Below are 62,933 nucleotides of genomic sequence, written 5' to 3'. Positions count from 1 at the left end.
TCCTGAATCAAGCTCCACTCCCCTGGCCAGTCAGCAAATCTTGAGTCTAAATTACTCAGTGGAGTGACAGGGGTGTTTCCTGGGGCTCAGGTCAGTAGGGTAGGGTGTCTGAAGGAGAAAACACTCTGATGCTGTTGGCTCCTGGGTCTAGTGTGATTCTGGGTCTCCAGAACAATGGATTTCCTTCAAGAATCCCACTTCTGAGAGGTTGCTGAGTGTCAGGTTCTTTAATTCTTTGACCTGACAGAACAGGAACCTCTCCTGGCTTCTATCAGGAAGGGAGGCTCAAGTTTCCAAGAGTAAATATCACTTTTCAAGAGAACAATGCAGACCACACTCATATTAAGAAACAATTCTCTTTGCTAGTCCAGTGCTTCTCCTTTCTCCAGTTCTTCAGGAGAATTACACACCATTATTGGACAGAAGAGGGTTTGATTTCTTTCTGTTCTATCACCTACAATCCTGAGGCAGACCCTAATAGGTGACTTCAGCCAAGTGTCACTCATGTACTGATAGATGGGTAAATATTTGGGTTCAGAAGTAAAGTCTTTAATCAAAGCATGGAGGGGTGAGAGTTCAAGCTCTAGAAGACATGTTCTCCCCACAACCAGTGAGGCTGCTGTATGTGGTTCCTGTCAACTGGGAGTGGGCAGAGTTCTTGGGGAGTGAACTCAGCTATGCAGCTGCAATTGCAGATCAGTGTCAGGTGCCATGTCTCTGGACATGGCCCTCCGAGCTGAGGTGTCAGTGAAGACATTTCACACCAGGGTCTCTGGTCTGAAGGTCTGGGTTTGAGACCTCTGCACAAGATGCCCTGTGAGCAGGTGAAACATCTCAGCACAAAGGAAAAGAAAAAAGTTTGGACTTTTACTTCATGACCCAGATTCTGTGCTTTCTCCCTGGAAACTGTTGGTCTTTGTGGTGACACACCGCCCCTTTGTGCCTGTCCTATTCCTCATCCTGAGGGGCCTGAGGGTGCAGGTCCAGCTCCTGCAGCTGCTTCCTGCTGAGTGTGGGGTCATTAGACCCTGGGGAGAAGCAGGACTTCTCCCATCACCTGTGGATGTGTCTGGTGCTCCTGGGCCTCGGCCCTAACTGCTCTGTCTCTGCGAGACCATCATCTGGAGTTTTCTAGATTCTGAGGGTCATGGAGGGGCCCAGGAAAGGACAATCCTGGTGGTGCTCGGTTGGCCCCATCACCCTGCCCCCAGATTTTTCCCCAGACCAGGTGGTCTGGTGTCTGCAGCCGAGTGACTCTACCAGTGGTCCATCTGTGCCTCCTTCAATGAGGCTATGTGTATCCTCATGAAAACAGGTCCACATGCTGCCGGGTACACAGACCCCTCCCCAGGCAGCAAACAGGTAATCCAGAGCAACTCAGTCCTCCAGGACCATCCCGGCCAGGGAGGCAGCAGACCTGTGTCACAGCTAGAAATCCTGGCTGGTCTTCTTGGCCACTTTCACCTGAGTAGCTGTTTTTTTGTTTTTTTGTTTTTTTTTTTTATGGTGACAGTGTTCTATGTGTCACTAGGCCAAGGTCACTAGCTCCCCTCTGAGTGCAACAATTCCTGCAGTTAATCATTTACTCTTTGGGGACACAATTTTGTTGGTTTTTGTAAGAGAAGCTTCAGGTCAGAGAGAGGTTCACAGGAGTAGTCAAAGAGGTCCATTGCCCCAGTTGTTTCTCTGGAGGTTGGGGCTCAGGGGCCCCTTCACTCAAGTGTGATGTTCCCATGGAGTGAACCCCTGAAGCTTCTGGGAAGATGGTAGTTGGCATCACCAAGGGGGGGTCCATTCCTCTTAGAAGTCTAACTGATATTTCGGGCTGTAGGTTTTCCAAATTTTTAGATGAACCTGGTCCTCTGGCTGGAAGGGATGGAGGGAAGGTTGGTGAGTGCAGGCATGTGTGTTGTTGCTTCAGTCATGTCCAACTCGCTGCAGCACCATGGACTGTAGCCCATCAGACTCTTCTGTCCATGTGATTCTCCAGGCAAGAATACTAGAGTAGCCCTTGCCTACTCCAGGGGATCTTTCCAACGCAGGGATCAAACCCAAGTCTCTTGTCTCCTGCATTGGCAGACAGGTTCTTTACCACTAGAAAAGTAGGGGTTTCCCATTGTAGACCTGAGAAAGTTTAGGTAATATATGAAGCATCTAGAGCTCTGGTCCCCTGGCTCCACATCCACACTTCTCTGTACAATTCGACAATGGATCTCAACATTTCTTCTAAATGTCCTATTAGTTAATGTTCAGAAAAGAATAGTAGGAAGTTTCAAAAGAACTTGGTTAAAAGCAAAAAAGATAGAAGCTGAAGGGACTGAGTGTATTTGGCAGTTTGGAGAAAGTATGTAACTGAAAAATTACAAATTTCAACTCTAATTGTCTTATTGTTTGCAACAAAAAAATTTTAAACATGCATGAGATATCAAGAAAGTAGTATATCTCCATCATGTCCATCAGTAGAAATTATCAGCATTCTGTTATTCTTATAGTTGGCCTTATTTAAAATGTTTGAATACATTAGGCTTTCCTTAAAATAATTTCCCATCCAGCTTTATTGAGGTATTATTGACAATCAAAAATGTATATATTTAAGATGTACAACCTAATGACTTAAGACACATATATACATTGTGAAATACCACAGCCAAGTCAATCAACATAGCCATCACTTCACACTTTAACTATTTTCCTTTTTTCCTTTTTATGTTGAGAAACTTCAAGATCTAGTCTCTTAAAAAATTAAACATACACAGAATATTGCCAACTGTAGCCACACTGCTGTATACTAATTTTGCAGAACTTACTTATCTTGCATAACTGAAGCCAAAAGCCATTATTACCAACACTCTGTTGTTAATAGCCAAGATACATGGGAAATTATCAAAGAATAACAAAATGATCTTGTTATAAGCACCACAAACTTTAATCTTTGTTTACGGTAGGAGGAGAAACTGCTGAGCTGGTAAGATGATCACACAAATGACTAAAGACAAGAATGGGAGTCCAGGATTTTGTTTGTTCAGTTCTACAGTGATTCCAAAAGTGTATTCTAGACACTTTTCATGCATACTGTCCATCTACCAGTACTGGACTTGGACTTGAGTTCAAATCAGGATTTGTCATTTACTAATTTGAAGAACTTAGACAAGTAACTGTCCTTAAGCCACATCTTTCTCATCTGTAAAAATAGGAATTATAGTACCTTCTTGAATAGGGCATTGTTACAAAAGTAGTGAGGTAAGTTTTCCAGAAACGTCCATAACCTGTGTTCTGTAACATATGTCACTGTCATTCCACTAGGCCCTGGAGCACATGATAAAAAAATCATAAGGCAGTCTCTCTCCCCTCTCCCTCATCCATGTTCCCCTTTCCCAATCTAAGAGAGCAGCAAAAAGCCCACAGAGGTCCCTACATAGTACAAAATGTGAGATGCCAACCGCCTGTCTCCAGGAGCAGCATTCATTCATCTTCCAAAATCATTCAGGTTCCTCTATTCCTCTTTTACTTTTCTTTAGCTCTTGCAGCTCTACACACATAATCTGTGCTAAACCCTGCAGTTGTGTGAGGTCAAATGCTTGCCTACAACCTGTGGTTGTGTTCTACCTACGTTTCTGTGTCCAAGGTACAGTCAGGCCAAACAAATGGAAATGTTGGCATTTGGAGCAGAGAAAGGTTTATTGCAGGGGTCATGCTAGGAGTACAGGCAGCTCATCCTTATAAAATCCAAACTTCCTGATGGATTTCAGGGGAGAGGTTTTAAAAGCAAGGTGAGGGAGAAAGTCCAGGGAATGTAATCAACTCCTACACCATTCTGGTTGGTTGAGGGTGAGATAACAGAGTAGGATCACAGGGTTTAACATCATCAGTCTTTTGGTTCCAGCTGGTCTGGGTGCTTCCTGCTTAAGGCCATGATGCAGTGACCTTCTTCCATCTGGTGGGGGTTTTAATATCTGCAGAGCAATTCAGAAATGTCCATCAGACACTGTCATCTATGTGCTTCAGAGAGAAGCTAAAGATTTTGTGACTGCTATATGGCCTATTGGAGAAGGCGACAGCACCCCACTCCAGTACTCTTGCCTGGAAAATCCCATGGACGGAGGAGCCTGGTAGGCTGCAGTCCATGGGGTCACTAAGAGTCGGCCATGACTGAGCGACTTCACTTTCCCTTTACACTTTCATGCATTGGAGAAGGAAATGGCAACCCACTCCAGTGTTCTTGCCTGGAGAATCCCAGGGATGGGGGAGCCTGGTGGGCTGCCGTCTATGGGATTGCACAGAGTCAGACACGACTGAAGCAACTTAGCATATGGCCTATTTATTGTTTAATTTTTGGTTACTACATGTTCACGTCTTCCAATCACTAATTCCTGAGCCAGCCTTTTGTGGCTTAGAGGAGGCCGAGGAGACTAAAACTTTTCTATAAACAAGGGACAGGGAGAGGGCATGGGGTGGGGGTAGTGTCTATCACAGGAGGGCCCCACAGGGTCCTGCTCCATTCCAGTTGTAGAACCTCCCACAGAGCCCTCCTTTGGTCCTGATGAGGGCAGCCTGCCCAGATGGTGGGGTGCTATCTCCTACCAACTTTCGTCAGGTCTTCACCACAGCTGAGGGGGGTTTCGAAGCAGACGGGGCTGATAGAGCCGATCCCTCCCTTCTCCATTCTCTGGTTGGGTGGGTGCGCTCAGAGCACGCCCTTTGGTAGAGTTTGCAGGCAGGGCTAGGTTGTGGACGCCTGGGGGTCCTGTACGTTGTGTGGGCAGTTCCCCTACCCGCCTCCATCAGCTGTGCCTGCGGCCTCGCCTCACACCTGCGTGTGGCCCCTGGCAGCCTCCTCCTGGCCGCCCCTTCGTCCTGCTGCCCCCACCGCTCCGACTCCAGACGGCTGAGGGTCAGAGCGTGAGGCCACGGCATCCCAAAAGCGCCCCACTCCCAGAGCCGGTGGTTCTGTCTCCCAAAGAGAGGACCCCGCTGTGTCTGAGCCTCCAGCCTCCCCGCCAGCGCCTCCAGTAGAAGCTCCGTCTCCAGAACTGCGCGACCCCGGCCCGCGCCCGCCCCCCGCGGCAAGATGCGGAAGCCCAACTAGCTGCAGGACGCGAACTTCTGCTCGCGCCTATTCTGGTGAGAACCCGCCTGGGCTGCTACATCCCGCCGCCTGTGGGCTACTCCCTGACGCTGCTGACCCCTTTCAGGGACTTGGTAGAGCCTCAGGGAGCAGGAGCCCTTTCCGATGGCTGCTTGTGGCCGGTGGTGCCGCCCCACTCGGTCCAAGGGTTTCCTGTCTGCCGTCAGGCTGCGGAACGGGGACCCGGGAGAGTTATCTGGTCGGGCGCAGGGTCTACCTGTGTAGGGGAAGCGGAAATATTCACAATAAAGAAAGGGGCTCTCTGCCCCGCCAGCCTTGTATGGCCTGGGAGTAGCGGGGAGCAGAAGGCAGGGACTACTAACTATGTGGGCCTGACCTTTGGGCTTGAATCACACTTTGGTGAGCTGCTTCTACTTGTTCTTAAATGCAGGGAGAAGGTGATTCCAAACACGTTTTTGGTCTTGTAGGCAGGAGTTTGTCAAGGGAAGTTCTTAACATTCTTGCTGTTGGGTATGATGCATGAGTAAAACATCTCTGTAATCAAGCATTAGGGTGGCTGTTCTCAGTATGGCTCTCAGACCTGCAGTATCCTCATCAACTGGGAGCTTGTTAGAAATGCAAATCCCCCTACACGCCTTCTAGATAAATTCTGTGAAGTTAGAAACTCTGGGGGTGGGGTTTAAACAAACTCCAGGTGATTCTGATGGAAGGTGGAGGCTGGCTTCTGTTTTAAGTCATTCCTCCCATTGACATTGTTAATTCAGTGTTAACTTTTAAAAAGGGGTCCAGACTTTGTGAAGTTGATTGTTGACCATGATGGCCATCATGTATGTAAGGTCTAAGGTACCCTCATGACTTCCTTTTGCTCCTCCCACCTCCCCCCCCACTGCCACCCCCCCTCCCCCGCTACCCCGGGAAAATTGAAATGAGTCTGTCCAGGAAGTGCTGCGCAGCTACAAGGCCCACCTTCTAAAGAAAAATTGAGTTGTCATCTCATTGGGTGTTTGCTTTTCTTCTCACATTTCATCTGCTTTCTCAACTTATAAATGATGCCATTTACTGCCTTTATATAAATGACTTTATACAAATGACTTCACTGAGGTTTCAGTGTTTTCACAGTACAGGTTGGACGTAGGGTCTAAGAGAAATTATACATTATGGTTATTGGTATTGTTGTGAATTTTAGGAAATAATATTTATTTTTCTATTTCTGTAAAAAATTTAAAGCTATAGAAGAAGAAACGAATACGAATTTCTTTCTATTATATACTTGGTGATATTTTGGTTGTTTTTTCTTTCCCTTAGAAATCTTTCTGCACACCTGAGCGTGCATGCTTTTATATAAAACTAAACAAATTTGAATTTTGAGTCCTTAATTTTCTATGCTTAATGTTTATTTATGGAATTAGATAATGTTCAAAACATGGTATTTAATGCAATTTATGCTGTCTTTCACTTGTAACACAGTTTGTTGCTAATTATGATATGATGGCCATATCCATAGGGATATATATTTACCTCACCCTAGGTAAATATATATTTACCTCACCCTAATATTTAGGTCCATCTTTCCTTTTTCTATATCCCCAGAAGTAGGATAAACTGGTGAAAAGCCAAACTGTTTTTGATCAGGTTTGGACCAGTTTGCCCTCTTAAAGCTCTTATGTGCTTATTTCGTTGCCATCTTTGAGTACCGAAATTACATTTTTATTAGGTCTAAATTTAAAAATAATTCAAGCAGTTTTAACTTGAATTTATTTGCTTTGTGGAGATGGAGCTTTTTTATGTCCATTGACCATTTGTCTTTCTTTGAATTGTTTATTAATACATGTTTTTCCTATAAGGCAGTTATTTTTAAAATAACTTTCAATACTGCATATAATACTTTTTCAACTTTTCATTTGTCCTTTAGTTTAGTGGATTTTACCTTGTGGCTCAATTGGTAAAGAATGCGCCTGCAATGTGGGAGACCTGGTTTTGATCCCTGGGTTAGGAAGATCCCCTGGAGAAGGGAAAGGCTACCCATTCCAGTATTCTGGCCTGGAGAATTCCATGGACTGTATAGTCCATGGGGTCACCAAGAGTCGGACGCAACTAAGCAACTTTCATTTTCACTTTCACTTTGTGGTTTTAAGTTATATGTCATTAATTATATTGAGCTTTTTCTTTTTGGTTTCTTCTGTTGCTTCTATAATATCTTTTAAAAATCCTAGCATCATCTAAATCTCTGTGTTTGGTTTCAGCTCTTTTCTTGTTTCTTTTCTAAGAAAAGAAAAGAAAGGCTTCCCTGGTGGCTCAGAGGTTAAAGTGTCTGCCTGCAATTCAGGAGACCTAAGTTCGATCCCTGGGTCGGGAAGATCCCCTGGAGAAGGAAATGGCAACCCACTCCAGTATTCTTGCCTGGAGAATCCCATGGATGGAGGAGCCTGGTGGGCTACAGTCCATGGGGTCGCAAAGAGTCGGACACGACTGAGAGACTTCACTCACTCACTCACTTTCTAACAGTAAAGGCAGCTAGAACTTCTTTTAGTATTTGATATAAGATAGGCTCCATTTTCCCAAAGCAACCCATTTTCTCATCATAGTTTATTGAATTGTTCTCCCTCATACCCATTTTTGGAAATCAGTGGCCTAGTTTATGAACCATGTCTAGCTGGGGACTAGACTGTCCAGTCAGCTGAGACTGTCCCTGGTGATGTTCCTGCAGTCCTGCACTGCAGCCTCTGGGGTGAGCTCTGCATTTCTATCCCACTCTCCTCCAGAAGCCAGCAGGCTGGGGGTGAATGCAAGACCCAGAGATGAGGTGGAGCAGGACCTCATCTTGGACCAGATGCACTTGACCCATCAGGGAGTCATTACATCCTCAATCCCCTGACTCTGGCCACATCTCAGTTAGTGAACTGTCCCCTTGCAAAGGGAGTGCAGATGTGGAAACTGCTACTGGTGTCAAGTCAAACTCTCCGGAGACCCTTGTCAGAAAAGCTGATGACATGATGGGGAAGTGAACTCGCTGAGTACTAAGATGGTTTAGGGAAGTTGGTCCTGTTAAGCCCTCAGTAACTAGTGATCATAAGTGCATCAGTAAGTTCAGTTCAGTCGCTCAGTCATGTCTGACTCTTCGAGACCCCATGAATCGCAGCACGCCAGGCCTCCCTGTCCCTCTCCAACTCCCGGAGTTCACTCAGACTCACGTCCATCGAGTCAGTGATGCCATCCAGCCCTCTCATCCTCTGTCGTCCCCTTCTCCTCCTGCCCCCAATACCTCCCAGCATCAGAGTATTTCCAATGACTCAACTCTTCAAATGAGGTGGCCAAAGTACTCGAGTTTCAGCTTCAGCATCATTCCCTCCAAAGAAATCCCAGGGCTGATCTGCTTTAGAATGGACTGGCTGGATCTCCTTGCAGTCCAAGGGACTCTCAAGAGTCTTCTCCAACACCACAGTTCCAAAGCATCAATTCTTTGGTGCTCAGCCTTCTTCACAGTCCAACTCTCACATCCATACATGACCACAGGAAAAACCATAGCCTTGACTAGATGAACCTTTGTTGGCAAAGTAATGTTTATGCTTTTGAATATGCTATCTAGGTTGGTCATAATTTTCCTTCCAAGGAGTAAGTGTCTTTTAATTTCATGGCTGCAATCACCATCTGCAGTGATTTTGGAGCCCCCCAAAATAAAGTCTGACACTGTTTCCACTGTTTCCCCATCTATTTCCCATGAAGTGATGGGACCAGATGCCATGATCTTTGTTTTCTGAATGTTGAGCTTTAAGCCAACTTTTTCACTCTCCACTTTTACTTTCATCAAGAGGCTTTATAGTTCCTCTTCATTTTTGGCCATAAGGGTGGTGTTGTCTGCATATCTGAGGTTATTGATATGTGTCCCGGAAATCTTGATTCCAGCTTGTGTTTCTTCCAGTCCAGCATTTCTCATGATGTACTCTGCATATAAGTTAAATAAACAGGGTGACAATATACAGCCTTGACGAACTCCTTTTCCTATTTGGAACCAGTCTGTTGTTCCATGTCCAGTTTTAACTGTTGCTTCCTGGCCTGCATACAGACTTCTTAAGAGGCAGGTCAGGTGGTCTGGTATTCCCATCTCTTTCTGAATTTTCCACAGTTTACTGTGATCCACAAAGTCAAAAGCTTTGGAATAGTCAATAAAGCAGAAATAGATGTTTTTCTGGAACTCTCTTGCTTTCTCCATGATCCAGCAGATGTTGGCAATTTGATCTCTGGTTCCTCTGCCTTTTCTAAAACCAGCTTGAACATCAGGAAGTTCACAGTTCGCGTATTGCTGAAGCCTGGCCTGGAGAATTTTGAGCATTACTTTACTAGCGTGTGAGATGAGTACAATTGTGTGGTAGTTTGAGCATTCTTTGGCATTGCCTTTCTTTGGGATTGAAATGAAAACTGACCTTTTCCAGTCCTGTGGCCACTGCTGACTTTTCCAAATTTGCTGGCATATTGAGTGCAGCATTTTCACAGCATCAACTTTCAGGATTTGAAATAGCTCCGCTGGAATTCTATCACCTCCACTAGCTTTGTTCGTAGAGATGCTTTCTAAGGCCCACTTGACTTCACATTCCAGGATTTCTGGCTCTAGGTGAGTGGTCACACCATCATGATTATCTGGGTCATGAAGCTCTTTTTTGTACAGTTCTTCTGTGTATTCTTGCTACCTCTTCTTAATATCTTCTGCTTCTCTTAGGTCCATACCATTTCTGTCCTTTATCGAGCCCATCTTTGCATGAAATGTTCCTTTGGTATCTCTAATTTTCTTGAAGAGTTCTCTGTTCTTTCCCATTCTGTTGTTCTCTATTTCTTTGCATTGATCACTGAGGAAGGCTTTCGTATCTCTTCTTGCTGTTCTTTGGAACTCTGCATTCATATGCTTATGTCTTTCCTTTTCTGCTTTGCTTTTCGCTTCTCTTCTTTTCACAGCTATTTGTAAGGCCTCCCCAGACAGCCATTTTGCTTTTTTGCATTTCTTTTCCATGGGGATGGTCTTGATCCCTGTCTCCCATACAGCGTCACAAACCTCATTCCATAGTTCATAAGGTACTCTATCATATCTCGGCCCTTAAATCTATTTCTCACTTCCACTGTATAATCATAAGGGATTTGATTTAGGTCATACCTGAATGGTCTAGTGATTTTTCCCTACTTTCTTCAATTTAAGTCTGAATTTGGTAATAAGGAGTTCATGATCTGAGCTATAGTCAGCTCCTGGTCTTGTTTTTGTTGACTGTATAGAGCTTCTCCATCTTTGGCTGCAAAGAATATAATATAATCAATCTGATTTCGGTGTTGACCATCTGGTGATGTCCATGTGTAGAGTCTTCTCTTGTGTTGTTGGAAGAGGGTGTTTGCTATGACCAGTGCATTCTCTTGGCAAAACTCTGTTAGCGTTTGCCCTGCTTCATTCCGTATTCCAAGGCCAAATTTGCCTGTTACTCCAGGTGTTTCTTGACTTCCTACTTTTGCATTCCAGTCCCCTATAATGAAAAGGACATCTTTTTGGGGTGTTAGTTCTTAACGGTCTTGTAGGTCTTCATAGAACCGTTCAACTTCAGCTTCTTCAGCATTCCTGGTTGGGGCATAGACTTGGATTACTGTGATATTGAATGGTTTGCCTTGGAAACGAACAGAGATCATTCTGTCGTTTTTGAGATTGCATCCAAGTACTGCATTTCGGACTCTTTTGTTGACCATGATGGCTACTCCATTTCTTCTGAGGGATCCTGCCCGCAGTAGTAGATATAATGGTCATCTGAGTTAAATTCACCCATTCCAGTCCATTTTAGTTCACTGATTCCTAGAATGTCTACATTCACTCTTGCCATCTCCTGTTTGACCACTTTCAATTTGCCTTGATTCATGGACCTGACATTCCAGGTTGCTCTTTACAGCATCGGACCTTGCTTCTATCAGTAGTCACATCCACAACTGGGTATTGTTTTTGCTCTGGCTCCATCCCTTCATTCTTTCTGGAGTTATTTCTCCACTGATCTCCAGTAGCATATTGGGCCCCTACTAACCTGGGGAGTTCCTCTTTCAGTATCCTATCATTTTGCCTTTTCATACTGTTCATGGGGTTCTCAAGGCAAGAATACTGAAGTGGTTTGCCATTCCCTTCTCCAGCAGACCACTTTCTTTCAGACCTCTCCACAATGACCCATCTGTCTTGTGTGGCCCCACAGGGCATGGCATAGTTTCACTTAGTTAGACAAGGCTGTGGTCCTAGTGTGATTAGATTGACTAGTTTTCTGTGAGTATGGTTTCAGTGTGACTGCCCTCTGATGCCCTCTTGCAACACCTACCATCTTACTTGGGTTTCTTTTACCTTGGTCATGGGGTATCTCTTCATGGCCGCTCCAGCAAAGCATAGCCGTTGCTCCTTACCTTGGACAAGGGGTACCTCCTCACTGCCGCCCTTCCTGACCTACAGCATGCGATAGCTCCTCCAGGCCCTCCTGTGCTCGCGCAGCCACCGCTCCTTGGACGTTGGGTTCATTCTCCCGGCCGCTGCCCCGACCTTGTTTGCGGGGTATATCCTCTCAGCTGCCGCCCCTGACCTCGGACGCAGGGTATCTCCTCTCAGCTGCCACCCCTGACCTCGGACGTGGGGTAACTCCTCTTGGCCATGCTTAGTGCGCAGGTCGCAGCCGCTACCGCACTTAGAAATGTTTAATATCAAACTAGGATTCTTTGTACTGCTTTCAGAATGCTATTTGCATTAATCTTGTTTTTCATTAACAGTCAGAATCCGCATACTGTAGACGGATGCTGGATGAGCTTTCCAGGGCTTTTTCTCAGACCTCAGCCTGTTGCCCTTAAGTGTTTAGCTTGATGAGTTTTAGTGATTTTATACAATATTTCTCGCCTTAAGAAAGATGAAGAACACCCCAGAGGTGTATAAAATTTACTACTAAATCCTTACAGTGAAATAGTGTAACAAATTTAAGTTAATTTGTTGTAATTTATACTTGATTTTTTTGGTGTTTATAGTCCTGCATCTCATGAGCCTGAGGGATATCAACTAGCGTCCATTCAGATGTGTCAAGTGGTTAGTTTGCCTTTCTAAGTCTTCCTATGGTCCCCAATTGTGTTGACTTCCTCCCTTTGTTGACCTGAAACAAATAGACTGTCAGATATTTCTCCAGCAAAGATCCATTTATTCAGGATCAGCAGAGAAGTGCAGTTCTGTATCTGCACCCATAGCAAGCTAAGCGAGGGATTGTTGTTGTTTAGTCACTAATTAATGACTGACTCTTTGTGACCCCATGGTCTGTAGCCCACCAGGCTCCTCTGTCCATGGTAATTATACTGGATTCTCCAGGTAAGTATACTGGAGTGGGTTGCCATTTCCTTCTCCAGGGGATCTTCCCAACCCAGGGATCGAACCTGAGTCTCCTACATTCATAGGCGGATTCTTTACCACTGAGATGTCAAGGGAATGAGAATTCTTTTATAGAGGAGAAAAGGAAGTTGCGTGGGCTGCTTTAGTAAACAAAGCTTTATAATGACTTTTCACTGAGTCCATCCAGGAAAGAAGAAGAGTGTTTTTTCCTTCCCGCTGGAACAACTAGTGTAACTTTATCCCTCAGAGGCTTCCTACTGGGGCCCACATGAGATTACTCAAGGGCGTTGTCTTGGTGATGGCTGCTCTTTGGGGGAAATTTGTTATGTTTAGAGCAACACTGATGCTCTCAGCCCAGGAAGGTGTTATCTCCACATGTTCCCCCTATTTGTCAGAGGCCAATACTGAGAGGCTATGTGGCTAGTTCAAGGTCATACACCCAGAGAGTCTAGACAAAGTCTAGACTCTAATATGGGAAGATTTCCATCTGAGACATTAATTGGATTTCTTTCCTCATTAACTATTTTTTTTTTTTTCAATTGTGGTAAAGGAATGGCACCCCACTCCAGTACTCTTGCCTGGAAAATCCCATGGACGGAGGAGCCTGGCAGGCTGCAGTCCATGGGATCGCTAAGAGTCGGACATGACTGAGTGACTTCACTTTGACTTCACTTTCATGCATTGGAGAAGGAAATGGCAACCCACTCCAGTGTTCTTGCCTGGAGAATCCCAGGGATGGGGGAGACTGGTGGGCTGGTGTCTCTGGGGTCGCACAGAGTTGGACACGACTGAAGTGACTTAGCAGCAGTAGCAGCAGCAGCAGCACAGCACAGAGCATCAACTTTACCATCTTAACCATTTTTAAGCATACAAATCAGTGTTGTTGACTACATTCATGTGTTGTGCAACCATTTTCCAGAACCCTTTTCATCCTGCACTAATGTGTCATCAAACACTAACTCCCCAGTCCCCTCTCCATCCCTGGCAACCCCAGGGCCACTTTCTCTCTGAATTTGACTGCTCTCAGCACCTTTATGAAAGTGAGATCATACAGTGTTTGTCCTTTGTGACTGCACCATTTTACATTCCCACCACCAATGTGCAAGGGTTCCATTTTTTCTATGTCCTTCGCATCTTGTTTTCTTCTTCTGCCTCCTCCCTCTTCTTCTTTTTCTTCTTCTTCTTCTTCTTTACCCCTCCTAATATGTGTGTGGGGTGGGGAGGGGGTGTGTCTCATCATGACTTTGATTTGCATTTCCCTGTTGATTAGTGATGTTGAGCACCTTTTCCTGTGATAGCAGATTTTTAAAGAGAGCCTTTCAGGGCAGGATGCAATAATCTGGGTAAGTTGAAGTGCTAATTTCCTGATGTTCCCTGTGGGGAATAAACATTGGGAAAATGGTCTAACATGTTTCAAATCTGCTTATTGGTAAAGCTCAGAGATTTATACTTTTGTTTGGGAAGTAAGCTGAGATTATCAGATGGTGAGGGTTATGGAGATGCTGAACTGGTATGGAAAAGGAGATGGGAGGAGGACAGGTGAGACCCTGGGTCCTCAGTACCACTGTTGAGGCTAGAAACTAGTCTCCTGGCCCATGGACCAGGTATCATTAGATGGGCCAGGCTACCAGGGTTTGCCAGATCTGAAGTTCAGTCTCTTATTGCTTCTTTAATAACTCAGAGACATTAATTTATTTACTAAATAAATCTTGAGCATCCCCTACTAAAAAATTCTTGAGCATATTTTATTAGGAATAATGCAATAGATGAGAGAAACATGTTTTCATGAGTTATTATTGTCTAGCTTTGAAAATATTCCTTCTGTGGCAAAAATCAGTAAAAATGGTGTCAATCTTTGAGCTATCTCTGCATATTAACTATTGTCATTTAAATAATGTGTAGTGGATTTGAGGGACTTCACAGGTGGCGCTAGTGGTAAAGAACCCACATGCAAATGCAGGAGGCATAAGAGACACAGGTTTCATCCCTGGGTCAGAAAGATCCCCTGGAGGAGGTCATGGCAACCCACTCTAGTATTCTTGCCTGGAGAATCCCATGGACATAGGAGCCTGTGGGGCTGCAGTCCATAGGGTTGCACAGAGTCAGACAAAATTGAAGTGACTTAGCAGTCAGGCAGTGGATTTGAATAGGGTTTTGGTGGGAGCAGATCCTCTATATAGTTACTGTTTTTCTTTTGATAATTAATAAGTAATTTAATGGCACCCCACTCCAGTACTCTTGCCTGGAAAATCACGTGGATGGAGGAGCCTGGTGGGCTGCAGTCCATGGGGTCGCCAGGAGTCGGACACGACTGAGCGACTTCACTTTCACTTCACTACAGAGACATAATTTGAGATTATATAAATATCATGCTCCACATCAAACTTTGATCCACTAGTTTTAACTTCCCTTGATGATGTTCTGACTCTGTTGCTCCTCTTATGTTTGTTTGCATTTGTTTACTAGAACTTCCCTTTCTCTCCTGTTTATGTAACAGTAGAGATTCATGGATTCTTTCATTATTTACTGTGTTAGGGTTCATTGCAATTTATTTGTTTTAATGGTCAGAGTATCCCATATTTGTTTAGAAAAGAGCCATTCAAAGTGGCTTTTCTGTCCCTTCTACTCATCCTTGCGATTCCTTGAGTGCTTCCTTATTTTATGGCACAACTTGTCACAGGCCCTTCTTTGGACTTACTCTATCTTTAGGTCTCAGCTTCTCAACATTGCTGCTGTGGCTGAGAATGCCTGGGGCTCTGTTCATCTTGGCCTACTAGTTACAGCAGCCCCCACAGGCATCCCCTTTTGGAGCCAGTGTTGTGGCTTGACTGGCTCTTATGGTTCTTAGGATTGTGAGACATGTCTCAGCAACAACCATCAGAAAACTTTGCAATGGCATGGTGTATCACTCTCATGTCCTGGAGGGTACCGGACATACCTATGGCAACACAATGAGGTCCTGGGGAGAAAGGGCAAGAGAGAAGGGGAAAGCTAGTAAGTGAGTGAGTTTGGACCTGGGGTTCTGCCTTTTTGGGGTTGAGGGTGGGATGTCTAGGATTTTGGTAAATTTAAAACATAAGAGCAAGAATTAAATTGTGAGAAAGGAGAAGCAAGTAGTCAGAGAGATGGTCTATTTTATCAGGTCAACCAGAGCTTTCTAAAAGCGGGAACTTTACGGGTGGGGTGGCCTGTCTCTCTATCTAGTTATGTAGCTGGCACGTGTTCACTGGAGATAGATGTCTTTTAAGTGGACATTTCCAAAGTTTAATATCAGGTATTTATGTTACAATTTAAAAAGCTAATTATCAGGTGCTGACACAGACTGCCCCAAACTTAGAAAGAGCCATTTCTTCATGGAGCCTTGGCTCCTTTTAGGGAAAAAGGATATTAAAAATGTCAAGTTTGGGGTGAAGGGGGCCAAAAGACAAACTTCCAGTTATAGAATAAGATGTGTAATGTTGATATGTGTCACTTTCCTCTTTTCTTAATTTTTAACAGGTGGCTAAACCCCTTGTTTAAAATTGGTTACAAACAGAAATTAGAAGAAGATGACATGTATTCGCTGCTTCCAGAAGATCCCTCCCAGCACGTTGGAGAAAAGCTGCAAGAGTGAGCACAGGCAGCAGGGAGAAGGGGAGAAAGAGTGAGAATTTCCACATGGGGCTAAAGATGTTGGAGGGGCTTTTTCTTCCTCTGGGTTCTTCTGAACCCCCTGTCATGACTGCACACTCACTACCCTCAGGATAACCCTGGGCTTAGCCCACTTTGGAGACTGAGGGAGCCCGTGTTCCCTGTGCATCTGTGGACATGGAGGGAGCCCACAGCCTTAGCCCTGGAGGCCAAGCTCTGTCCCCAGAGGTGGGGTCCCTGGAGGAGGCTGTCTGCCCTCCTGAGCTGCTCATGTGCTGTAAGTCCAGCAAAGCTTGGCCGGAACTTCTTTCCTGAGACTAAGACTTGCCCTCAAGTTCCGTTTTTCTGGTGTTTCAGGGTCTGCACTGCTCACCTTTCAGGAGCCCTGTGAGCAGTAAGCCACCATCTATAGGGCAGCCGCAGAGCAGCCTGTACTGAAGGCCCATCTCCCACTCCGCCCCTCCCCTGTTTTCCCTTTGGTCGACACGCTGTTCTTTATTGTGCTTTGTTTCTCATCGCAGGTACTGGGATCAGGAAGTGAAGAAAGCTGAGAAAAATGCACAGGAGCCATCTTTAATGAAAGCAATCATAAAGTGTTACTGGAAATCCTATGTAGTTTGGGGAATTTTTATATTTCTTGAGGTAAAATCTTTTACATACAGTACATTACTTTTCCGTGTATTTGAATCAGTACTGAGATGGACAAGACAGGAGGGGAGAGAGTCCAATGGTTTGAGGATGAAACATGTCTAGGAAACATGATATAGCTCAGCAATTCTATTTAGAATGAGAAATGCCCTGGACTTTCTACAGATGACTATCTTTTAACTGCTTAAAACACAGTGTTGTAGGAAGATGGCTGTGAAATAAAAGCCATTTTATATCATCTTAGGACATTCTTGGTGCTCAGTAAGTGATATAAATGCTGAGTGATCCATGACCAACAGAAGATCCAACAACCTCAAGGAATATGTTCCCTGTGGTTTTAAGAAGACAATTTGGGCCAGAGCCCCAGTAACATAAGACATTTTACAGATGCTGGCAAATAATTGTTAACTTGACCAGGTCACATCTGACAAATGCTTCTTTAAGAAGGTATCTACCAGTTGCACCTTATGCAGCCCCCAGGGCTGGCCTTCCTGGATCCCTAGCAGGAAGCATTACTGGTGCTGGGCAACTTTGAAATCAACACTCCACCCTGCCCTTCACAAGGCACTGCAGTATCTCAGTAGACACTGGTAGAGCCTCTCCCCTTCCAGGGAAAGAAAAGCTAGGGCCCTGCATCTGGAATGGAGCTGTCCAAAGCTCCCAAGAACAAACCCTTCCCTGAGCTGTCCCCTTCTCAGTGAGCTGGCTATTGGAAGCCAACCCCCACCATGTGGAGGAGCTCCAGCTTCACCATGAATTTTGTGTACCTGCCATGCTGGTTTCTGTCTTCTCTGAGGGGATGGTTTGCTGGGAGCCTGGCATTGGCAGAGGGTGGAGGAGGGAATGTGCAGGGAAAACCAAAGGCAGAAAACCATGAGGTCAGTGACCTCTGTGAACCTGAAGGACCTGGGTCAAGATCCCCCAGAGGAGAGTCCACCTGGGGACATAGTGCCGTCAGTCCCCTGTTCTGGCTGAGCCTGCTGGGGGTCTGCTGAAGAACCCCCTGGGTGGCTCGTGCTCTCCATGGTCCCTTAGTGCTGCCTTAGGGACACGGGTGGCCTGTGAGTGTGTGACAGCAGGAGGGATGGAAGATGCTGTTGCTGAGAGACGGGTGTTTTAGGTGGAGAAGGTGGTGAGTTGTCATCAGTCCATTGTGTTGGGGGTGAGGTGGGTGGGTCAGGAGGTTTACAGGAGGGCAGTGTTTAGTGGGCAGTGTTACAGGTAGGCTCTTGTTTAAAGGCTGTGTTGTACTGAAGGGCACTGTGGGCAGTGGGCAGCTGGGTAGCTGAAGTTTGCCTCACACATCTGGAGAAACCAGAGAATCTGTCAGCTCACAGCTGACTGGATGGTCCTGGAAGATGGAGTCCTTGATGACAAAGGTGGGTTGGTCATTGTGCCAGAGGGTGGGGATAGGGATGTGGGCAGAGTGCCACCTTTGAGAGGGCACTGACCACTGAGATACTGCAGTGCCTTGAGAAGGACAAGGTAGAGTGTTGATTTCAAAATTGTCCAGCCCCAGTAATGCTTCCTGCTGGGGATCCAGGAAGGCCAGGCCTGGGGGCTGCATAAGGTACAACTGGGTGGTCATGGCAGAAAAGTAGGGGGTAGAGGACCTGGCAGATGTGGGGCTCATTCTCTGTAGCACTAGAAGTACTAGCAGCAGTAACAGGGGCTCATACTCAGTAGTAGTGGTGGTGGCCACAGCAGTACTGCTGGGTGGGCGGTAATGACAGCAGTGGGCTTCCCAGGTGGCTCAGCGGTAGAGAATCCATCTGCCACTGCAGGAGACCTGGCTTCAATCCCTGGGTTGGGAAGATCCCCTGGAGAAGGAAATGGCAACCCACTCCAGTATTCTTGCCTGGAGAATCCCATGGACAGAGGAGCCTGGCAGGCTACAGTCCATGTAGGTCTCAAAAGAGTCAGACACGACTTAGCAACTAAATAACAACATTAAGTACTCAAAAATATTATATGTCAGGAACTGCTATGAGCACTTTATGTGTAATATCACTAAATCCTTTGGCTAATTCAGCTAAGTCATAGATATACTACCCTTAGTTTAGAAAAGATTGATTTTTTTTCCTGATTTTTTTTTTTTTTTCTGATAGTCAAAAGAATCCTGAAATCCAACACAAATACTCCTTGTCTTAGGTTTGCCCTTTGACACTCTGTTTGGAGAAATTAATAAATGATTTCTCATGATGGAACTAGTAAGGATCTGTTACATTTTAAAGATACTTTTCAGGTGCTGTTTTGAGATTTTAATGAATAAAACTAGTTGCTCAGATGGAATGAACATTAGTTAAATAATTGATTTTATGAAGCAACTTTTCTTTTTGTGATCTTCTGTCTATGCTGCCTTCTGGTCTTTCTATATTAGATAGTGGAAGATCTAAACTGAGCCCAGGATTCTCTAAAATACAAACACGTTTCCTCTGTGACCTCCAGCCTTATTTTAATTCCTCTGATGCACAGAATACCTCATGGATCATCCATGATCCCAAGCCATGAGCTGTGACCATGCACAGCACAGGCAGAGCCTCCCCAGCACTCCTGGCAGCACCAGCAGGAAGAGGCAGGTGACTTCAGTCCAGTGTGAAGCTTTTAGGGTTAGGACTCTATGAAAATCTCTGTCCTATGTGAATTATGAATGACTAACACTCAGGAACAAGTACAGACTGATGTTGAAGAAGGAGTGCTTGCGGTCATTCCTAATTAGAACACAACAGCCAGCGAGTCCCCAGCACACTGGCCCCTGTGTGCACCTCCATGGAGACTGTGGGTTAAGAGATATGTCTCAGAGCCTTCAGGGTACAGAGGAGGGACCAGAAGCCTGTGCCTGAGCCAGAGTCACAGAGACCACTTCCCCAGGTCATCAGGGCCTTCTCTCTGAGAAGTGAAGTCTCTGCTTGCTGATATGTGAGTGGGGTGACCTCAGAGAACCAGAGTGGGTTCACCCAGTCCCTTCCTCTGAGAGGGGAGGAGTGACCGGGGCTTATGTCCTTTCTCTGGGACCCTTAGAAATGGCCTGGCTTTGTCCTGTCACTTGGCCTTTGTCCAACTCCACTTTTTCTGGTTGTCTCTGGTCAAGGTGGAGGTTGTAGGAAGCACATGTTAACCTGAACCTTCACTTTGGAGATCAACTGATGGGCAGGAAGTATACAGAATCTTCTGTGTCCTGAGTGGGCTTTGTGCCTTAACTGAGGACTCATTCCCTGAGAGTTGTTCTGAGTTTTTGCATTTATTTTCCAACCTTCACCTCCACTCAACCCAGAAGAGTGAGGAGTGGCCAATGGTGGCAAAGATACTGTAGGCCAAGAGCAACAACTGAGGACTACACAGCAAGGGAGTGGAAGAGGGAGCACTGAGCAGAGCAGAAGGGGACCTGCAGAGCACACTTGTTGCATGCACTGTGCTGGTTCTCGTGTACATAGCATTAGCCCTTAGTAATATCTAGAGTGATGACCTTGAGTCATAAATGAGGGTGATGCTTTCTCAACTCATTTTCTTTAAAGCATATGTATCTACATTTTTATTGTAGCATTTAAATTGATTTTTAATTGAAGTATAATTGACTTACAATATTGCATTAATTTCAGGTGTGCAATATAGTGGTTCAATGTTTTTAAACATTATAAAATGTTCATCACTATAAGTCTAGTTACCCTCTGTCACCATACAAAGCTTTTCAAATATTATTGACTGTATTTCCTATGCTGTATTTTACATCCCCATGACTTATTTTATAAGTGGAAGTTTGTTCTCTTAATTTCTCTCACATGTTTCACTCATTACTCTCACTACCCTCAATCCACTTTCTTGAAGAAATCAGGAAAGTAGGTGACTCATTTTTAAAAGAATCCATACATAATGGTTAAAATTTCTAGCAAGCTGCTTAGAAGTGAAACTTTTAATTACTGTCTAGAAAATTTGGCTTTTACACATCACTTTTCTCAAGAGTTATTGTTCTGCCATGATGGTCTCTGAGCAGCAATGAGTTTTCCAAGCCCTTTGTGAAACCAGCCTCTGCCATTATGATAAGGTAGGTCTCTTCATAGGACTTTTATGTAATAAAATTAAGCATAACTTACACTTACTTTTTAAATCATGGTTTCAGAGCACTTTGAGGTGTTGTAACTTATTTAGTTTACCAGTATCCCTCCAAGGTAGATCAGGCAAGTATTTTATTAGGCAAAAACCTGGAGGCACAGGAGGGCTTAGGGTTGGTTATGTAACTTGGAGGAGACTGACCTGATTTCTGAAGCACAGTATTCTGATTCCTGGACCAGTGTTCTCTGTGTTCTGTCCTGAGGCTTTCTCCCTGCTAGAGCCTCCACTGAAGGCTCAGAGCCAAGAGTAGGCATTTTTCTGTCAACAGCTCTGTACTCCTCTGTCAATTCCTTTCTGTGGTGGATTTTTTTTTTTTAGTTTGTAGGTTTTAGAGAACATTTTAAAACTACAAAAATAGAATAAGATTGAAGGGTAGCAGAATGTATAACCAGAATATGCCTCTTTAGCATAAAGATTATTTTGAGCTGATTATTATTATTTTTTTAATGAGAAATAAACACAGGAAAAGTTTTGAAGACAGAGTAGAAGTTAACCCTTCTCTGAGGGACATTTACATTGATAAAGGAAATCTTTTGTAAAGCTATCTTCCTGTCAGTACCAGAAAGAGAAAGATAACTTTAAATCACAGGAGAATCTTGTCAGTGGAGAAGTCTTTAAGAAGACTTATATCTCCTTAACAAACCCAACCCTACCCTAATTTAAGCTGCTTTTTCTGTTAACCTCTTATAAGTGCCCCCTCCCCACCCCCACCCCATACCACCTGACCTTTCTTTTGTCTTTAGCTGGAGATAGTATTTAAGGTAGTTACTTGGGTCATCTCAGGGAGTTAGTTTTCCTGGGCATCTCCCAATGTATACAGGCGGTATTGTTGTTGTTCAGTCGCTCAGTTGTGTCCTACTCTTTGTGTCCCCATAGACTGCAGCATGCCAGGCCTCTCTGTCCTTCCCTATCTCCCAGAGTTTGCTCAAACTCTTGTTCATCCATTGAATCAGTGATACCATCCAACCATCTCATCCTCTGTTGGCCCCTTCTCCATCTGGCCTCAATCTTTCCTAGCATCAGGGTCTTTTCCTATCAGTCAGTTCTTCGTATCAGGTGGTCAAAGTATTGGAGCTTCAGTTTTGGGTCAGTCCTTCAGTGAATCAGGGTTGATTTCCTTTAGGATTGACTGGTTTGATCTCCTCGCTGTCCAAGGGACTCTCAAGAGTCTTCTCCAGTGCTACAGTTTGAAAACATCAAATAGATTCAAGGAATTAGATCTGGTAGACAGAGTGCCTGAAGAATTATGGACAGATGTTTATAATATTGTACAGGAGGCAGTGACCAGAACCATACCAAAGGAAAAGAAATGCAAGAAGGCAAAAATGTTGTCTAAGGAGGCTTTACAAATAACTGAGAAAAGAGAAAGCGAAAGGAGAAAGGGAAAGATATACCAACTGATTGCATAGTTCCAGAGAAGAGCAAAAAGAGATAATAAAACTTTGTTAAGTGAACAGAGGAAGACAACATTTTTTAGCTTGGCTTTTGCCTTGTTTTATTTTTGACTCCAAGGAACATTCCAGTTTCTAGTGGGTATATACATATGAACACAGTGTCCCCTGGGGCTGAGAGTCTACAAACCTTTCAAGGCTGGTTGTTTTGTGATACTCCAGCAGAAGCCGGGCTCCGTTCTCTTCATCTACTGACAAGTAGAGTTCAGGGTGGGGAAGGTTGAATCCATATTTGTGCTGGTCTCAGTTCATAAAGGCTTAAAGCATTTATGAAGGAGATAGCATAAAGGAGAAGGTAGGAGTTTGCCTCCCCTACATGAGTCATCTTGACTTTCTGATGGGCTGAGATGTTGAGAAAATATCAGACAGGGCAGGTTGCCAGCAGGGCTTGTTCACATGGAACCAAATATCTTACCTTCTCCTGCCACCTTTTTCCTTATTCATCTTAGTCAGAGTCACTTAGTAGTTTGCCAAATGCATTCTAAGTGCTTAGTATTTATTGAACATCCACTGTGTTCTAAGCACAATGTACTAAAGCTTTATTGTCTTCGAACATAAGGTTAAAATTATCATCTGGTTGTCTTATAGGTGATAGTAGATTACCTATAAGTGATAGTGTGTTTTTCTTTTAGATTAGCCATGAATGTAGCATTTTGTCAAAATGCCTTTTTAACATGCTAATAATAAAAGTAAAGCTTGCGTTAAGAAAAATTGACATGCCTTATATTTCTAATTAAGGCCTTTTTTTTTTTTTTTCCTTTTAGGAAGGCACCAGAGTAATTCAGCCCATATTCTTCAGGAAAATGATTAGTTATGTTCAAAACAAGGATCCCACCAATTCTGCCGCTTTGCACGAAGCCTATGCCTACGCGGCGGGGCTGAGCGCCTGCGTGCTGGTGTGGGCCGTTCTGCACCACTTGTGCTTCTACCACATGCAGCGTGTGGGGATGAGGCTGAGAGTAGCCGTGTGCCGTATGATCTACCGCAAGGTGAGTGTCACTCGGTACTGAAGTGTGTACCTCTCCTGAAGCATCAGAAATATCTGGAGAAAGTTCTCTGTAAATTGGGCTTCCCTGTTGGCTCAGCTGGTGAAGAATCTGTCTGCAATGCGGGAGATCGGGGTTCAATCCCTGGCTTGGGAAGATCCCCTGGACAAGGGAACAGCTACCCACTCCAGTATTCTGGCCTGGAGAATTCCATGGACTGTATAGTCGATGTGGTGGAAAAGAGTTGGACATGACTGAACTGTGTTCACTTTCACTTTCTCTGTAAATTAAATATCTTGTAACTAAGATCATTTACACCTTACAAGAGAAGGTTGCTATTTGAATCGAGCCAAGTTTGTTGTCATTTAAGCAAACTTTACCAATAGATAATGAAAAACTTTCTATTGAGATCAGGTCAGGGCTGCTTTTGGTGACTTTCAACCATAGGATGTTGCATAATATCTACTAAATTTGTAACAAAGTCTAGTTAAAAATCCTTATATAACTATATTGTTTACTTGAAATTTTCTGAGGGAGTAGATCTTTTTTTTTTTTTTAAGTTTATTTTTTTTTATTTTTTTAATTTTATTTTATTTTTTAACTTTACATAATTGTATTAGTTTTGCCAAATAGATCTTTTTATTATTTTTAAAACTATTATTGAAGTACAGTTGATTTATTAATACAATATTGCTTTTAATTTCTGTACAGCAAGGTGACTCAGTTATACATGTATCTATTCTTTTTCATATTCTTTCGATTATGGTTTATCACAGGATATTGAATATAATTCCCTGTGCTATACAGTAAAATCTTGTTGTTTATCCATCCTATATATACTAGTTTACACCTGCTAATCCTAGACTCCCAGTACTTCCCTCCTCTACCTCTTTCCCCATTGGCACCCACAAGTCTGTTGTATTAATATTTTAGATTCCACAAGTAAGGGATATGATATTTCTTTCTGACTTACTTCACTTACTATGATGATCTCTAGGGCTGTCCATGTTGCTGCACAGGGCACTATTTCATTTTTTTTTTTAATGTATGAATAATAGTTTATTGTATACATGTACTACATCTTCTTTATCCATTCTTCTGTCAATAGACATTTACACTGCTTCCACATTTTGGCTATTGTGAACAATGCTGCTATGAACATAGGGATGCATATACCTTTTGAACTATAGTTTTTCTGGATATATGCCCAGGAATGGGATTATGGGATCATATGGCAATTCTATTTTTAATTTCTTGAGGAACTTCCAAACTATTTTCCATAGTGGCTACACCAATTTACATTCCTACTAACAGTATAGGAGGAATCCCTTTTCTGAAGGACTAGATCTTGAGTGTTCTCACCATACACAGAAAATAGAATAACTGTGTGAGGGATATATTAATTAGTTTTACTACAATAATCATTTCCCAATGTATATTTATATCAAAACATCATGTTGTGCACCTTAAATATATATAATTTTCATAAGAAATATGAAGTCCTCATCAAAAGCTAAAACCAAACAATTTAAATTGAAACTTTTTTTGTTTTTTTCATTTATTTTATTTTATTATTTTTTTTTTGAAGATTTTAAATTTTATTTTATTTTTAAACTTTACATAATCCGCCACAGGTATACATGTGTTCCCCATCCTGAACCCTCCTCCCTCCTCCCTTCCCATTCCATCCCTCTGGGTCGTCCCAGTGCACCAGCCCCAAGCATCCAGTATCGTGCATCGAACCTGGACTGGCAACTCATTTCATACATGATATTTTACATGTTTCAATGCCATTCTCCCAAATCTTCCCACCCTCTCCCTCTCCCACAGAGTCCATAAGACTGTTCTATACATCAGTGTCTTCTTCTACCCAGTTACCACTTACCTAGAGCTTCTTTTCCTTGGGATATTTTTCTTGGCAAGATGCTAAATGTCTTCACCTCACCTTTCCTTTAGAAAAGTCTTGTCAGTCTTGGGGCTGTGTGAACCTGGGAGTCCTTCATGTCACTGTCTATGCTTGACTAAAGCACGTGAGCCAGTTTCCTCCTGGGTGACAAGGAAATGGAAGTGGCACCCATACTGTCTAGTCTGGGGTCTTCATTCTTGTTCATCCTTATCTTTTTATTTTGTTGCATCTTCTGCCATTTAGGAGACAAATACTGAGATTTCCCCACACATGAACTAGATGTTTGTATTCTTAGATCATGCTTATCTCCCATAAATAAGTAGGAAATTTCACCAGAACTGTACTGTGAAAATCTTAAGTGAGGTGTGAGATGATGCTTCAGTCAGCACTTGCTCTTTGCTGCACAGGTGAGCTTCTGTTTTTCTTCCTCTTCTCACTAACACTTTGGAACATCATCTTCAGAAAATCTGATCTGAACTGGCACATTTGCTTATTTGAATGTAAATATCTCCCAAAGATATTCATTTGCTGGCTTGATTATGCCTAAAAGAGTTGTCCCTGTGTGAAGTTAGAAATTGTAGAGGTTAAACCAAAGATATAATCTGAAATTCAAGAAATGTGGGAAAGACAAATTTCCTCAGGCCCAGCCATGCATCTAGAATCCTTCTGAGATGCAGATATAAAACACTCCTTCTGTGCAGGTTACAGGTGGACTGATTCCTTAGGGCAAAGCTGGTGCTGTAGAGCAGCTCTGAAAGGCCCCTCTGAATGTCTGTAGTTCATTCTCAGGCCTACATCCTGATCTCTGGTTCTGAGGAGAAATCAGGCTGGGTGTTAGAAATGGGATGGCTGCTAAGTTCATAGTCGTAATTGGTCTACACTGTGGGTTTCAGACTGGGGCATGTCTCCAGTGGTACCTATACCACTTCCTAAAATTTGCCACACCCTCCCCTGAGCCAGCACCATTCTACTTCTTCTCTTTATGAATTCGACTACTCTAGGTGCTTCATATAAATGGAGTCACACAGTATTTGTCATTTTGTGTCTGGCTTTTGTCATATAAGACATGTCTTCAAGGTTCATCCATGTTGTAGGTGTCAGAATTTAATTCCATTTTAAGGCTGAATAATATTCCATTATAGGTCCATACAACATTCTCTGTATTCATTCTTCTATCAATGGACAATCGGGTTGTTTCTACCTTTTGGCTATTATGAACATTGCTGCTGTGAAATGGGTGTACAAAATATCTACTTAAGCTTGTGCTTTCAATTCTCTTGGATACAATCCCTAAAACGGAATTGCTGTACTATATGCTAATTTTATGATAAACTTTTTGACCCCCATACACTTTCAGCATGGCTACATTATTTTGCATTCCCACTTGATCACTGACTTTTCTGTTTAACTTGAGAACTAAATGAGGTGTTTTTCAGAACTATGACTTTTTTTTTGTTGTTTTTTTTGGATCAAAGCCTCCAGTTGGTGATTTACTGAAATACTCAAGATGGTCTCTTCAGGTTCCTCAGATCTCTAGGATATTTTAAAGAACTTTTTACCAAATAAAGGGCTTGTACAACACAGACTGTGTTTTTTGTCAGTAGACTGGCATTAGGAACACAGGATCCTTATGGAATTAATGTTTTGAACACTTAATTTCTTTCAGAATTAAACTAAGACCAAACTGTTTAATGTTGTCACACACAGAATTAATGATTTACTCCAGATTTATAGTTCAAGTCCCCTAATTTCTTTCCTTAAGGCAGCCTCTCCACTGTCATTTAATTAGCTTCAAATTTACCTTAGTTGGCTCCTAACTCTAAACCTATATCCCTTTATACCTCAGGCAAGTCCAAGTTCACTGAAAAACAGGTGCATGATTTTGCATGCATGCCTAGTCGCTCAGTCATGTCCAACTCTTTGCAACCCTTTGGACTGTAACCTGCCAGGCTTCTTTGTCCATGGTACATTCCAGACAAGAATACTGGAGTTGGTTGCTACTTCCTCTTCCAGACGATCTTCCTGGTACAAGAATTGAACCCACATCTCCTGTTCTTCCTGCATTGCAAGAGGATTCTCTACCCTCTGAGCCACTATTCCACCCTTTGCAGTCCTTGTGGGTGGGCTGCCTCCACACTGAGGAGATGAAAGATGAATGAGGGTCCCTAGAGCCCTGCCATCAAGACCCCATGAAAATGTGCTTCGTTTTGTTATGTTCTGAGAATGACTTGGTATCATCATAGGAATCCTATTGTTTGTCATGGGGAAGACCACCACAGGCCAGATAGTCAACCTGCTGTCCAACGATGTGAACAGGTTTGATCAGGTGAGCTGCCCCAGAAGGATCCTCCTCCATGTCCTGTCCTTCTTACTGGATTCAGCTTACTGGGATGGGTTTGGTGTCAGCCAGGATTCTGTTGAGGACTTAAGACAATGGTTCTTTTTATCCAAAGTTTATTTCTTCTCTGTATAATTTAGAAGTAATAATGTGCATTGTCTGGAAGATGAGAGTTTTGTTTTTCTAACATTGTCTGCAACATACTCCAATAACAGGCAGCAGTGTTCTTGCCCAGCTTGGTTAGGGTCTGAGGGGTCTTCCTGGAGTAGCCCTTCTTGGCACGTGGTGTCACTGTGCCTTGTGGCTAACTGTCTTCTACCTTCTGACAATTGTGAACATTGCTGCTGTGAAAATGTGTGTACAAATATCTGCTCAAGCCTGGGCTTTCAGTTCTCTTGAGTACCTTCCCCGAAATGGAATTGCTGTGCCATATGCTAATTTTATACTTCCTGTCTTCCTCCTCTTCTGGGTTATGAAGGCCTGGTGGGCAGGGATTGTTCTTTCCTCTGCTCCCTGTTCAGTACCTGCTGCATAGGAAGCCTTTGAGGAATAACTCCAGGGGAATTGTCCCCAGCCAGACACAACCTACTCTCCCCTGACCCACCATGCTATTTTGTTTGCACTTATGAATAGGTCATATTACCCAGGGAGTTGTAGCTGTTGGTCAGATCTGTATCACACTGAACCACTTCTCTGTCAATTTTTAATTCATCAAACATAAACTAAGGCCCCTACTAAGTTTCAGGGATGAATAAGATTTAGGTTTTACCCTGGAAAAGCCATAGCCTGTCAGGGAAGTAAATAGACAAATTACTGGAGAGTATGGTAGGTACCATAATTAGGCTTTCCTGGGGAGTGCTAGAGGAGATAGGGGCTGAATTTAGGAACAGAGAGAGTTTGGGGACACCTTGAGCTCAACTGTGGTATAGACAAAATCAATATCGTCCTTCAGTGCAGCTGGTTGGGTTCTCCTTGGAACCAGTCCTATGCTACCCTGGAATAGCATCATCAGATGGACGCTTGGATTTCTGCTTCAGCAGGTGTAAAACCCACTGAGATCACTTCTGTTTAGACTCCTGTCTGTTCCTTTGGAGGAGATTGTTTCTCCACTGCATCCTTAGTGGTGTTGTTTTTATACAGTCCTAAGAGGGCTTTGTCTTTCTCTTTTTAGGTGACCATATTCTTCCATTACTTGTGGGTGGGGCCACTGCAGGCTATCGCAGTGACTGCCCTTCTCTGGATGGAAACAGGCATATCGTGTCTTGCAGGGATGTCAGTTCTCATTTTTTTTCTGCTTTTGCAAAGCTGCTTCGGGATGTTGTTTTCATCACTCTGGTGAAATTGCACACAGAGGATTATAGGGGGTGTGAAATCATGCAAAGTCAGCAGTCTTTGATCCTTATTGAGACCAAGCTCTCTTTTCTGTAAATTTATTGTATACAAATGGTTTAGGTGATTTACATCATCTTCTGGCCAGAAGGCCTGTTAACATTTTATGACTCTGATAAAGGTTTGTCAACCATAAGACTTATTTTCTCTAAGAGTAATTATTTTAAAGTTTGGCGCCATCCTCCGAAGGTGTTAGATAAAGTTGCATTCCTACAGGGTAGAGATGCAGTGGGTTTACAACAAAGGAAAGAATTTATTACCTTAAGGGTCTAAAGTTGTTAACACCAAGGCCACTACTTATTTTTCCTACATACCAACTATATTAATTAATACACTTCCAAGGATACAATACAGGGGATGTGGAAACTTGGCAGCAAGCATTGGCTCAACAATGAAATCTTCTACTAGTTCTATTCTGACAATTTCTAACTCTCTGAGAGGCTCTATACTATTTGAATATCTTAAGCTTCCCGTGCCTCTCACTGGCTGAGAGACTCTAAACAATCATATGCATAGCTGTAGGAGTCCGGGTAAACCTGTCAGGCAAGTTAGAGAGCCATCTGAGGGGTTTGTGAACTAAAACACTCTTGTCATGCCCAGGAACTTTATTAACTGGAGCTGTAAGTTAACTCTTTTTCAGAGAGGGAGATGGTGGTGGGGGACAGCCCCCTGCAAAGTCAGAGGTGTAGGTGAGAGCACAAAGCGGTAAAACAGGCAGACTCTGGTTTTGGGGTAGATGCTCAGGCAGGTCCAGAGGGGTACCCCTCGAGTTCTGGCTCGCCTTGCCCACCAGAACTCTCCCACATAACCTTGTTATGGGTAGGGACTCCTGTGCTGGCTCCCGGCACACGTTGTTATGAATACTTCTAATGGACAGCTGAGTCAGCACTGTGATTCTGCCATGATGTCATCCATTCCAAAAGGTGTTTTTCCAATAGTTTTTGCACTGCATAAACTATGTTATATTTTTCTACAGCCTCAACAAATAGTTATACATATATGATAGTTTGCAGTCCATGGCATGCTGCAGTCCATGGGGATGCAAAGAGTCTGACACAACTAAGTAACTGAACTGAAAGTTTATTTTGATTTGTTCTCCATCTTTACCCAATGATTTCAAGCTCTTACAAATTATTTGTATTTATATGTTATATTGTTTTTTTTTTCTTATGCAAATCAGAGGTGCAGGCCACCAATAAAAGCTATCTACCAAGTTTTTTGCCTCAAGAGACTCCAGAGCCAAAACTCATTTTCTAAGCTTAAAGATAAAGTCATCACAGATTTTTACTGCCCTCCAAATTTCATACTACTTTCCAGTTATATCAGGGATTCTATTTACTTGTAGACTGTGAAGTTGCCATTCTGTCTCATCACTTCCTTTAACATAAGTAAGATCCATTATTCCACCCAAAGATCTCTGTTAAAATACTACAGAGAAAACTAATTGGAAAACTAAAAAATATACTTTAAGTGATACCATAGGAGAGAGAGGTGCGCCCCCCCCCCCAAAAAAAAAGCAATATATGGTTAAAATACAGAAGAACAGTATTTAACTATATAAGAGGGGAAAAATATGCTTTCTCAAAATAGGAGCCCTTCTAGGGGATTTGATAATGAAAGACAGACATGTGATTTGCAATTATCTTCTAGACTGAAGTTGTTTTTCACATTTTTTAATTGTAAAATATATATAACATAAAATTTAACATTATAACCACTTTTAAAAATAAAAATACCTTTCTGTGCATTAACCACACTCAGAATGTTGTGAAACTATCACCATTGAGTTCATTTTTGGTAATTGTTTTAGTAATATTCAGTTATTTGAATAATCATTTTTGGTAAATTTTATTTCTCTAGGAACTGATGGTTTTCCTATGAGTTTTAAGCATGATTGGTATAAAGTCATTCACAATATCTTCAATATTCAATCCCTACAGCATCTATAATTGTCAGGGTTTTTTTTCCTTTTTAATTTTCTTAGAGCTATCTCCATTTTTTTCTTGAATAACCTTTCATGACTTTTTCCTATTAATTTTCAAAGGATCATTTCTTTTTGCTTGATTTATCCTTCTGTATTTTTGTTTTCTAGTTCATCATATTTCTTTCCTTAAATTTTTTAATGTATTTTGAGATATATTTTCTCTATTTTTTTTTTTTTTTTTACTGTACCACATTGCATGTGGAATCTTATTTCCCAGACCAGGAATCAAACCTGCACACCCTGCATTGAAAACATAGAGTTTTCACCCCTGGACCACCAGGAAAGTCATCCTAAATCCTTAAATTACACACTTATTTTTTTCCTTATATAAGTTAAAGATTAAGTATATGAAACCTACTTTTTTCCCTAAAGACACACTTTAGCTGAAGCCTACAACTTCTGGTACGTAGTATTGATCAAAATCCATAGTATTATTTATCTTCTAATCTCTAATTTTATTTATTAATTATGTCTTTTACCATGAGTTATTCATAACTGTAATATTCTCTAGACTTCAAATGTTAATGGCTTTTTCTATTATATTGAAACATATGAAACTAACAGTCAACCTTTTATTTTTTTAACCTATAAAAATGATAGTTTCATATGTTTCAATATAAGAATTTTAATATTTAATTTTGGTCAGAGAAGATTGTGAAATTTAAATTATAGGTAACCACATTCACACACATAAGCCTATTTCTACAATTTTGTATTCTATTTGGGGATTTAGAAATGTTGAAATTATGTGTATAACAGTAATTTTCAAATAACAGTCCTCCCCAAACACTGGAATGTGTTTTGATACACGTTGCAGGTTGGTCCTCTGAAATACAGACTCAGATGGAGTTTAGTGTTGGGATGATTATTAGGGATGGCCTTAGGATCAAGACTTGCGTAATCAAGAGTAAGGGACAGAATAAAGCAGAGGGAAAATTCAAGCTGGATCACTGGCCAGATGTGATCTTAGCTGACCCCACAAGGGCTCTAGATGAAGGTGGCCCTTCACAGTTGTCCTGACACATCCAGTGGCCAGACCTTTACACCTCCACTTTGATAGGTCATTGCAGTTAGGTTGCCCCTAGAAGGACTAGTGGCTTACAGTTGTCCACTAGTATCAGTTCCAGAAGCTGGAGCAACAAGTCCTTGAAGGGAGGTCTGGACAGCACATCTCCATGTCCACCATAGTATGTGTCACTGCTCCAGAGGTAGCTGATTAGGATGTACTATGACAGAACTCTCAGTGACTAAATGTTTAAGTCAAAATGACTAAGTGATTATCCTCAATATCCTGCAGTCTAAAAAACAGAGAAGGTCTATGTAAGGGAGATTCTATAGTGTCAATCCAGTTTTCACCTCTTTGGAAAGCCACCTTAAGATCAATTTTTATCCTTGGTACAACATATTTATGTAATACCCTAACCGCCTCTCTTTTATTACACTAAATCATATGTGGTTTAATGTCCTATTGTCACCAGCTTGAAATAATTTTTAAAAGAAGGACCTTCTCTTTTTATTTTGAACTGGGCCCTATAAATTATAACTTTTAATTTTGTTAACTAATTGTTTCTACAATTTTGTATTCTGTTTGGGGATTTGGAAATGTTTTAATTATGCATATAACATTAATTTTCAAATAAAAATCTTCCCCAAACACTGGAATGTGTTTTGATACATGTTGCAGGTTGGTTCTCTGGAATACAGACCCAGATGGAGATTAGTGTTGGGATGGTTATTAGGGATGGCCTTGGGATCAAGGCTTGTGAAATCAAGAGGAAGAAACAGGATAAAGCAGAGGGAAAAAACACTCACTGTGGGGGCAAGGACACTGATGGTCCCAGGGAATACTCATTAGTATGAGCTCTGGAATCAAGATTGAAAGGAGAAGTATCAGTAACCTCAGATATGAAGATGAATCCACCCTAATTTTGCAGAAATGGAACAAGAACTAATGAGCCTCTTGATGAAGGTGAAAGAGGAGAGTGAAAAATCTGGCTTAGAACTCAACATTCAAAAAAATTAGATCATGGCATCTGGTCCCATCACTTCATGGCGAACAGATGGGGAAAAAGTAGAAACAGTGGCAGATTTTATTTTCTTGGGCTCTAAAATCACTGCAGATGGTGACTGCAGTCATGAAATTAAAAGATACTTGCTTCTTGGAAGAAAACCTGACAAACCTAGTCAGCATATTTAAAAGCAGAGACGTCACTTTGATGACAAAGGTCTATCTAGTCAAAGCTATGGTTTTTCCAGTAGTCATGTATAGATGTGAGAGTTGGACCATAAAGAAGGCTGAGCAGTGAAGAATCGATGCTTTCAAACTGTGGTGCTGGAGAAGACTCTTGAGAGTCCCTTAGACTGCATGGAGATCAAACCAGTCAACTCTAAAGGAAATCAAGCCTGAATATTTATTGGAAGGACTGATGCTGAAGCTGAAGCTCTAATACTTTGGCCACCTAATGCAAAGAGCTGACTCATTGGAAAAGACCCTGATGGTGAGAAAGATTGAGGGTAGGAAAAGAAGGGAGTGAAAGAGAAAGAGATAGTTGGATGGTTTCACTGACTGAGTGGACATCAGTTTGAGCAAACTCCAGGAGATAGTGAAGGACAGGGAAGCCTGGCACGCTGCAGTCCATGGAGTTGCAAAGTGTTCGACATGACTGAGTGACTGAACAACAACAAAAACTGCACTTTTGGTGGGAATGTAAATTGATACTACCACTGTGGAGAACAGAATGGTGATTCCTTAACAAACTAAGACTAAAACTACCATATGATCCAGCAACCCCGCTACTGGGCATGTACCCTGAGAAAGCCACAATTAAAAAAGACACATGTGTCCCAATGTTCATTGCAGCACTATTTACAGTGGCCAGGGCATGGAAGTAACCTAGATGTCCACTGACAGATGAATGGATAAAGAAGACATGGTACATACATGGAATGGAATACTACTCAGTCATAAAAAGGAATGAATTTGAGTCCATTGTAGTGAGGTGGATGTAGAGCCTGTTTTACAGAGTGAAGAAAGTCAGAGAAAAGCAAACACCATATATTAAAGCAATATGGAATCTAGAAAAATAGTACTGATAAACCTATTTGCAGGGCAGGAATGGAAATACGGATGTAGAGAATGGACTTGTGGACACAGCAGGGAAGGAGAGGGTAGGGCAAGTTGAGAAAGGAGCATTGATATATACACACTGGGTGTAGGTGTGTGTGTGTGTGTTAGTTGCTTAGTCGTGTCCAACTCTTTGCAACCCCATCGACTGTAGTCTTCCAGGCTCCTCTGTCCATGGAATTCTCCAGGCAAGAATTCTAGAGTGGGTTGCCATTTCCTTCTCCCGGGGATCTTCCCTACCTAGAGATTGAACCTGGCTCTCCTGCGTTGAAGACATTCTTTACTGTCTGAGCGGTACACATTTACCATATGTAAAATAGATAACTAGTGGGAATCTTCTGTATAACACAGGGAGCCCAGCCAGGTGCTCTGTGGTGACCTAGAAGGGTGGGATGGGAGACAGGCTCAAGACAGAGGCTATATATATTTGCATTGTAGGGCAGAGACCAACAGGACATTGCAAAGCAATTACTCTCCAACTTAAAAAGAACCCATAGCTTCTGGATCCTCATACCCGGAATGGTCCTCAAAAGGTGGAAGTAGAAATAACTGCAACAGGGAAAAAGGCTGGTCAAATCCATACTGCAGTCCTGTCTGTGTGTGTCCCAAGGAGAAGCAAAATGTGCTGAAGAATAGTGTCCCCATTCACTAAATAATAAACAATAGTTTTTTACCCACATGAAATTTGCCACTAGGTTCCCTAAGGTGAAAAACACACAGGGAGAGAGGGAGGGAAAGATGTTCATAGAGACAGAGACAGAGAGAGCCTGGTGGAGTTGGAACCCAGCTGTTCCTTAAGGAATATAGGAAAAGATGACATTCTTAGAAGATGGCCGTAGTCCAGGGTACTAATTAGATAGAACTTAAGAAGTTAGAATTCCTGACCGGTAGAAGGGATTGTGAGGGCGCTAGTAGTAAAGACCCTGGTGCCAGTGCAGGAGACATAACGGACGCCGGTTCAATCCCTGAGTTGGTAACATCCCCTAGAAGAGGGCATGGCAACCCACTCCAACATTCTTGGCCCGGAGAATTTCATGAACAGAGGAGCCTGGCGGGCTACAGTCCATAGGGTGGTATAGAGTCGGACACGACTGAAGGAACTTAACACCTACAAAGGGGAAGTCAGCTAAAAGTGGAGTGTGGGAGGTCCAGTCTGTTCTCCCGCTGGGCGGTGAGTCCCCCTGAGCAGTCTCCTTGCCTCCTGCTGCGCTCTTGCGTGCTGGAGGCTGAAGGGGCGGCGACCGACAAGGCAAGAAGACCCTGTACCCCCGGCCACCAGGGCCCCAGTTCTCCATTCTCGGCCCGGTTCCCCCTTACACCGTGTTCCAGGGCGCCGGCTGGGACCACACAGCCTGCCTGGGGCGGCACTAAGCCATGCAAAAAGTCCAGCGCCAATGGAAAGCGCTCCTACCCCACCCTAGGCCAACCATCTGTGAAAGGCTCTGGGGGCAGCAGGCGCGGGCCGGGCGCTCATCAGCGCCCGCAGCGGCTTGGCCTTCACCTCCGCGGACACGCGCAGCATTGACGGCCCGAGCGGCGCGGCCAGGGTTCGCACTGCTCCAGGCGGCCCCGGGGAGAATGCTGGAGCCCCTGCCATGGCGCCTGTCCGCTCCGCGTGAGTAGAGAACCCCCTGATTTGGAGAGGAAAGCGCAGGCAGCCCGCCTCAGAGCCGCCTTACGAGTCACCGGTGGGCGCCCTCTACGCGCCGCTGCACCTGGAGCAAGGAGCTCGGCCCCGGGTACGGCGACGGCGGGACTTGGGGCTACCAGGCGGACTCTGCTGGGAGCCACAAGCAGGTACGAAGTTAGTTACAAAGTCCTGGGGAAGTTTAAGGAGGCGGGTAGAAAGACAAGGGCAAACGCGGTACCCCGCGGCCCCTGAGTACCCGGCTGCAAACTGTAGTAAGTCCCTGCACTGAGCCCTGGCAGTCACCCAGAAGGTGGAGAGTGGGGGTGGGGGGTGCGGGGCTGAGGGTGGGGGCGGTGTTAGTCTTTGCTGCTCAGTAATGCTCACTGGGCTGCAGGGGAGATCTGGAGAAAGCTGGCAGAGAGCAATACTAGCCTGCCTTCTGGGCATTCTGCCCTTATCTGGACCAAACAGGGTGTTGTTGTAGATTCACCAATTTTAAAGAAGCCTAAACCTATAGGAACTTCTCGGGGCTTCCCTGGTGACTCAGACGGTGAAGAATCCGCCTGCAATGTTCCCGGGTCTCCCGACCTGGGTTTGATCCCTGGGTTGGGAAGATCCCCTGGAGAAGGACCTGGCAACCCACTCCAGTATTTTTACTTGTAGAATCCCCATGGACAGAGGAGCATGTCTGGCTATAGTCCATTACGTCGCAAAAAGTCAGACAGGACTGAGTGACTAAGCACAGCACAGCAATCCTATAGGAACTTCTCGAGACAGACCACCCCACTCCCCATGCCTCTTGTTTGTAGAAAAACTTGAATCTCCCAGGCCTCCCCTGAGTCACAGAAGGCTGGTGATTGAAAGAATATGAAGTATAGTGACAAAATTTAAATAATAGATCAGCCATATATCAGTCATAGAATCTTTAGTTCCTCCCAGAAGGGCACAAATAACAGTATCTGGCGCATATTCTTGTGTTGTTGTGTGTGTATTTAGTCCCATCTGGCTCTTCCTACCCCAGGGACTGTAGCCCCCCAGGCTCTTCTGATTATGGGATTATCCAGTCCAGAATACTGGAGTGGGTTGCCATTTCCTCCTCCAGGAGATCTTCCCAATTCAGGGATCAAACCTGGGTCTCCTGTATCTCCTACACTGGCAGGTGAATTCTTTACCACTAGCACCACCTGGGAAGCAGATACTAAAACCACTATCAGATGGAGGAGGGTAACTGCATGATGACTATGAGCAAACAGGTCCCAGACCAGTTGAAGCCTAAGGACTGACGATGTCAAGCCCCATGACACTATCCTGTTATCTCACCATCAACCGGGGAATAGTGTATGAGCTGATTACTGTACTGTGGGTGAAGAATGGTACCTGACCATATCAGTAAACAAATGATGTTGAGGTCATCCAGGTATCAGCCACTGCAGCCAACCCCAAATGTGCACCTTGAGGGGCTTCAGCATGGAGGAAAACAGGATATTGATACTATCCCTAATAGTTAAGATGTATATCAAAGGAATGATTTCATTAAGCCCAGAATCTTGCATCTTCCCATGTTTAGAAAAGCACTAAATTCATTAACTTGAGATGTTTGGTTTTCTTTATTATTTTTGAATATCTTCTTTTTGGTTAAGTTTTTGTTTTGTATTTGCCTGCACTGGGTCTTCTTTGCTTTGCATGGGCTTTGTCTAATTGTAATGAGCAGTGGTGGGTGGGTGAGGGTGGAGGCGGGGCTACTCTCTGCTGCGGCTTGAGGGCTTCTCATTGTGGCAGCTTCTCTTGTTACAGAGCATCAGCTCTAGAGCTCACAGGCTTCAGTAGCTGTGAAACAGGGACTCATTAGTTGTGGTTCATGGGCTTAGTTGTGGTGCAGCATGTGGAATCTTCCCAGACCAGATATTGAACCCATGTCCCCTGCATTGGAAGGTGGATTCCTATCCACTGTACCACCAGGGAAGTCCTGTCTGATTTTCTTTTGATATTCTGACTACCAGTTTTTGCAAAAAATCCTTTTTGTCCTGGATCTTCCCTCTTCAGAGTAGCCCCTCAGAGCTATAGAGAGGCTGTCTCCTGGGCTTAAATCCTCAGCGAGTCTGCCAAATAAATCAGAATTCTCAACTTAGTACCCTGGACTCTCCCTCACCTTGCCTTTAAAAAACTCTCCCCTGAAATTTACTGGGGTGTTTGGGTCTTTGAACATGGCTCCCTTTTCTCCTGGCTTGGCCTTTGCAATAAACCTTTCTCTGCTTGGAACTCTAACGTTTCAGTGTCTTTGGCACCACACTGTCTTGGGCACAGGAACTTGGATTCAACAACACAACCTGTGGCCAAGCATTTGACCTCAGGCAGCAACATAGTTTAGCACAGATTCTGTTTGTAGAGCTACAGAGACCTAAAGAAAAGTAACAGAAGATTAGAAAACCTCAAATGATTTTGGAAAATGACTCAATGCTGTCTCTGGGGACAGGCCTTTTTCATCTTACATGTTGGACTATGTGGGGACCTCTGAGAGTTTTTTGCTCCCCTCTTAGGGAAAGGGGAATATGGGGAGAGAGAGCCTGATATGATTTCTTTCATCATGAACTCAGGGTCTAGCAGCGTAACAGTGATATATGTTACAGAAAGCAAGGTTATATGCATTTCCAAGAACATTACCTCATTTTTTACTCTAACAATGTCCTATTCAAGAAGATATTATTATCTCTCTTTTATGGATGAGAAAGATGAGGCTTACAGATAGCACTTGTCCAAGGCTTACAAGATAGCACTTGTCCAAATCAGTAAATGATGAATCCTGACTGGGACTCAAGTCCCAATGGTTGTCTTACTGGCAGATTGACAATGTGCATGAAAAGTACTTACAACACACTGTTTGGATAACTGTAGGACTGAATGAATAAAATCTTGGACTCCAACTTATAAGTCTTCAGTTATTTGTGTAACCATCTTACCAGCCCATCAGCTTCTCTTTCCTTCCATCCTCAGTGAAGAAAGATAAAAATTGGCTGTGCTTCTAACAGGATCATCTTGGTATTATTTGGTAATTCCCCATGTACTTTGGCTAAGAATAGTGTTATTAATAATGGCTTTTAGCTTCAGTTATGTAAGAGGAATAATCTCTGTAGAACTGGTATATAGCTATGTGGCTACAGATGACAATATTGTACTGTGTACTTAGAACTTTCTAAGAGAGTAGGTCTTGGATATTTTTGACATAAAAAAGAAAAAATGATTAAGATGTAAAGTGATGGCTATGTTGATTGGCTTTGTTATGGTGAATATTTGATAATGTATATGAAGTCATCAGGTTGTACATCTTAAATATATACAATTTGTGATTGTCCAGCCTCCAATTAAATAAATTTATATTCAGTTCAGTTCAGTTCAGTTGCTCAGTCATGTCCAATTCTTTGCGACCCCATGAGTCGCAGCATGCCAGGCCTCCCTGTCCATCACCAAGTCCCAGAGTTCACTCAGACTCACGTCCATTGAGTCCGTGATGCCATCCAGCCATCTCATCCTCTGTCATCCCCTTCTCCTCCTGCCCCCAATCCCTCCCAGCATCAGAGTCTTTTCCAATGAGTCAACTCTTCGCATGAGGTGGCCAAAGTACTGGAGTTTCAGCTTCAGCATCATTCCTTCCAAAGAAATCCCAGGGCTGATCTCCTTCAGAATGGACTGGTTGGATCTCCTTGCAGTCCAAGGGACTCTCAAGAGTCTCCTCCAAAACCACAGTTCAAAAGCATCAATTCTTCGGCGCTCAGCTTTCTTCACAGTCCAACTCTCACATCCATACATGACCACGGGTAAAACCATAGCCTTGACTAGATGGACCTTTGTTGGCAAAGTAATGTCTCTGCTTTTGAATATGCTATCTAGATTGGTCATAACTTTCCTTCCAAGGAGTAAGCGTCTTTTAATTTCATGGCTGCAATCACCATCTGCAGTGATTTTGGAGCCCAGAAAAATAAAGTCTGCCACTGTTTCCACTGTTTCCCCATCTATTTCCCATGAAGTGATGGGACCAGATGCCATGATCTTCGTTTTCTGAATGTTGAGCTTTAAGTTTATATTAAAAATTTTTTTTTAAAAATTGTGATTGTCAATTATACCTCAATAACACTGGAGGAGAAATCAATTTTAAAGAAAGTCTTAGTATATTCAAGCATTTTTTTATGCTTGAATAAAAACATAAACATGTTTTGCCAAACATGTAAGAATGGCAAAATGTTGATGATTTTCTATTGATGAGCATGGCAGGGGGTTATTATCCAATTTTCTCTATTTTTCATGCATGTTTGAAACTTTCTATTGCAAAATGGAAGCCAATGCTGCTGCTGCTGCTGCTAAGTTCGCTTCAGTCGTGTCCGACTTTGTGTGACCCCATAGATGGCAGCCCAGCAAGGCTCCCCATCCCTGGGATTCTCCAGGTAAGAACACTGGAGTGGGTTGCAATTACCATCTCCAATGCATGAAAGTGGAAAGTTTAAAGTGAAAGTGAAGTCGCTTAGTCGTGTCTGACTCTAGTGACCCCATGGACTGCAGCCTACCAGGCTCCTCCGTCCATGGGATTTTCCAGGCAAAAGTGCTGGAGAGCTGAAAATTGTAATTTTTCAATTACCTGCCTTTCTGGTGTTAGCTCTTTCTCAGATAATGCAATATACAGCCTACATAACCAGCCCTCACCTCATCAACAGTTCTTTTTGATCTTTTACTGGTAGCTCAGATGGTGCTTCCCTGGTGTGGCTTCCCTGGTGTGACTCACACAGTAAAGAATCCACCTGCATTGTGGGAGACCCAAGTTTGATCCCTGGGTTGGGAAGATCTCCTGGAGAAGGGCATGGAGACACACTCCAGTATTCTTGCCTGGAGAATCCCCATGGACAGAGGAGCCTGGTGGACTACAGACTATAGGGTCGCAAAAAGTCAGACATGACTGAGCAACTAAGTACACAGCACACAGATGGTAAAGAATCTCCCTGCGATGCAGGAGACCCGTGTTTGATCCCTGGGTCAGGAAGATTCCCCTGGAGAAGGAAATGGCTACCCACTCCAGTAGTCTTGCCTGGAGAATTCCATGGACAGAGGAGCCTGTCAGACTTCAGTCCTGGACATGACTGAATGACTTTCACTTTGATCTTCCATACAGTTTTGGCCCTTTATTTTATTCTTTTTAATATAAATTTATTTATTTTAATTGGAGGCTAATCACTTTACAATATTGTATTGGTTTTGCCATACATCAACATGAATCCACCACGGGTGTACACATGTTCCCCATCCTGAACCCCCCTCCCACCTTCCTCTCCATACCATCCCTCTGGGTCATCCCAGTGCACCAGCCCTGAGCATCCTATATCATGCAATTCATTTCACATATGATATTATACATATTTCAATGCCATTCTCCCAAATCATCCCATCCTCACCCTTTCCCATAGACTTGAAAAGACTGTTCTATACATCTGTGTCTCTTTTGCTGTCTCGCATACAGGGTTATTATTACCATCTTTCTAAATTCCATATATATGCATTAGTATACTGTATTGGTGTTTTTCTTTCTGGCTTACTTCACTCTGTATAATAGGCTCCAGTTTCATTCACCTCATTAGAACTGATTCAAATATATTCTTTTTAATGGCTGAGTAATACTCCATTGTGTATATGTACCACAGCTTTCTTATCCACTAGTCTGCTGATGGACATCTAGGTTGTTTCCATGTCCTGGCTATTATAAACATTGCTGCAATGAACATTGGTGTACATGTGTCTCTTTCAATTCTTCAATACAAAATGTATGTATTCACATACATACATATGCATACACACATACATCAGTGTGTATGCCCAGCAGTGGGATTACTGTGTCGTATGGCAGTTCTATTTCCAGTTTTTAAAGGAATCTCCACTCTATTCTCCATAGTGGCTGTACTAGTTTGCATTCCCACCAACAGTCTAAGAGGGTTCCCTTTTCTCCACACCCTCTCCAGCATTTATTGCTTGTAGACTTTTGGATCACAGCCATTCTGACTGGCGTGAAATGGTACCTCATTGTGGTTTTGATTTGCATTTCTCAGATAATGAGTGATGTTGAGCATCTTTTCATGTGTTTGTTAGCCATCAGTATGTCTTCTTTGGAGAAATATCTGTTTAGTTCTTTGGCCCATTTTTTGATTGAGTAGTTTATTTTTCTGGAATTGAGCCACAGGAGTTGTTTGTATATTTTTGAGATTAATTCTTTGTCAGTTGCTTCATTTGCTATTATTTTTTTTCCCATTTTGAAGGCTGTCTTTTCACCTTGCTTATAATTTCCTTTGTTGTGCAGAAGCTTTTAATTTTAATTAGGTCACATTTGTTTTTGTTTTTATTTTCAATATTCTGGGAGTTGGATCATAGAGGATCCTGCTGTGATTTATGTCAGGGAGTGTTTTGCCTATGTTCTCCTCTAGGAGTTTTATAGTTTCTGGTCTTATGTTTAGATCTTTAATCCATTTCGAGTTTATTTTTGTGTATGGTGTTAGAAAGTGTTCTAGGTTAATTCTTTTACAAGTGGTTGACCAGTTTTCCAAGCACCACTTGTTAAAGAGATTGTCTTTTCTCCATTGTATATTCTTGCCTCCTTTGTCAAAGATAAGGTGTCCATAGGTGTGTGGATTTATCTCTGAGCTTTCTATTTTGTTCCATTGATCTATACTTCTGTCTTTGTGCCAGTACCATACTGTCTTGATGACTGTGGCTTTGTAGTAGAGCCTGAAGTCAGGCAGGTTGATTCCTCCAGTTCCATTCTTCTTTCTCAAGATTGCTTTGGCTATTCGAGGTTTTTTCTATTTCCATACAAATTGTGAAATTATTTGTTCTAGCTCTGTGAAAAATACCATTGGTAGCTTGATAGGGATTGCATTGAATCTATAGATTGCTTTGGGTAGTATTCTCATTTTCACTATATTGATTCTTCCGATCCATGAACACGGTATATTTCTCCATCTATTAGTGCCCTCTTTGATTTCTTTCATCAGTGTTTTATAGTTTTATATATATAGGAGAAGGCAATGCCACCCAACTCCAGTACTCTTGCCTGGAAAATCCCATGGATGGAGGAGTCTAGTAGGCTGCAGTCCATGGGGTCGCTAAGAGTCGGACACGACTGAGCGACTTCACTTTCATTCATTGGAGAAGGAAATTGCAACCCACTCCAGTGTTCCTGCCTGGAGAATCCCAGGGATGTGGGAGCCTGGTGGGCTGCCGTCTGTGGAGTCGCAGAGAGTCAGACATGACTGAAGCAACTTAGCAGCAGCAGCAGCAGCATATATAGGTCTTTTGTTTCTTTAGGTAGATATATTCCTAAATATTTTATTCTTTTTGTTGCAATGGAATTGTTTCCTTAATTTCTCTTTCTGTTTTCTCATTATTAGTGTATAGGAATGCAAGGGATTTCTGTGTTTTGATTTTATATCCTGCTACTTTGCTATATTCATTGATTAACTCTAGCAATTTTCTGGTGGAGTCTTTAGGATTTTTCTATGTAGATGATCATGTCATCTGCAAACAGTGAGAGTTTTACTTCTTCTTTTCCAATCTGGATTCTTTTTATTTCTTTTTCTGCTCTGATTGCTATGGCCAAAACTTCTAAAACTATGTTGAATAGTAATGGTGAAAGTAGGCACCCTTGTCTTATTCCTGATTTTAGGGGAAATGCTTTCAATTTTTCATCATTGAGGATAATGTTTGCTGTGGGTTTGTAATATATAGCTTTGATTATGTTGAGGTATTTTCCTTCTGTTCCTGCTTTCTTGAGAGTTTTTATCATAAATGGATGTTGAACTTTGTCAAAGGCTTTCTCTGCACCTATTGAGATAATCTTATGGCTTTTATTTTTCAGTTTTTTAATGTGGTGTATTACATTGATTGATTTGGGATAAAGCCCACTTGGTCATGATGTATGATCTTTTTAATGTGTTGTTGGATTCTGATTGCTGGAATTTTGTTAAGGATTTTTGCATCTATGTTCATCAGTGATATTGGCCTGTAGTTTTCTTTTTTTGTAGCATCTTTATCAGGTTTTGGTATTAGGGTGATGGTGGCCTCATAGAATGAGTTTGGAAGTTTACCTTCCTCTACAATTTTCTGGAAGAGTTTAAGTAGGATAGGCGTTAGCTCTTCTCTAAAGTTTTGGTAGAATTCAGCTGTGAAGCTGTCTGGACCTGGGCTTTTGTTTGCTGGAAGATTTCTGATTACAGTTTCAATTTCTGTGCACGTGATGGATCTGTTAAGATTTTCTGTTTCTTCCTTGTTCACTTTTGGAAAGTTGTACTTTTCTAAGAATTTGTCCATTTCTTCCAAGTTGTCCAACTTATTGGCATACAATTGCTGATAGTAGTCTCTTATGATCCTTTGTATTTCTGTGTTGTCTGTTGTGATCTCTCCATTTTCATTTCTAATTTTATTGATTTGATTTTTCCCCCTTTGTTTCTTGATGAATCTGGCTAATGCTACTAGAGCTACTTCAAAGATAAAGACATTGCTTGCTAAAGTTGGAAATCTAGAGAATTCCCTTTTCAGACGGCCCATACTATGCTCTCCAGTCCCTACTGCTATCTTAGAACTATAACTAGCCATCTCTAAACTGCCAGATACATTCATTCCCTTCAGTTTCTGCTATCTTACTTTTTTTTTTTTAGCCTAAGATTTTTTTGAAACTTCTTAGTGTTCTTTTCCAAACATTAACCAATATGTGCTTAGAGGAAATAAATATTGAAAATCAGTATTGAATTGTATAAAGAAGGCTGGATATGAAGCCAGGGGACCAGTGATCTTGATGCTTCTTCACTTTTTACCCAATCTTCTCAGGTCTAAAATGGGAAATCCCCACTCTTCCTAAGACCTGAAGGATCATTCTGAGGCTCAGATATTGTGAACACACTTTGTAAAACCTAAACCTGAGGCAACATACAAACAAAAGGTTTGGTATTTGTTTCTTTTTTTTTCATTCATTAAAAAATGCTTAGCAAATGCCTGCTAGGTGCAAGACCACTAGGCCAAGCTTGGAACTTAGAAACATGGGGAAGATGTCATAAGGCCTCTATCCACACTTGTTTATTGATCTTAAATGGTTCAGTACTACAATTAAAAAGACAATAACACGTGTTGAAGAGAATGTAGAGAAACTGGAATCCTCATTCATTGCTTGTGGTAATGTAAAATGATACAGCTGCAAAGTTACCATATATTCCAGCAGTTTTCCTAGGTATCAATGCAAGATAAATGAAAACATCTGTTGACAAGAAAACTTAGATACAAGTGTCGGATAGCAATATTCATAAAAACCAAAAAGTGTGTTGTGGACAAGGGGCATCAAGTGTACATCAGCTGATGAATAGATAAATGAAATGTATTACATGAAAAAAATGAAATCATATTTGGCATGGTAGATATACTGATGCATGCTGCAACATGGATGAACATCGAAAATATTATGCTGAGTTAATGAAGCCAGCCATTGGCTCTGGTGAGGATAATGAGACAACATCTAAGGAGATTCAATCTTGTTGAACTTGATGATTCATTATGAAAAAACCTCAGGGACACATGACACAAATTGTGACTGTGCAAACTATAAATTATTAAATGATCTTCAGGATCTTATCAAAAAGTCAAAGCATCAAGTGTAAAATCTGCAGTAGGTATAAGAGCAGTACCAAGGCATTTAGACAGATGGCATTCACAATTTAAACATTCTCCAGTGAGTACCTACAGTTCTGAATATGGTGACAATTTATTTGTCACCCCACCTTTTAGTAATACATCCACCTCTGTAACCTCAGGAGTAGGCACCAAACTCAAATCTAGCCAAGTCTGTGTCCAAAGGGCGTGGCACAGAGATAACCTCATGGCCCAGGCCAACTGACTTGATTCCCTGCAATGTTGATTTTTTGGTGGTTTGTTGTTGTTGTTGTTTTAATTTATTTCTGGAAAAACCTCACTTTCTTGATAAGGAAGTTATAAGGGTATGGCCTGTAACTGCTGGTAGCCACATGCCCCATTTACATGAAGAAGCCTGAAAGAATATAGCAGGTACTCAGGGAAAGTCATCCAGTCAACAGCTATTTATTAAATACCTACTGTGTGGCAATCCTAGGTTGGAAAGATCCCCTGAAGAAGGAAATGGCAACCCACTCCAGTATTCTTGCCTGGACAATTCCATGAACAGAGGAGCCTGATGGGCTACAGTCCGTGGGGTCGCAAAGAGGTGGACACAACTGAGTGACTACACTTTCTTTTTTTCACTGTGGGGCAAGACTGATCCAGGAGTAAGGGATACCTAAGTGAGTAGGATGAGTGGTGTAAAGGAGATTCTTATTAAAATCAAGTCTCCAGGGTTCCTGAGGCTAATAACATCCCTTCTTGGATGGTGTGACCTGCTGGAGTAGAAGCTGTCATTTTCCAACTTGTGTCTTCTGACACTCCTTCAGAATTAAGGCAGCTCACTCCTTATCAGCAACTCTCTGCTGAAGGACCATTTCCTGGCTGTGGAAGAACATTGGGGTCATATGCAAGGAAGGTCAAACCCCTGGATTCAACCTCAGCCAGAGATGGATGGAGGGCTTCCCTGATAGCTCAGTTGGTAAAGAATCCTCCTGCAATGCAGGAGACCCTGGTTCGATTCCTGGGTTGGGAAGATCCACTGGAGAAGGGAAAGGCTACCCATTCCAGTACTCAGGCTTAGAGAATTCTGTGGACTGTATAGTCCATGGTGTCACAAAGTGTCAGACACGACTGAGCAACTTTAACTTTACTTCACTTCACTTCAGAGATGGATGGGGACTTGGTAGAGAAATGCCTTAGTGCCCTTGCCTTTCAGTTGGAATAATTCTGTCTCCCAGGGTGACCCAGCATGAAGGAGTCTAGTTGCCTGAGCAGTAACTTGCTTGTTAACACACTTTTATTGGCTTCCTTCCCTTCTCTGTCTCACTTCTCCACTCCCTCCAAGTGTTTTCCTGGGATCACTTCCAAAATAAACTACTTCCAGTCAAATCTTTGTCAGGGTCAGCTACTGGGGAACCCAAACTATGACACCTATCAGAAACTAATTACTAAAAAATATATGCACTCCATTGCACCCATATAAACCCTAACTAGTACTATGATGCTGGGAGGGATTGGGGGCAGGAGGAGAAGGGGATGACAGAGGATGAGATGGCTGGATGGCATCACTGACTCGATGGACGTGAGTCTGGGTGAACTCCAGGAGTTGGTGATGGACAGGGAGGCCTGGCGTGCTGCGATTCATGGGGTCGCAAAGAGTCGGACACGACTGAGTGAATGGACTGAACTGAACTGAACTGAACTGAGTACTATAAATCCTGGGTTGTCCAACATCATAGCACTATCCACAAGAGAACTCTGAGGACTTGAAATGCATCTGGTTCACACTGAGATGTGCTGTATGTATAAAATACACAATGCATTTCAAAGACATAATAAAATCTTTATGTCTTATTAATGATCTTTTACATTTTTTACATGTTGAAATGATATTATTTTGGACAAATTGGTTTTCAAATATCTTCTGAATATTAATTCACTTGTTCCTTTTTACTTTTTAATATGGCTACTACAAAGTTTATTAATAATATTAGTCGTGTAGTTCACTTCGTTTTTCTATGAACCTGAGATAAAGTGGTAGCTTTAAATAAGATGCATGTGGGAAAGGACAGCTGGCCTTTGGCCCAAAGCTGGTAGTTTTGGCCAGACAGCCTGAGGTGCCACCTCTTCAAATGAGCTGGTCTGCATGGACACACTTAATTCCAGGTCATGTATCTAGCAAAGTTCACAATCAAACTATCTTGTATAGCTTGCTTGCAACCTGTCTGAGATCTCGCTCTCTCTAAACTGAGACCAAATTCTGGACCAAGACCTCCCAACCCTTTTACCACCTAGTGTGTATGTTGTACAGTTTATAACTATTCAATTAACTCGTTACTCATTAATCTTGGGGCTTCCCTGGTGGTCTACTGGTTAAGACTCGGCACTTCAATCCCTGGTTGAGGAACTAAGATTTTGCATGCTTCATGGTGCGGCCCCACCAAAAAAAAGTCTTGTTAACCAAAGCAGCCAGGCAAGCTATTTCTAGCACTCATCTGTGTGTCCTGTAGGGCTACAATCATAAGTCCACTACTCTCAAACCACTTTTCTTATTTCAAATTTAGAATTTCACCCAACAACTCTCAAGCATTGCCATCCATCTCTACCAGTCAAGTTGTTGTTTCCATAGAACAACCATCTCTGTACCATAATGACACTTCTTTGTAGATCCATTTGGGTGTTTTCTTACATTTTCCTGCATCCTTTAAAATAATGAGATAGAAGATGGGAAAATTAATATGCTAATATCAGCAATAATGCAACTAAGGCAATTATGAGGAGAGCACAAAGTAGAGAGTAGGTGACTTTTCAGCCTGGTTTGGATGCAAATTGGAAGTAAGCTCTTGATTATATTTTTAATTTTGAAGGAAGAGAAACAATTTTTTAACCTATAAAATATCTATAGCAGTTTATTCATAAATGCTGAAATGTAGAAGCAACCAAAGTGTCCTTCAGCAGGTCAATGTCTTAGGGAAAACACAGACCCAAACTGTCTGCCCTGGCCAGGCACCATAGTAACCACTTGCATTAGTTATTTAAGAAGGAGGGCTTGGTAAGAAGTATGGAACTAACAAGCCACCACCAACTGAAAGAATTAGGAAAGGTGAAAAGAAAAGGGAAGACTCTAGTTCATATGTCTTGCCAACCTCCCAGAATCCTCCTTGCTGGAATCCATCTTGGCTGTGTCACCAGGAAGGACTCTGAGCCAGAACAATTGGTCAGAGACAACTGTGAAACAAATTCCATCACCATACACCCCAAGACTGAGAGCCATGTGGCAGAGAAGTTCTCCTGGGTTCTCTTCCTCTCCCCTTGGATGCCTCTTTTCCCAATAAAGTCTCTTGCTTTGTCAGCATGTATGTCTCCTTGGACAAGAGTGTTAGACAAGAGCCCATTCTTGGGCCCTGGAAGGGCCTTTAAACTATCCTGTTCAGACAATGTAATATTATTTAGCACTAAAAGAAATGTGCTACCAAGCCATGAAACCACATGAAGAAAACTTAATTCATTACTACTAAGTGAAAGTCAGTCTAAAAAGAGCTACATACTATATCATGCTAACTATATGACATTCTTTAAAAAGGCAAAATCATAGAGACAGTGAAAAGATCTGTGGTTGCCAGAGGGTGGAGTTGTATAGAGGTGGGAGTGAGGGATGAATAAGAGGAGCAGAGATAATTTTTAGGACAATGAAGATATTCTATGATACCATGATGACTGAAATGTCATTATACATTTGCCCTGCCAACTAAAAAATTAGTCAGAACCTGAAAGTAGAACTATTTTATTTGGTGGGAATATTAAGGACTCCAAGCACAGGAGACAGCATCTTAGTAACTCTGAGAAAACTGCTCTAAGGAGGCAGGAGGAGAAGTCAGGCTATGTACAAGTTTGCAACAAAGGTGGCAGGCAGTCTGAACATCAAAGATTATTGTTAAGTAAGGAAAACCAGATATCAAGCTTAGGAATTTAGCATTCTTCTATGTGTGGGAAGATGCAAGCCTCTGGGCTCACTGAATTCATTCCTTTCATATGCACCTCAGCTATCTGGAGCAAAATCCTGTGCCCCCTTTTTTTTTTTTTTTTTTTTTTGTTCTCACATCTCTCTTCTCCCCTTAAACACCCATCTCTTCAGCAGTCACTGTGGGGGGTGGCAGCATCTGCTGGATCTCAGGCATTGTGTTCCCTTTTGAGAGCCCCCATTCACATTTGGAGGTTGATGCCTGTTATATCCTTGTTTATTCATATGGACAGAGATATTCCATTTCACAGTCCAAACCCATAGAATACACAACACCAAGAATGAACCTTAATACAAGTGATGGACTTTGGGTGACTATGATGTGTCAATGTAGATTCATTAGATGTAGCAAATGTGTCTCTTTGGTAGGGATGTTGAGAGTCGGGAGGCTATGGAGTATGAGGGCAAGGGGATATGGGGAATCTCTGTACTTGCCCCTAAAAAACAAAAGAAACGAAAAAAAGAACTATGAAATACTTTTAAGTTATTGGTAAAGATTACATATCCAAATGGTGAAAGGTTATAATAGAGGAAATGGAGTGTTTCGAAGTTATAGAATGAGAGTCTATGTCCCACTGATCTTTTAGAGAATTTTATAGGCTTATACAGCACCTGATACAGATAAAGCTGACCCCAACAGTGACTCAGTTAGAACTGGACATGGAACAACAGGCTGGTTCCAAATAGGAAAAGGAGTATGTCAAGGCTATATATTGTCACCCTGCTTATTTAACTTATATGCAGAGTACATCATGAGAAATGCTGGGCTGGAAGAAGCAAAAGCTGGAATCAAGATTGCCGGGAGAAATATCAGTAACCTCAGATAGGCAGATGACACCACTCTTATGGCAGAGTGAAGAAGAACTAAAAAGCCTCTTGATGAAAGTGAAAGAGGAGAGTGAAAAAGTTGGCTTAAAGCTCAACATTCAGAAAACGAAGATCATGGCATCTGGTCCCATCACTTCATGGCAAATAGATGGGGCAACAGTGGAAACGGTGTCAGACTTTATTTTTTGGGGGGCTCCAAAATCACTGCAGATGGTGATTGCAGCCATGAAATTAAAAGACGCTTACTCCTTGGAAGAAAAATTATGACCAACCTAGAGAGCATATTGAAAAGCAGAGACATTACTTTGCCAACAAAGGTCTGTCTAGTTAAGGCTATGGTTTTTCCAGTGGTCATGTATGGATGTGAGAGTTGGACTGTGAAGAAAGCTGAGCGCTGAAGAATTGATGATTTTGAACTGTGGTGTTGGAGAAGACTCTTGAGAGTCCCTTGGACTGCAAGGAGATCCAACCAGTCCATTCTGAAGGAGATCAGCCCTGGGATTTCTTTGGAAGGAATGATGCTGAAGCTGAAACTCCAGTACTTTGGCCACCTCATGCGAAGAGTTGACTCATTGGAAAAGACTCTGATGCTGGGAGGGATTGGGGGCAGGAGGAGAAGGGGATGACAGAGGATGAGATGACTGGATGGCATCACTGACTCGATGGACATGAGTCTGAGTGAACTCCGGGAGTTGGTGATGGACAGGGAGGCCTGGCGTGCTGCGATTCATGGGGTCGCAAAGAGTAGGACACAACTGAGCGACTGAACTGAACTGAACTGAACAGTGAATCATTGCCACTTTTTCTGGAAGCTGCCCTACTTCTAGGAGACTCAATATATTTAATCCATATTTCACCTGCTTATTCTCTGCAGTAAGTATATCCCTTTATTTCCAATAACCTGTCTATGAGTAGGATGTTTATGCATACTGGAAATCTGTGTGAACGTTTAATATCTTTCCTCTTGCAAGCTCTAAGGCTCCAGTGACAGCCATCTATTCAGCCCTAGAGGTGAAAGTCCCTGGAGTTAGGCTTTGTGCCTCTGTGACTTGGGTCTGGCTACTAAATATTCTGTCATCCTGTTTCATTGTCTTATAAAACTGTTTGAGTCTGTGAACCACTTCTCTTCAGTGCTTAGGAGAGGCTAACTTTCCAGGTCAGGGTGAAACCAAGCAGAACCTTGTGGTGCTCCTGGGCACAGAAGGCTTTCTGTCCCCTGTTTCTTGTAGGGAACAGACCTCTAGTCTCCATGACCTTCCCTGAGTAATAAAGGGCAGATTCAAACAGTTGCTAATCTGGGAAAGGAAGGGATGCAAAGACAAGGGACAGAGAGTCAGAAAACAGTACTGGAGACTTGGAACAGCATCCTAGTCTTGTCTCAAGGAATACGCATAATATATTTGAGTTCTTTAAGCTGTCAGCATTGTTCATACCAGAGAAAGACCATGTGTTGTTCTTGTTCAGTTGCTCAGTCATGTCCAACTCTTTGTGATCCCGGGGACTGCAGCACTCCAGACTTCCTGACCACATGATGCTACATTAAAGAACCAGTGAAGCTCATCAGGAAGATTACCTGAGACGAACAAAGGTCCATCTAGTCAAAGCTATGGTTTTTCCAGTAGTCATATATAGATGTGAGAGTTGGAACATAAAGAAGGCTGAGCACTGAAGAATTGATGCTTTTGAACTGTGGTGTTGGAGAAGACTCTTGAGAGTCCCTTCAACTACAAGGAGATCAAACTAGTCAGTCCTAAAGGAAATCAGTCCTGAATAATCATTGGAAAGACTGATGCTGAAGCTCCAATATTTTGGCCACCTGATGTGAAGAGTGACTCTTTAGAAAAGCCCCTGATGCTGGGAAAGATTAAAGGTAAGAGAAGGGGATGACAGAGGATGAGATGGTTGGATGGCATCACCGACTCAATGAACATGAGTTTGAGCAAGGTCCAGGAGATGATAAAGAACAGAGAAGGCATGCGGTAGTCCATGGGGTCACAAAGAGTAGGATAGGACTGAGCAACTGAACAACAGATTAGAACATACACTGTAATCTTATCAGCAATCCCACCCTTGAACTGTTGCTATAAAACTCCTCATCCAAATCTCCTGGGGTTGGGACTCACAGTATTTTGGAACAGGAGTCCACTCTGTCCCCTTTTACCTGGCAAAGCTATAACGCTTTTTTTTTTTTTTTTTTTTTGCTTCACCCCAAATTCTGTTTACAAGATTCAATCAGGTGCTGCTGCATTGAGGCTGAGCTTTTGGCATCGGGGCTGCTGAAACAGTTCATATATGTGGTTTAGATACACAGTTGTGCTCCAGGGACCCTGTTTCTGTGGGTAGCTGTGTAGCAGGATTTGGTTTATGATAGCCACTGAGTTATCTAAAAGTATAGCTTGAACTGATGCTGAAGCTACCTGATGCGATGAACTGACTCATTTGAAAAGACCCTGCTGAGAAAGATTGAAAGCAGGAGGACAAAGGGACAACAGAGTATGAGACGGTTGAATGGCATCACTGACTCAATGGACATGAGTTTGGGTAAGCTCCCACAAACTCCCAAGGAGGTAGTGATGGACAGGGAGGCCTGGAGTGCTGCAGTCCATGGGGTCACAAAGAGTCGGACATAACTAAGCAACTGAACTGAACTGAATAGTTTGAACTTGAATTGACCTTTAGGGGATAGGCGTTCTGTTCCCTTCAGAACAGATCAGATCAGTCGCTCAGTCATGTCCGACTCTTTGCGACCCCATGAATTGCAGCACGCCAGGCCTCCCTGTCCAAAACCAACTCCCGGAGTTCACTCAGACTCACGTCCATCGAGTCAGTGATGCCATCTAGTCATCTCATCCTCTGTCATCCCCTTCTCCTCCTACCCCCAATCCCTCCCAGCATCAGAGTCTTTTCCAATGAGTCAACTCTTCGCATGAGGTGGCCAAAGTACTGGAGTTTCAGCTTCGGCATCATTCCTTCCAAAGAAATCCCAGGACTGATCTCCTTCAGAATGGACTGGTTGGATCTCCTTGCAGTCCAAGGGACTCTCAAGAGTCTTCTCCAACACCACAGTTCAAAAGCATCAATTCTTTGGCACTCAGCCTTCTTCACAGTCCAACTCTCACATCCATACATGACCACGGGTAAAACCATAGCCTTGACTAGATGTACCTTTGTTAGCAAATTAATGTCTCTGCTTTTGAATATGCTCTCTAGGTTGGTCATAACTTTCCTTCCAAGGAGTAAGCGTCTTTTAATTTCATGGCTGCAGTCACCATCTGCAGTGATTTTGGAGCCCAGAAAAATAAACTCTGACACTGTTTCCACTGTTTCCCCATCTATTTGCCATGAAGTGATGGGACCAGATGCCATGATCTTCGTTTTCTGAATGTTGAGCTTTAAGCCAACTTTTTCACTCTCCCCTTTCACTTTCATCAAGAGGCTTTTTAGTTCCTCTTCACTTTCTGCCATAAGGGTGGTGTCATCTGCATATTTGAGGTTATTGATATTCCTCCCGGCAATCTTGATTCCAGCTTGTGTTTCTTTCAGTCCAGCGTTTCTCATGATATACTCTGCATATAAGTTAAATAAGCAGGGAGACAATATACAGCCTTGACATACTCTTTTTCGTATTTGGAAACAGTCTGTTGTTCCATGTCCAGTTCTAACTGTTGCTTCCTGACCTGCATACAAATTTCTCAAGAGGCAGATCAGGTGGTCTGGTATTCCCATGTCTTTCAGAATTTTCCACAGTTGATTGTGATCCACACAGTCAAAGGCTTTGGCATAGTCAATAAAGCAGAAATAGATGTTTTTCTGGAACTCTCTTGCTTTTTCCATGATCCAGCAGATGTTGGCAATTTGATCTCTGGTTCCTCTGCCTTTTCTAAAACCAGCTTGAACATCAGGAAGTTCACGGTTCATGTATTGCTGAAGCCTGGCTTGGAGAATTTTGAGCATTACTTTACTAGTGTGTAAGATGAGTGCAATTGTGTGGTAGTTTGAGCACTCTTTGACATTGCCTTTCTTTGGGACTGGAATGAAACCTGATCTTTTCCAGTCCTGTGGCCACTGCTGAGTTTTCCAGATTTGCTGGCATATTGAGTGCAGCACTTTCAGGATTTGGAATAGCTCAACTGGAATTCCATCACCTCCACTAGCTTTGTTCGTAGTGATGCTTTCTAAGGCCCACATGACTTCACATTCCAGGATGTCTGGCTCTAGGTCAGTGATCACACCATCGTGATTATCTGGGTCGTGAAGATCTTTTTTGTACAGTTCTTCTGTGTATTCTTGCCATCTCTTCTTAATATCTTCTGCTTCTGTTAGGTCCATACCACTTCTGTGCTTGATCGAGCCCATCTTTGCATGAAATGTTCCTTTGGTATCTCTGATTTTCTTGAAGAGATCTCTAGTCTTTCCCATTCTGTTGTTTTCCTCTATTTCTTTGCATTGATTTCTGAAGAAGGCTTTCTTATCTCTTCTTGCTATTCTTTGGAACTCTGTATTCAGATGTTTATATCTTTCCTTTTCTACTTTGCTTTTTGCTTCTCTTCTTTTCATAGCTATTTATAAGGCCTACCCAGACAGCCATTTTGCTTTTTTGCATTTCTTTTCCATGGAGATGGTCTTGATTCCTGTCTCCTGTACAATGTCATGAACCTCATTCCATACCTCATCAGGCACTCTATCTATCAGATCTAGGCCCTTAAATCTATTTCTCACTTCCACTGTATAATCATAAGGGATTTGATTTAGGTCATACCTGAATAGTGTAGTGGTTTTCCCTACTTTCTTCAATTTCAGTCTGAATATGGCAATAAGGAGTTCATGATCTGAGCCACAGTCAACTCCTGGTCTTGTTTTTGCTGACTGTATAGAGCTTCTCCATCTTTGGCTGCAAAGAATATAATCAGTCTGATTTCGGTGTTGACCATCTGGTGATGTCCATGTATAGAGTCTTCTCTTGTGTTGTTGGAAGAGGGTGTTTTGTTATGACCAGTGTATTTTCTTGGCAAAACTCTATTAGTCTTTGCCCTGTTTCATTCTGTATTCCAAGGCCAAATTTGCCTGTTATTCCAGGTGTTTCTTGACGTCCTACTTTTGCATTCCAGTCCCCTATAATGAAAAGGACATCTTTTTGGGGTGTTAGTTCTAAAAGGTCTTGTAGGTCTTCATAGAACCATTCAACTTCAGCTTCTTCAGCATTACTGGTTGGGGCATAGACTTGGATTACTGTGATATTGAATGGTTTGCCTTGGAAATGAATGGAGATCATTCTGTCGTTTTTGAGATTGCACTGAAGTACTGCATTTCGGACTCTTTTGTTGACCATGATGGCTACTCCATTTCTTCTGAGGGATTCCTGCCCACAGTAGTAGATATAATGGTCATCTGAGTTAAATTCACCCATTCCAGTCCATTTCAGTTCACTGATTCCTAGAATGTCAACATTCACTTTTGCCATCTCTTGTTTGACCACTTCCAATTTGCCTTGATTCATGGACCTGACATTCCAGGTTCCTATGCAATATTGCTCTTTACAGCATTGGACCTTGCTTCTATCACCAGTCACATCCACAGCTGGGTATTGTTTTTGCTTTGGCTCCATCCCTTCATTCTTTTTGGAGTTATTTCTCCACTGATCTCCAGTAGCATATTGGGCACCTACTGACCTTGGGAGTTTCTCTTTCTCTATCCTATCACTTTGCCTTTTCATACTGTTCATGGGGTTCTCAAGGCAAGAATACTGAAGTGATTTGCCATTCCCTTCTCCAGTGGACCACATTGTGTCAGATCTCTCCACCATGACCCACCCATCTTGGGTTGCCCAACGGCCATGGCTTAGTTTCATTGAGTTAGACAAGGCTGTGGTCCTAGTGTGATTAAATTGACTAGTTTTCTGTGAGTATGGTTTCAGTGTGTCTGCCCTCTGATGCCCTCTTGCAACATCTACCATCTTACTTGGGTTTCTCCTACCTTGGGCATGGGGTATCTCTTCAGCAAAGCGCAGCCATTGCTCCTTACCTTGCACGAGGGGTATCTCCTCACCGCCGCCCTTCCTGACCTTCAACGTGGGATAGCTCCTCTAGGCCCTCCTGCGCCTGCGCAGCCATGGCTCCTTGGACGTGGGGTTGGTCCTCCTGGCCTCCACCCCTGGCCTTGGGCGTGGGTTGCTCCTCCCTGCAGTCGCCCCTGGCCTCAGGTGTAGGGGCATGGGGTAGCTCCTCCCAGCCGCCGCCCTTGGCCTTGGACGTGGGGTAACACCTCTTGGCCGCCCCCCCTTACCTCAGGCGCTGGGTAGCTCCTCTCGGCCATTCCTGTGCCGTCACAGTCTGGTACTCTCCGCCGCTGCCTCTGACCTCGGACGTGGGGTAACTCCTCTTGGCCGCTGCCCTTCGGGCATGGGGTCCTCCCAGCTTCTGCCCCTGACCTCGGACGTGGGGTGGCTCCTCTTGGCCGTGCTTAGTGCGCCGGTCTTCGCAGTCACCTGCACTTAGCGCGCTGGTCGTCGCAGCCGCCTGCGTGTTCCCTTAGTACTTACTAAAGCCTGAACCTGGTGTGAGGTCCACATAGAGATTGTCTGACCAAACATTAACATTTCTGCCTCCTCCTTTAGGAAGATATAGTAGCTGCTATTGCCCAAAGGCCAGGAGAACATTCCTTCAGTTCAGTTTAGTCACTCAGTCATGTCCAACTCTTTGTGACCCCATGAGCCGCAGCACGCCAGGCCTCCCTGTCGAACACCAACTCCCAGAGCCCACTCAAACTCAGGTCCGTTGAGTTGGTGATGCCATCCAACCATCTCATCCTCTGTCTCCCCTTCTCCTTCTGCCCTCAATCTTACCCAGCATCAGGGTCTTTTTAAATGGTCAGCTCTTTGTATCAGGTGGCCAAAGTATTGGAGTTTCAGCTTCAACATCAGACCTTCCAATGAACACACAGGACTGATTTCCTTTAGGATGGACTGGCTGGATCTCCTTGCAATCCAAGGGACTCTCAAGAGTCTTCTCCAACACCACAGTTCAAAAGCATCAATTCTTCGGTGCTCAGCTTTCTTCACAGTCCAACTCTCACATCCATACATGACCACTGGAAAAACCATGGCCTTGACTAGATGGACTTTTATTGGTAAAGTAATGTCTCTGCTTTTCAATATGCTATCTAGGTTGGTCATAAATTTCCTTCCAAGGAGTAAGCCTCTTTTAATTTCATGGCTGCAGTCATCATCTGCAGTAATTTGGGAGCTCAAAAACTCCCAAAACTGTTTCTACTGTTTCCCCATCTATTTGCCATGAAGTGATGGGACCGGATGCCATGATCTTAGTTTTCTGAATGTTGAGCTTTAAGCCAACTTTTTCACTCTCCTCTTTCACTTTCATCAAGAGACTCTTTCGTTCTTTATCACTTTGGTGTCATCTGCATATCTGAGGTTACTGATACTTCTCCGGGCAATCTTGATTCCAGCTTGTGCTTCCTCCAGCTCAGTTTAATCTAATTGTTTTGAAAAATAAACAGTCTCTTCAGGGAGGAGTCCCAGTCTTTGAGCTAATACCCCAGGGGCGATTCCCCTTATTTCATGAATGTAAAGGTCAAGCTTGACATTCATACTTCCCTGGTGACTCAGATGGTAAAACGTCTGCCTGCAATGCGAGAGATTCAGGTTTGATCCCTGGGTCGGGAAGATCCCCTGGAGAAGGCAATGGCAACCAACTCCAGTACTCTTGCCTGGACAATCCCATGAACAGAGGAGCCTGGTAAGCTACAGTCCTTGGGGTTGCAAAGAGTTAGACATGACCAATCAACTTCATTTTCCTTTCCTTTCCTTTTCAAAGGTCAAGGTTTACTTAAATCTGAGAGGCACAGGGCAGTGGCCTGAAGTAATTGCTTTTCCAATTCTTGAAAGGCCCTTTGCGTTTTGAATTCTGTTCAAAAAGCCCATCGTTTTATCCTTTCGACTTTTCCTCTAAAGGTCTAGCCTATTAGGTCATAGTTAGGGATCCAGATGCTGCACAACCCCCCATTCCCCAGGAAACCTCTAAAATGTTTTCTAGTTCCTGGAGCAGTGAGACTGCAAATGACAATCTGTCTCTCTTTAAAATACTGCTTTTATTAACTCACCAAAACCTCTGCTTTGCCAAATCCCATTGTCACTCTTCTGTCTTCATCTTACTCAGAAGCATGGACTCCAGCTTCACCTTTTAGAAACAAACTCTTCACCTCTGTGACAGCACGTTCTCTTTCACCTCAGACTCCTTGGATGAGTCTCTACCTGTGAATGTTGGCCTCAGGCCTCAGTCTTTGGCTTCTATCTCTTTATGTCTTTTGTTCTCTTTCACTTTTTTCTTTCTTAAATCTTATTTAAGAAAAATTCTTCAATGAGTAGAAAAACTATCAGGATCTTATATAATCTGGGATTTATATATATAATAAAATTTAAAATTGGGGTATTTTTAGCATCCTTGATATATTTAATGTTAAAAGAAGAGGGCAATTTACTAAAAGTTTAGGAACACCCTGGTGGCTCATGGACTTCCCTGGTGGCTCAGATGGTAAAGAACCTGCCTGCAATTCAGGAGACCTGGGTTCAATCCCTGGGTTAGGAAGAACCCTTGGAGAAGGGAAAGGCTCGCCATTCCAGTATTCTTACCTGGAGAATTCCTTGGACTGGGGGACTAAAAGAAATGCATATAGTCCATGGGGTCACAAAGAGTCAGACACAACTGATCAACTTTCACTTTCACTTTTCATATTCCAGTGGCTCAGAGGTAAAGCATTCGCCTGCAATGAAGGAAACCTGGGTTCAACCCCTGGGTCAGGAAGATCCCTTGGAAAAGGAAATGGCAGCCCACTCCAGTATTCTTTCCTGGAGAACCCCATGGACAGAGGAGCCTGGTGGGTCCATGGGGTTGAAAAGAGTCAGACATGACTAAGAAACTAACACTTCACTTCATTAAGCCATTAGCAAACCAAAGTGTCTTCCGATAATATCTACTTCTTCAGCTATCATTCTTTGGATAATTTCAGTCTCACAGAAGACAACTGTGACCCAGAGGCATCTAAGTTGCTAAAATTATATGCCCAAAGTCATCATTTTTATTCCTAGCAGAAATCCTCATATCTTTATTTTAAAGCCTATTAAAACTTACTTTACAAGGCAGTTTAAATAAAATATTTTTAGAAAAGTGAAGAGATGGAAAATATATTAAAAATTGTCATGAAAATTTAAAAAGTTAAATCATATCTATTCGAAGTGTGTAAGTAAATCCATAAATCCCTACATCTATGTTTCATTAAGTCCTAAGCATATTGTACTACATGGCACAATACTACCTGTCAGTAATGATGCCAAACATTTGTCATTAGTAATTGCACACATAGTAAAAATTGTAAGCTCTGTAAGGGTAGGAAACATACATTTCATTTACATGCAATTTTCTACTTTTATTCCTGCAGCTTCTTTGAGAGTGCAGTTGAAAATATTCTATTTAAAAGGAATGAAGGTAAGTCTCTTATGCAGAATCAAAAAAGAATTTTAAAATTCTTTATGCTCGGGAAGAGTGCTTCAGCTTTTTTAACCCCTGAATATATAATAGATCTAGAAGTATCTAAAATAGAGATTAAATATTAATAATATGCATTGCAAGTTAATTTTCAAATGTATTTCTTACCTTAAATTATATTTCTTTCAGTTAAATGAAAGTCACATTTAATAAACACAAAAAAATATTTTTATCAATTAAAAATGGACCTGCTAATGGTGATTTGTAAGGGATGCGAAGGAGATTATAATGATAACTTTAGTAGTGTTCTATAAATTACTTATAGAAAGGCTAAGTCTGGCCTTCTAATTTTCCTCATTGAATTGGAGAAAGCTGTATCTGTGTGAGGTGGTATGAAAGCCTGTGAAATTCTCTAAGGGATTAATGGACTATGAATCTTGGTCTATAACTTGAAAGAACTCTCCATTTTCTCTATTGTGTTATTTCACCATTTGGATATATAATTTTCACCAATATCTTACCAGTATTTCATTGTTTTTTTTTTTTTTCTTTTATTTAATTGAATGGGTCAATTTCAGACATTTCTCATATGTTCCCTTCCCTCACAATCCACAGCCTCCCAACCACCAAAGTCCCCACCAGATGATACACTGGCTGCAACAGATGAATCTACATTGACCCGTCATGTCACCCAAAGTCCATAGTTTACATTAGGGTTCACTCTTGGTATTTTGTGTTAGTTCTACAATTTTGGACAAATGTACAATGACATTTCTGTCATTATGGTGTTGGGGGAGTTTGTAATTTCCTTGGTTCTGTCTCACTGCAGCAAAAATTTGAAGCAATGGATGGACTAGTGTTACAGCTCAGTTTTATTTGGCAAGCAAAGGAAAATACATCCTCAAAGCATGAAGCAGGCCAACCCAAAAGACGTGAAGAGAAGAGAGAGTAGAGCAGTGAAGGGCTCTATTTTGACTCTTCGTTTTATATGTTTTTTTCTCCTCCCCCTGAGCTTGTCCTGTGTAAATTGGGTGAGCCAGGAAGGCTGTTTGATTCCACCTGAGGTTCTCACTCTGGTTCTCGGACCTTCCTTTGTTCTATTTATGTGGGCTTTTCCCTTTCTTTGTCTTTTAGCCACCACTATTTTGGACTCCTTTTTCCTTTTCTAACTACCTAACATTCCCCACTCAAGAGATGGGAGGCCCAATTCTTTGGGAATTGGGGTATCAAGGACTCTCTGGCTACTTCCTGCTGAACTGGGATGGTGAGGGGCATTGGGCCTCCCCATCTTGTTGGTCTCAAGCCTCAGAGTCCTTACAGTGGTGTTGGAAAGAGTTGAATATGACTGAGTGACTGAACTGACTGACTAAACTGATCTTAGGGTGAGTGATATTTTCCATGGTCAGGTGTAGATATAGATATATATATATATATCCCTGTTGAACTGGCACTGCATGTTGTAGCTTGTTGACCTGGGCAGAGGCAAAACAGGTTAGACAATCAGTAATACATGGAGCAATCATAAGCAGCATCAATATGCTGATAACAGGGATTAGTAGGGGTATTAGCCAACTCCAAATTCCCCCTCGCCAGGACAAGGATCCCCCAGAGAGAGATTGTAGCCATTCTGAGGACTCTCCAGCTCTTTCTTTGAGAAACCATACTCAAAGAAAACTAGTCAATCTAATCACACTAGGACCACAGCCTTGTCTAAATCAATGAAACTAAGCCATACCCTGTGGGGCCACCCAAGACAGGCGGGTCATGGTGGAGAGGTCTGACAGAATGTGGTCCACTAGAGAAGGGAATGGCAAACCAATTCAGTATTCTTGCCTTGAGAACCCCATGAACAGTATGAAAAGGCAAAATGAAAAGATACTGAAAGAGGAACTCCCCAGGACAGACGGTGACCAATATGCTACTGGAGATCAGTGGAGAAATAACTCCAGAAAGAATAAAGGGATGGAGCCAAAACAAAAACAATACCCATTTGTGGATGTGACTGGTGATAGAAGCAAGGTCCAATGCTATAAAGGGCAATATTGCATAGGATCCTGGAATGTTAGGTCCATGAATCAAGGCAAATTGGAAGTGGTCAAACAGGAGATGGCAAGAGTCAACTTCGACATTTTATGAATCAGCGAACTAAAATGGACTTGAATAGGTGAATTTAACTCAAATGACCATTATATCTACTACTATGGCAGGAATCCCTCAGAAGAAATGGAGTAGCCATCATGGTCAAAAAAAGAGTCTGGAATGCAGTACTTGGATGCAATCCCAAAAATGACAGAATGATCTCTGTTCATTTCCAAGGCAAACCATTCACTATCACAGTAATCCAAGTCTATGTCCAACCAGTAACACTGAAGAAGCTGAAGTTGAATGGTTCTATGAAGACCTACAAGACCTTTTAGAACTAACACCCAAAAAAGATGTCCTTTTCATTATAGGGGACTGGAATGCAAAAGTAGGAAGTCAAGAAACACCTGGAGTAACAGGCAAATTTGGCCTTGGAATACGGAATGAAGCAGGGCAAAGGCTAATAGAGTTTTGCCAAGAGAATGCACTGGTCATAGCAAACACCCTCTTCCAACAACACAAGAGAAGACTCTACACATGGACATCACCAGATGGTCAACACCAAAATCAGATTCATTATATTCTTTGCAGCCAAAGATGGAGATGCTCTATACAGTCAGCAAAAACAAGACTGGGAGCTGACTGTGGCTCAGATCATGAGGAGCTTATTGCCAAATTGAGACTTAAATTGAAGAAAGGGAAAACCACTAGACCATTCAGGTATGACCTAAATCAAATCCCTTATGATTATACAGTGGAAGTGAGAAATAGATTTAAAGGCCTAGATCTGATTAGATAGATAGATCTAATGAACTATGGAGTGAGGTTCATGACATTGTACAGGAGACAGGGATCAAGACCATCTCCATGGGAAAGAAATGCAAAAAAGCAAAATGGCTGTCTGGGGAGGCCTTACAAATAGCTGTGACAAGAAGAGAAGCGAAAAGCAAAGCATAAAAGGAAAGATACACCAACTTGAATGCAGAGTTCCAAAGAATAGCAAGAAGAGATAAGAAAGCCTTCCTCAGCGATCAATGCAAATAAATAGAGGAAAACAACAGAATGGGAAAGACTAGAGATCTCTTCAAGAAAATTAGAGATACCAAGGGAACATTTCATGCAAAGATGGGCTCGATAAAGGACAGAAATGGTAGGGACCTAACAGAAGCAGAAGATATTAAGAAGAGATGGCAAGAATACACAGAAGAA

The 62,933-nt window shown here is 42.6% G+C and overlaps 1 protein-coding gene and 2 long non-coding RNA genes across 11 annotated transcripts; 2 read left to right on the top strand and 1 right to left on the bottom strand.

The window, feature by feature from the left end:
• Positions 1-2,308: 2,308 nt before the first annotated feature.
• LOC129624665 (uncharacterized) lies at positions 2,309-4,911 on the bottom strand. The gene is made up of 2 exons (XR_008701092.1): positions 4,773-4,911; positions 2,309-3,953 (listed from the first exon to the last, which is right to left on the bottom strand). It is a non-coding gene; the product is annotated as an uncharacterized LOC129624665 (long non-coding RNA).
• A 73-nt stretch (positions 4,912-4,984) lies between these two features.
• LOC129624662 (ATP-binding cassette sub-family C member 4-like) lies at positions 4,985-32,213 on the top strand. 9 transcript variants are annotated; one of them, XM_055542824.1, is made up of 6 exons: positions 4,985-5,121; positions 15,951-16,061; positions 16,604-16,724; positions 23,056-23,280; positions 27,427-27,509; positions 28,693-29,048. In XM_055542824.1, the coding sequence occupies exons 2-5, from the start codon at positions 16,006-16,008 to the stop codon at positions 27,469-27,471; spliced, it is 447 nt and encodes a 148-aa protein (XP_055398799.1). In that variant the 5' UTR covers positions 4,985-5,121; positions 15,951-16,005; the 3' UTR covers positions 27,472-27,509; positions 28,693-29,048. The 9 variants fall into 9 exon arrangements, with proteins under 9 accessions (XP_055398799.1, XP_055398795.1, XP_055398801.1 ...); XM_055542820.1 differs by having other exon boundaries at positions 15,951-16,095; XM_055542826.1 differs by lacking the exon at positions 4,985-5,121 and adding an exon at positions 5,191-5,485.
• Positions 32,214-35,689: 3,476 nt separating this feature from the next.
• On the top strand, positions 35,690-59,638 carry LOC129624666 (uncharacterized). Its single transcript, XR_008701093.1, has 3 exons — positions 35,690-35,815; positions 58,898-59,034; positions 59,596-59,638. It is a non-coding gene; the product is annotated as an uncharacterized LOC129624666 (long non-coding RNA).
• The last annotated feature ends 3,295 nt before the right edge of the window (positions 59,639-62,933 follow it).

The sequence above is a fragment of the Bubalus kerabau genome, chromosome 12 (assembly GCF_029407905.1).
Source record: "Bubalus kerabau isolate K-KA32 ecotype Philippines breed swamp buffalo chromosome 12, PCC_UOA_SB_1v2, whole genome shotgun sequence".
Classification (NCBI taxonomy): domain Eukaryota; kingdom Metazoa; phylum Chordata; class Mammalia; order Artiodactyla; family Bovidae; genus Bubalus; species Bubalus kerabau.
Note: the sequence above shows the minus strand (reverse complement) of the source record. Positions and strands in the feature narration are given on the sequence as shown.

Bases quoted from the DNA above. Each gene is read 5' to 3' on its own strand.
- LOC129624662 (XM_055542819.1), top strand. The intron at 16,725-23,055 runs GTAAAATCTTTT...TTTTCCTTTTAG, and splicing joins GAATTTTTATATTTCTTGAG to GAAGGCACCAGAGTAATTCA. The intron at 23,281-27,426 runs GTGAGTGTCACT...GTATCATCATAG, and splicing joins GCCGTATGATCTACCGCAAG to GAATCCTATTGTTTGTCATG.